The following is a 72,089-nucleotide window of genomic DNA, read 5'->3' as shown; positions in this document are numbered from 1 at the left end:
AAACCCTGGAGAGCTCACACAGACTTCTGACCTACAGAGGTGCGGGCTAATAAACAGATGTTACTTTAAGCAGATAAGTTTGTGGTACTAGGTTATGCAGCAATAAAAAACGAACACAGAGTACATAGCTAAATAGTGACATGGCCTGTTTTAAAATCTTATTTTTTAAGCGGATGAGAAAGTAAAACTTTTTCTCATTTCAATAATCTTTGACACATATTTGCATAAAAGAAGAATGTTTTGTTATGTGGTCAGTGGTATTTATCTACTAAAATACCACAAATCTGAAACTTACCAGTTCTGCTTTGGGTGAAAAAAAAGTCTATGGTTAAAGTATTAAGCTATTATGCTAAAAGCAAAATAAATTAATGAGGATCCATAAGCCATATCTACTGTCATTTGTGTAAAATATTTAGTATCATCTTTATCACATGTTATGAGAATAAGTAATAATATGGTCAAACTCCTAGTGTTAAATACCCCAAGGACTAAAGAACTTATGAAGGAAATGAATAATTTGTTAATGCTTTGGAAATGAAGGCTTTAGGCAAGCAAAGCTGAGTTTCCTGTTCTTAATAAATGTAGATGGTAGTGTTTCATGGTAATTTAATATGCCTGGAATAAACTCCCACTTTGCATCTGGCAATTTCCTCCCTTTTTATTTATTAGATATTTTTCTCTAGACTCACTCATCTCCCAAAACCTCTCAGAACCACCAACACACCCTGAAGGCAATCCAGACCCAAATACTGACTTTTGAATATAAATAGAATATGGGAGCAGGATGTCAGTAATGGTCTGTATCAAAACATCCACTGTTCAGGTGAGGAAGCTGCAGCCCAGAAAAGGGCCTTGTCCAAGTCACAGGACTTTGGTGGTAAGGTTGGGGCTAAAACTATTTTTAAGATGGTAAGTAGAAATCTAAGTAAAGCTGCCTAGACTGATACTTTTCAGAATTAACTTGGTTAACGTGTATGAGCTACTTAGGCAGTTTTCAGTTTTGAATTCTGGGCCCCTAAACAAAAATTATCAAAAGAGTCTCCATCCTCCTTATTTTTGTTAACTGTGAAATGAACATACTTCCTGTGTTAGGTCATCTTTGAGGACTGTTAGATAGTATTTATGTACATGGCTTAAAATTACTGCAGAGTCCTGCAGGTTAGCTGATCTATGAAAATAAGGTTAGCTTTGATATAGAACAGACAAAGAAGCAGAAAGCAATGCAGAAAGCCCCTGACCTAATAATGGAGACAGGAGTTCTGGCCCTACAATGACCGTCTTTCTCGCGCTGGGTTAGGACTGTTAGATAATATGTATAAGGACCACTAGCCAAAAGGGGACAAGAATATCAGCTTTATTAATGGCTTGGCAAATGTCCAATAATCTCCACAATGTGGGGAATCTATGGTGCAACTTAGACTAGAAAATCTGCTTAGAACTGGTGCCAAAGAGGGGGCCCCTCACCTCTGCCCTGGATTCTGAGCCTTGGGACAAACAGGAGGGTCCCGGGGGTGAGCTGGACTGGAGGCTCTGGGTCTGAAGTGAACCCACTAAAGCAAGGCTGCTAGGCTGAGCCCCAGATCATACACATCACCACAAGCAGGATAAACAGTTCTCTTTATTGCACAGACAAGGGAGAGGCCATGGGCTCTGCTTTACCCGCAGAAGGACAGATGTAGAACCTGTGCCAGAGGACCTGCTGGGCCTATTCCTGTTTTGGAGGCCAATAACCCTGCTTGCTATCAACAGTCAGGAATCTATCCTTTTTTCCTCTCTGGGGAAGAGCCAGCTGAGAGTGGAGATTTGAACAGGTGGCGGCAGTTACCTCCTCTGGGAAGAGGTGAGAATGCAGGGAGGGTACTAGGAAGTCTCCCTCCAACATAAAATGTTCACTCCTCTTTAGACAGGGTTTGAAATCAACTTTGTTTCAATATTTTAGAGAACTCTGAACCCAGAAGAATTATTGACAGAAACTTCTGAGAAATTGATAGAGCAAATAATCATTCTTCACGTTGGTCTGGCATTAAAGGTGCCTCCCCAGCAGAACCCAGGGCAGGTAGAAAGTGGTATTTGGAGGACTCCACTATTTCCAGGCTGTACGACCCTTGGAAAGTCCTATCCTCTTTGAGTCTCATAAAATGGAGACCAGCTAATCCGCCTGCAAGAGTTGTTAGAAGGTTAATAGCCCATAGTAGACACTTAATAAATGGCATTACTAACAGCTCCTACTTTTTCCATGGGTATGGATACTAAGAGAATGAAGGGGAAAAATACATTCAAGCTAATTGGAGAAGAAAAAATCCCAACTAAAGAATAAGACTGGGCTTCCCTCTGTCCAGATTTCAAAATAAAGACTCTTAGTTGCTGTCTGTAGGTCTCTCTATGTGCACATTTATGTGTGAGAATAGCTGCTCTAGTGTTACTCTAATTACTCTAATGCTGAATTTTAAACATATTAAAATATTCAATGTGGGGGGCTTCCCTGGTGGCGCAGTGGTTGAGAATCTGCCTGCCAATGCAGGGGACACGGGTTCGAGCCCTGGTCTGGGAAGATCCCACATGCTGCGGAGCAACTGGGCCTGTGAGTCACAATCACTGAGCCTGCGCGTCTGGAGCCTGTGCTCCGCAACAAGAGAGGCCGCGACGGTGAGAGGCCCGCGCACCGCGATGAAGAGTGGCCCCCGCTTGCCACAACTAGAGAAAGCCCTCGCACAGAAACGAAGACCCAACACAGCCAAAAATAAATAAATAAATTTAAAAAAAAAATTCAATGTGTACCAGGTACATCGGTAAACACTGTATGTATATTATTTTGCTTCTACCAGGAACCTGGCACATAGTGAAGACTCAGTAAATGCTTATTGATGAAATGAATAAGTGGTCCTCGTAATAACATTATAAAGTATGTATCTCTATTTTGCAAATGAGGAAATGAAGTTAGATATGCAAGTTAGACTTGTCCGAGGTCACATACCCATCAAGCATTATAGTTAGGACTGGAAACCAGTTCTGTGTGGTTTCAGAGCCCTGAGTCACTGTATTACACTACCACACACACACACACACACACACTCACACACATGTGTTCACATGACACAAACTCCTGACTTACACATGTCTTTACTTATACATAGGGGCTCTCTTCATGCTGCTATGGTATGCTAGGGTTGGTTTTCTTTTTTAAACCACTGCCAGGTTTAGTTAGGTAGGTACATAGGGGTTCCATAAGGGATAAAGAAGTATGACAGTTAGTGTCATTTATATGACCAGGTAAATATTTATTGTATTAGGCCCCATGGAAGATGCAAAGATAAATCAATCTGTACATATTGGATCTTTAAGGAGCTTCTAGTTTAGTGGGGGAAATGAAATAAGTATATAGATATTTATGATACAAGGTGGAAAGACATAAAACCATAGAATAGATGTAGATAAAGTGCTATAAGAGTTCAGAGAGGAGAGAGATTGAATGCATGTTAACCGGGAAGATGAGATTAGACTTCATGAAGGAAGTTAGGTGAAATAGCCCTTGAAGCTGTGTGGATTTAGGAAGGGAACTCCAAGATGAATAGCATGAGCAAAGGACAGAGGTAGGAAAGCATCGGGTCTATATGAGAAACTGCATTTTTAGCTTAATAAGAGATAAGAAGCAGAATGGAGAATGAAGATTAGGGAGTTGGGGACATATCATGGGGAGGAGGGGGAGGAAATGATATTAAATAGGAGGCCAAGAATTTTGGGTTTTATGATGAGGAATGGGTGAAGGATTTTTTAAAATGAGAGCTGCTAGATCCTAGTGCTGTCTTAGAACACCAACCTGACAGCGATGTGTCAAATGAATGGCCTGGGGAGAGCCTGGAGCCAGAAGTCCAGCTAGGAGTCCAGCTCTCACAGCATAGTAGGTGGGCAGTCCTGAGGGCTGGCCACGAATGGGGCAGCGGCAACGGGACGGGCTGGTGAGGTCAAATGGACAGGAGCCCTGGGTGCAGGTGAGGGACAGGAGCACGATCCAGGAAGCAGTGTGGTGGAGGAGGAACAGTGCTGGGTTCCAGCCTGTAGCTGACTGATGGGAGACAAGGGGACACAGTGATAGGTCTGGGCCAGCTCACAGCAGCCCCATGAGGCACATGATATTAGTCCTGCTTTACAGTCAAGGAAACCAGACTCAGAGTAACCTGTCCAAAGTCATGCCCTAGACCTCAGTGGGCTTCAGTTTCCTCATCTATGAAAGAAATGAGAGTGATGGGCTAGGTCTAAGGTCCTTTCCTCGTTCACCTCCGGTAAATGCATGACTCTGACCCTGAGGGAGATAACAAGTAGAGTCAGGAAGCCTGATAATTAATTAGGTGTTAGAGAGAGGAGGGTTGGTAGGAGGTACCCTTTTAAGAAGACACATTTCCAGACCTGGGTTATCGGGGGAATGGTGAGGTCAGTAACAGAAACTGTAGCAACAGAGAAGGCTCATGTCTGGGGGGAAATCTGCTGAGTTCAGATTTGAACACGTTGAGTTTGGGGTGCTGGCAGGACATGCAGATATAGATGCACTAGTGGAAGATCACACAAGAGAACATACCTGCTCAGTCATTCCTTCCTTAGTTGAGTGCCTGCCCTTTCTTCATCTATTTATGCTTTTTGCATTCACTCCCGCCCCCCTTCATCCCTCCCTCCCTCCTCTCTCTCTTCCTTTTCTCCCTTCCTTCCTCCCTCCCTTCCTTCCTTTCTCATACTCTTTCTTTCCTCTCTCTTTTCCTCTTCTAATCTTTTTCACCCTTTCCCTCTTTTTCTTTTACCCAACTGAGTTAAAACATGTAGGAGGCTTTTTAAACTGAAAAGCTACAAAAATATAAGGGACTATTATTAATATTTTTTCTAACAGTGGTTCTCAACTTGGGACAATTTTTCCTCCCAGGAGACACCTGGGAGTGACTGAAGACATTTTTGTTTGTCACAACTGGAAGGGGGTGATACTGGCACCTAATGGGTCAAGGTAAGGAATGCTGCTATCCTACCATGCACACAACGGCCTCCCACCAGATGTCAATAGCGGTGCGCTTGACCAACCCCACTCTGTACCCTAGGTCTGGCTGTGACCACTGCAGCATTGCTGAGTTCTACCCGTGGCTCTAGTTTAAGGCAGGGAAGATTGGTTTATTCAGTCGGAAGTCAGGCCATTATAGATGGAGGCATTTGGGGAATCCAAAATTTTTACAATGGATTGTTTTTCAAATACAAAAATAATAACTGACATTTTTTGAGCCCTTACTATGTGCTAGGCATTGTTCAAAATATTTTACATGTATTAACACAGTTATTCCTCCCAACCATCCTTTCAGGTAGGAACTAACAAATTCACACAGCAAGTAGGTGGCCAAGCCAGGAAGCAAACCCAGGCAGCCTAGTACCTAAGCCACACTCTTAAACACGTCACCAGTTTCTCAATATAGCAAAAATGAGACTCCTAAAATGTTTGGCATATTCCTTTAACAGTTTTCCTAATAGAGGCCTAGATTATAAAACTCCATTTATACTTTCTCATTAAGGCTTGTTTTTCTTAAGCTACTCAGTTTTACAATGACTAGGTGAGCTACACTTCCATGGTCATAAAATAGAGATTTTCCTCTTTGCAAAGCTAATTGATTGCTAAAGGACCTAATTTGGCCTCATTAGCAAGATAACGGTTTTGTGCCTCGGTTTCCTCATCTGTAAAATGGAAATATTAACTACATTGTAGGATTTCTACGACGGCTAAATGAGATAATACAACCTCTTTAGCATATGTTCTCTTCAACATATGGTCCTTAGACAGGTGCCAGTTACTGGTGCATGGGGAGATAAGTATAGCATTAAGAATAAGCATTGAGGGCTTCCCCGGTGGCGCAGTGGTTGAGAATCTGCCTGCCAATGCAGGGAACACGGGTTCGAGCCCTGGTCTGGGAAGATCCCACATGCTGCGGAGCAACTGGGCCCGTGAGTCACAATTACTGAGCCTGCGCGTCTGGAGCCTGTGCTCCGCAACAAGAGAGGCCGCGATAGTGAGAGGCCCGCGCACCGCGATGAAGAGTGGCCCCCGCTTGCCGCAACTAGAGAAAGCCCTCGCACAGAAACGAAGACCCAACACAGCCATAAATAAATAAATAAATAAAAAGAATAAGCATTGAGAAACTTGGACAGGAATTTGCCAGAGTAATTTTATATCTGTTAAATCTAACAGTTAAAAAAAACCTTGAATTTTCATTTTTAATAAAAAATTTCACTTTTCGAATAATACATTTTTATTGTATTCTACAAAACTATTTGTCCATGACAGATAGGGAATTTTTAAAAAAACATACTGGTTCATCATCACAGACAGTATGCAAAGGACTGAAGTAACATGTGTTGAACACTTAAAACGGCACCGGATATTTAGTAAGCGCTTAATAAATGTTAGCAAATAGTAATAATAGCACTAGATTCTAACAAAATGAGCTATTTATCCCAAAGATGTATGTTCCTGAGACTTATCTTCCATGTCATTGTAAGTTCATCCTCAGTTCTATTAAATCTCTTTCCTACAGTGTGAGCCATTAAGGGAAGTGCTACTATACTCCCTACTCGTTTATCATATATTATCAGACACTAAATATTTTAACAGCTGGTGTCTGCCATTGGTCCCAAGGGGAGTATCACCAGCATCTTATGTAGCTATTCTGGCTGTTATTCTGCCACAAAAGGTGACATAATCTTACACTGTGCCCCAGCTACCAAGGGATCTGTCTCCCTGATTCATCCTCAGTTAGATGTCAAGGAAAACCAGAGCTAGACAGTAGTTACAGTGGTCAAAACAGATTCTACTCAGTATTGTTGCAATGTGAGAAAAGAGACCTTAGTATAGAACTGGGCTTGATTCCAAATACAGCATGGGTAAATGGGAATTTATAGCCGAGGAGCACGGGGGGGGTCAGGGGATGGAAAATTACTAAGAGGAAACAGCGGGGGTCGGCAGATTCTGCTAGACTGACCTAACAGGATTCTTGCTGAAGACAGGCCAGAGTGATCAGATATCATCTGGTGGAGGATGAGGAACGCCATCAGATAAAGACGGTGATCAGATATCAAGGGCCAGGGGTTCTTGCTAAAACTGGATTTTACAAGGAAGTGCACAGATGGGCCTAGGGAGAAGGTCCAGGATCCTAACTAAAGTTTGGTCAAGCAAAGAATCTTGGTCAGAGGGAGACCACTGACTCACCCTTCCTGCAGTATCCTTCCATGGTCCAGCGTCCCTTTCCTGAGGAACTACACTCTTTACCAGCCCAGGCATTACTAGATCACTGTTCCTCAGTTCCCTTCAATAAGGCATCAGAGGCACACTTTTCAAACAAAACAAATTCCAGGATCACAGAAATACTAGTGCTGAAATGGTTATACCTCTCCCTGATATTATTGGCTGCCTACAAGTTTTCATTTAGTAGATAAATGAAAGGGGTGGGAGAAATAAAAAGAAAAATCCATTGCATGTAAGTGGTCCAGCTCGTCGGACAAGAGTGCACACTGACCTCCTTGAATTAATGTTTGCCTCCCTCCCTCTGACCTACTCCGCGCAGCCTATTTTCTCTATCCTCTCTTGAACCATTGGACTCATATCACCTCCTCTTCTGAAAGCCCCAGTGGTTTTACAAGGTCATGGGCAGGCAGGTCCTGACTCTAGCCAGCCTCACTGTTCTTCCAAATTAATGCTGCCGTGATACTTAAGAATCTGACTTAAGAATCTCTTGAGAATTTGGTGATGCCTTTTAGGATAACCAAAATTGCAATGACTCATTGGAATCACAAAACAAAGGTCTAGAACAATTTTCCTAAAGACTCTCATGGCTCACCAGGCCAGGTACCAAACTGAAACTTCTTGTGGAACAGTATTACGCGAGCCCTTTTTTCCAAGTGTTTTTCATCTGGAATGGGAGTCAGAGCACTTGGAGAGTCAGGACGCGGGGCTCACATTTTCTTCTTTATTGAAGCTCCCAGGGAGGGCCTCTTACCCGCTTAATCATTCACGTCATGATAAAATCTCTTTGCCCCAGAGGAACGTGACTAGATTTCTTTTGTTAAAATCTCATTAAAGCCTGCCTCAGCCTGTAATAATTTGTTAATAGATGGCAGTGCTATTTGGCTGCTATTGGGTTTTCCTTCATTTCTTTTCAGGTCTCATAATTGTTGCCTTATCTCCAAGGCATTTGGTTGTCACTGAAGTGTAAAAGATGCTACGGCCAGTGCAGACCACTCGGGGAACAGCCCACATTATCTGTGAGGAAAGGGATGCCTCATTAGTTCCTTCATTCCTCTTTTCCCTTTTTAAGAGTCTTTTTATTCAGCTGAAAAATATGGCTCTTCTTATAAAGCCATGCCAAAGCCTAGGTATTTTCCCTGCTCAGTGGTTTGAGTTAAGCCTACCCGCTGAGGGTCTCTCCCTTAGGTTGTGTCTTTACAAAACCACCACAGCAGACAGTTTAGATTTTTTAAAAAGGTGTTTTCTGAGTGTCCATCCAAATGGCAGCAACTAAAGCATTTCTAGAGGTCTGTGACAGTGTCTGTCTATGGGTGGGGAGGTAAAAACCTCAGAGGTTCGCGGTAGAAATCACAAGGGATCATGGAGGTGGAAGTGCCTTATAAACTCTAGCCCATGGAGACAGAGGATCATGAAGTGATTTGGAGTACCTGGCCTCTGGCTAAATTTTGGGCGGCCCTGGTGCTAAATAGAGGCACAAGTACTCAACACCAGACCTACCAGGCCATGAATTCCCTTTACAAAATATAAAGCAGGGTGTGTGGGGAGGAATGCATGGTGTGTTTTCATCTGTACCGCTCTACCTGTTGATCAATTTCTGCCATCAATCAGAATACAAACATGATGCCTGAATCACATAGTCATCCCATACTCTCTCCGACAGTTATGGGGGTAAAGATTCTTCTGATGATTTGATAGGGAAAATGGAATTCTATAAATACTACTACTAGTACTAGTCTTACTGCTACTGCTAACATCAATAGCTAACATTTACTAAACACTTACTCTCTGCCAGCCACTGTTCTAAGATCTAAGATCTTTACTTGTATTAATTCCTTTACTCTCACAATGACCTTGTGAGATAGGATTATTATTAGTCCCATTTTAAAGAAAAGGAAACTAAGGGTTAAGTGATGAGCAATAGAACACGAGCATTCTGACTACAGGGGTTCCTTCCTTATCTATTTAAGTTCTTTAGATTAGCTAAGCTAAAGTGTATTTCAATTTATACTGGAAACAGAGGGTCAGTTCACCTTCCTTACGCCAAACCACCATAATGGACCTAAGAGTGGGAAGGCAGTTGAATTATCCTGAGCTATTGGCCAGCTACATCATAGTTATTGCTGTGCCTTAAATCTAACTTCAGACTTACCTGCTAGAGAGGGAGGCTCTCCTGGAAAAAAGTGACTTAGCATTGGGATCAGTGAGAGGCAGAGGGGATACAATGAATAAGGTACGGAGGTGTAAAGAAGTGAGGATGGCCTGGAACAAGGCCAGTGGGAAGGGGGATGAGGCAGGTGGGGGCCTTCACTAGAGATAAAGTTGCAGAGTTAAGCAGACTACCTCAAAGACCATCCTAAGAAGATTGGATGGTGTGCTGAGGGTTTTAATCAGGTGGGAAGCACTAAGAGTCTGTCGTTGCATTGCAAAAGATAGATCAGGGACAACCCTTACTACTGGAGCAGTGCAAGGGAGAGATGATGAGAGCTTAAATTGGGGTTGGGAGCAGTGGTAGAGAAGAAGTGAGGGGTCAGGAACAGAGAGGGTAGGAAGATGTAAGATTTTGCAGGTAGTTATAGGGGTGTGGGGATGGAGCAGAAGTTGTCTGAGAAGGTTCCCAGGTTTGGGGTTTAAGTGATTTGGTGGATGCGGAAGCCAATATAAATAATTCAGGTGGAAGAGCAGATTCTGGGGGAGGCTTAATGAATTTTGTTTTCAACATGCTGCGTCGGTCCTGGATGGAGAACACAGAAGTGAGACTGTTGATCCTACAGTTGGATGTGGAGGTTTCATGCTCAGAGAAAGAGCTGAGACCAGAGATGGAGACTTGGAAGGTTTCGGCCTAAAGATGGCAGAAGTGCAATCGTGTGATTATCCAGATCTAAGAAGAAAAGGGGCCAAGGACTGAGCAGTCGTGGGAGGATAATGGTATGGGACAGTGCCTGGAAGAACTCATCAAAGTTCTAAAACTTCTGTGTTCACCCCATGTTTGGAACATCTTTGTACCCTGGCTTTTTCTTCCTGGTGGCAACTGGATAAAAAGGAACAAAAGAGCCTGGGTGTTTGTCTTTGAGGATAGCAAGAAAGAGTGTAGTTAATGAGTGAATAACCTTCTCAGAAGTTAGTCCTGAGGAGAAAAGAGGTCTTAGAAGAGTAGGTATGAGGGACACCCATGAGGGGGAAGGAATGCAAGCTGATCCCTGGAGGGGCATCTGGGATGAAGGATGAAGGAAGGGGATGAAGGAAGGGGAACCAAAGCCCCTGGAGCTGGGCTGAGAGAGTGCTTACCTAGCAGGAGACCCCTGTGTTTTCTGACCTGAGCTGAAGGAATGGCCTTATTGTCCTCCAGGGAACATGGATAATGTCACCAGATCACAAAAAGCTGACTGCTATGAATGCCAGGTTGCTGCCAAAGGGGTTTCCTTCTCTGGTAGATGTGGCTTGATACTCCCATGGAGGAACAGGGAATCATTCAACAAGACTGCTTCGGGTCTTCTGTGTTGGGAAAGAAGAGGTGGGTTGTCTCACCTCAGAACCTTCACCTTCACATCTGATTTTTCCTTCCCAACTGAAAGAAAATATATCATGAAGACACTTTGAAGCCTATTAATTTTTTTTTAACATCTTTTTTTTTTAAAACATCTTTATTGAAGTATAATTGCTTTACAATGGTGTGTTAGTTTCTGCTTTATAACAAAGTGAATCAGTTATACATATACATATGTTCCCATATCTCTTCCCTCTTGCATCTCCCTCCCTCCTACCCTCCCTATCCCACCCCTCTAGGTGGTCACAAAGCACCGAGCTGATCTCCCTGTGCTATGCAGCTGCTTCCCACTAGCTATCTATTTTACATTTGGTAGTGTATATATGTCCAAGACACTCTCTCACCCTGTCACATCTCACCCCTTCCCCTCCCCATATCCTCAAGTCCATTCTCTAGTAGGTCTGTGTCTTTATTCCCGTCTTGCCACTAGGTTCTTCATGACCTTTTTTTTTTCCCCTTAGATTCCATATATATGTGTTAGCATACTATATTTGTTTTTCTCTTTCTGACTTACTTCACTCTGTATGACAGACTCTAACTCCATCCACCTCATTACAAATACCTCCATTTCATTTCTTTTTATGGCTGAGTAATATTCCATTGTATATATGTGCCACATCTTCTTTATTAACATCTTTATTGGAGTATAATTGCTTTACAATGGTGTGTTAGTTTCTGCTTTATAACAAAGTGAATCAGCTATGCATATACATATATCCCCATATCTCTTCCCTCTTGCATCTCCCTCCCTCCCACCCTCCTTATCCCACCCCTCTAGGTGGTCACAAAGCACCGAGCTGGTCTCCCTCTGCTATGTGGCTGCTTCCCACTAGCTATCTGTTTTACATTTGGTAGTGTATATATGTCCATGCCACTCTCTCACTTCGTCCCAGCTTACCCTTCCCCCTCCCCTTGTCCTTAAGTCCATTCTCTATGTCTGTGTCTTTATTCCTGTCCTGCCCCTAGGTTCATTAGAACCATTTTTTTTTCTTTTTTAGATTCCATATATATGTGTTAGCATACGGTATTTGTTTTTCTCTTTCTGACTTACTTCACTCTGTATGACAGACTCTAGGTCCATCCACCTCCCTACAAATAACTCAATTTTTTTCCTTTTTACAGCTGAGTAATATTCCATTGTATATATGTGCCACATCTTCTTTATCCATTCCTCTGTCGATGAACACTTAGGTTGCTTCCATGTCCTGGCTATTGTAAATAGTGCTGCAATGAACACTGTGGTACATGTCTCTTTTTGAATTATGGTTTTCTCAGGGTATATGCCCAGCAGTGAGATTGCTGGGTCATATGGTAGTTCAATTTTTAGTTTTTTAAGGAATTTGCATCCTGTTTTCCATAGTGGCTGTATCAATTTACATTCCCACCAACAGTGCAAGAGGGTTCCCTTTTCTCCACACCCTCTCCAGCACTTACTGTTTGTAGATTTTTTGATGATGGCCTTTCTGACCGGTGTGAGGTGATACCTCTTTGTAGTTTTGATTTACTTTTCTCTAATGATTAATGATGTTGAGCATCCTTTCATGTGTTTGTTGGCAATCTGTATATCTTCTTTGGAGAAATGTCTTTTTAGGTCTTCTGCCCATTTTTGGATTGGGTTGTGTGTTTTTTTGATATTGAGCTGCATGAGCTACTTGTATATTTTGGAGATTAATCCTTTGTCAGTTGCTTCGTTGGCAAATATTTTCTCCCATTCTGAGGGTTGTCTTTTCGTCTTGTTTAAGTTTTCCTTTGCTGTGCAAAAGCTTTTAAGTTTCATTAGGTCCCATTTGTTTATTTTTGTTTTTATTTCCATTTCTCTAAGAGGTGGGTCAAAAAGGATCTTGCTGTGATTTATGTCATAGAGTGTTCTGCCTATGTTTTCCTCTAAGAGTTTTATAGTGTCTGGCCTTACATTTAGGTCTTTAATCCATTTTGAGTTTATTTTTGTGTATGGTGTTAGGAAGTGTTCTAATTTCATTCTTTTACATGTAGTTGTCCAGTTTTCCCAGCACCACTTATTGAAGAGGCTGTCTTTTCTCCATTGTATATTCTTGCCTCCTTTATCAGAGATAAGGTGACCATATGTGTGTGGGTTTATCTCTGGGCTTTCTATCTTGTTCCAGTGATCTATGTTTCTGTTTTGGTGCCAGTACCATACTGTCTTGATTACTGTAGCTTTGTAGTATAGTCTGAAGTCCAGGAGCCTGATTCCTCCAGCTCCGTTTTTCTTTCTCAAGATTGCTTTGGCTATTCGGGGTCTTTTGTGTTTCCATACAAATTGTGAAATTTTTTGTTCTAATTCTGTGAAAAATGCCATTGGTAGTTTGATAGGGATTGCATTGAATCTGTAGATTGCTTTGGGTAGTAGAGTCATTTTCACAATGTTGATTCTTCCAATCCAAGAACATGGTATATATCTCTCCATCTGTTTGTATCATCTTTAATTTCTTTCATCAGTGTCTTGTAGTTTTCTGCATACAGTTCTTTTTCTCCTTAGGTAGGTTTATTCCTAGGTGTTTTATTCTTTTTGTTGCAATGGTAAATGGGAGTGTTTCCTTAAGTTCTCTTTCAGATTTTTACTTGTTAGCGTATAGGAGTGCAAGAGATTTCTGTGCATTAATTTTGTATCCTGCTACTTTACCAAATTCATTGATTAGCTCTATTAATTTGTTTTGTGGAGACCAGCTGTCTGGGCTGCATGAGATGTACCCTTCAAAGTGTCCTAGATTTGTAAGCTCCTTAATGACAAAGATTGGGACTTCTACTTACTAAATTTTCCTTTGTCAGACTATGAAACAGGCTCCATTTCAAATCCACTTTTTCTTGCTTTTCTGGAACTATACTCATTATCTCTCTACCATGTCTGTATTCTTTTTCCTCTCCACCGGGTCCCAGAGCCTTCCTTCAAAACTCATTCGTGAGAAAGAGTCTCAAATTGTTCATGCTGATAACACTTAACAGGGCTGCCATATACAGCTGTGCAGGCTGGCACTGTGCAATTCTGAGGCTTAATTGGTGACACTTCAAAGGCAAATCTCAAGCCAAGGAACAAATCTGAAATGCTGGGATTTTAGTCATCACTTGAGCAGATGAGGGGTTTCTGAGGAGGGCTAAAGAAACTTCCCCCAGTCCCTGAAATGAAGTAAGCAGCTACTTCTCCCGGTGACAGAAATCTGTTCTTGCTCCCAGTGTAAACTCACAGGCAATTAAAGTCAATCCCACGTTGTCATTAAAAAAAGCCAATTGACATTATGTTGAAAGACATCATGTGTCAGCCATTTGCCCTCTCCGTAGACCTCCAGCTTTTCTCCTGCACTAAGGCTAACTTTCCTTCAGAGGTTTTATATAAGGCAGAGTCATTTTTGCTCTTTGAGCCTGTGGAATTTTTCTACTTCTCAAGTAAATACTTTTGGTGAAATAGGTCCAGCTCTTTGGAATACAAATCCTTAGCTTGAGGTTGCTTGAATGGAAATTTTTAACAAGCAGTTCCCTCAGCTATAGAGCCATGCAAAATGTGATTTTCTTAATGTGTGTGTTCCCACAGAAGCTAATAAATGGACATTCCTCTGGTATGGACACATCATATTACTCGGCTTGACCCTAATATCACTGGCAAAAAACCCATTTGCTGCACTAGCAAACAGCTGAATTCACTATGTCCAGCTGCATGAATAATCCTCAGACAGATTCTTGTGGACACAGACAGAATGCCAGTCGCTGAGGGACGACAGGGCTGCCAGGTGGAGCAGCCAGTGTTGCCATAGTCCCTCCTGCTGCTCCTGTGGTATCCCACTAACCAGAAGTCACCACTTGCTGCTGATAGGGTGATGGATGGCAAACTCATGATACCTCGTTATTTCTGAGACAAAGGGGGGAAAAAAAGGACACCAGGAAGGAAGGAATAATCTCCAGGTTTAGGTTGGGGGCTGGGGACTGATGCACAGCAGAAGATGAAAGAGTTGAGTTAACCACACTTGCTATCACTCAGGGAGCTGAAAAATAGGTCTTCAGTATGCAGCCAGTTGCAAGGAGTAATCCTGTATTTTCAGGCTGAATGGGCTCTCTGAAGGACATTTGGTCTCGTCCCTGCCTTGGGGCTGAATCATCCCCATGCCCATACCAGCCTGGGTTGGGAAGACTTCACTGAAAGGAGACTGCATGTTCACCCCATCACTCATTCTGGGTAGCACAACCCTGTAGAAAACAAATTTGGGAAGAACTCCTGGATTCCAGCAATGACAACCCTTGAGAGAGACAGCACCCGTCATTTCTTGTGAGAATTCCAATGGTCAGTGGAGCCTTCAGTGAGAGGCCTTGCCTTGTGGAGCAGGAAGTGACCCTGCAGGCCACCAGGCAGTCCTCTTAGCAATCCTTTCTTGGCCTGAAGCTACCTCCATTTTCCTGACAATTCCCAGACTAGTCAGAGGAAGGTAAAGTCATCCCACCAACCCACACAGGCACACATCTGATTGTACTTTCCATTGTATTCAAGCAAGAGTTAATTGTTAGAGTGTTCGTTCTTTCAAAGTGTTACTGTTACAACTGGTTGTGTCCCTTGTTTGTTCTCAGCAAAGTTATTTTCTTCTTGGGTTGTCCTTGAACTCCAGGCATCCAGTCCCCTAACTCTTCATTGAAAAACCTTCTCCATGAAGCTCTTTCTAAACCAAGCCTTCAACCTGATGTAGTTTCCTCCTCCTTTGTACTCCTATAGCAGTTTGTATGCTACTGTCACTCCACTTATTCATTCATTCATTCATTCATCCAACAAGTATCTACTGAGCGCCTACTATGTGTAGACCAGGCATTGTTCTAGGCTGTGAGGACATAGTTATGAATAAGACAGATGATGTCCTGATCTCATGGAGCTTACAGTCTAGTGGGGGAGATATTCAGCAAACAAGTTCCATCTACTGTTGCTGAGAGTAGGGTCAAAAATTTTTACAGCTGAGGAAATAAAAATTATAAGTCCTCCAAATTCTCTGATTCAACCTTGGTTCAAATTATGACAACAGTTCACAGAGATGTTTGACAAGCCTTGGGGTGAAACAAATTTCTCTCTTAATAAACAGTGTCCTTATTCTGTTTGAAGTGCTTTCCTGAAGCTGCCAACCTCCAAATTATTTTGTGATCCCAAATTCCCCACTTCTCCTTCTCCAACCAGAATCTTTATTCTTACAGGGCAGCTGCTTAACTACGTATAAGAGAAAGCAAGCTTACTGAATTAATTCATACTAATGTGTGAATGACTAATTCACACATAATTCTCAAAGTGTTTGTGACATTTTGTGATAATCTTTACTGACCCTAAATAATATCTAGATTTTTTTCAGTCCTCAGTATAAACTGGAAAAGGAAAGGCAATATAGGAGAAGTTTCTATTAGGTTGTAAGCAGTGGGTTCCTTGAGGACAGATACATTCTCATTTTTGGATGCTCAGTTATCTAGCCCAAATTATTGGGTATCTAATCAACGTTTATTGAATTGAAAAGAATGGAATAATACAGAGAGAGATGATAGGAAGAGGGAGGGAGAGGGTAGAAGAGCAAGGCAAGTGAAGGGAGGGGGGAAAAAGAAGAAGGAAGGAAGGAGGGGAAGGCAAGAAAATCAGAAGGAGGGAGAAAGAGAACTAACAGAGCCCAAATTATGGTACAGTTTCTGATTTCTTTTGCGGTCAAGGCCCTCAGAGAAACTGTAGCAAGGAGGAATTTATTCCAATAGAAAAGGAAAAAAATGCTGCTGCTTCAGAGTGCCAGCAAGAGAATGGAACCAGGAGATGCTGAGCCCTAAGGATACATATTGATCAAAGCCATAAATTTCTCTTTTCCAACACGATAGAAATGACTCATGACAGATGCCTGTCCACTGTCAATTAGGCTCCCTGAGGGTCCCCTGGACCCAGAGGAATGGGTCCATGATCATCTAACAAGCAGAGGAACTCAGGAACTGACCCTGTTAGGGTTATAAAAATTGATCTCTGTAAATTCAATATAATTAAAGAGTCCGCATTCATCCATAGAAGGCCGCAGTGGAATTTTCCACTGAAGCCAAACTAAAACAGAAACTTGAGAGAAAAGTGGAGGTAAAAAGGCAGGGAGCCAGGACCACCAATTTTCTTTCTTTCTCAGGAAATAAGAGAAGAAATATTTTTTAGATGCTAAAGAAAAAAAGTGAAGCCGCAGACTCTGGATACAGGGTACCCAAGAGACCAAATGTTCCAGCATTTAGAGAGAAATGGGCTCAGGGACTCTGAGCAATGGAATCCTTGAGCAAGATGGGCCCGAGAACCAAAGGGAACTGGCATCATCTTTGCCAAGATACACCCCAGGGAGTATAATCTGTATGGTCTGTGATGGGCCTTCTCTAGACAGATAGATCAGAATACTTCTGCTCAGTTCACAGCCAGTAAAACTGTATGTATATATGTATTTATTTATTTTTAAAATTTATTTATTTTATTTATCTATTTTTGGCTGCGTTGGGTCTTTGTTGCTGCACGTGGGCTTTCTCTAGTTGCGGCGAGTGGGGGCTACTCTTTGTTGCGGTGCACGGGCTCTAGGCGTGTGGGCTTCAGTAGTTGTGGCGCACGGGCTCAGTAGTTGTGGTGCACGGGCTCAGTAGTTGTGGCTCGCGGGCTCTAGAGCGCAGGCTCAATAGTTGTGGTGCGTGGGCTTTGTTGCTTTGTGGCATGTGGGATCTTCCCGGTCCAGAGCTCGAACCCGTGTCCCCTGCATTGGCAGGCGGATTCTTAACGCCTGCGCCACCAGGGAAGCCCTAAAACTGTATGTATTTAAATGTTTGCTTCGATGCGCACCAACAGTGAAACCATGGTGCTTGGATTTAGAGTCAAACAAAACCCTGACCCTACCACTCACTAGTTTTATGACCTTGTTCAAACTACTTAATTTCTCTAATCCTCCATTTCCTCTTCTGTAACGTGGAGAAAATGGTCTCTCTCTCTACCATTTAATAAGTGTTTTCTATTGCACACACTCTACAAATACAATCTTCTTTATTCTTCACTACCACCCCAAGAGGGAGGTATTATTCTTGTTTTCTGACAGGTGAGGAAAATGAGGCTTAAAGAGATTGCCACAACTTGCCCAAGGCCACAGAGCTGCTAAGTGTTAGAGCAGGAACTGACACTTGGTCTAACTTCAGAGTCCACAGCCTTACACTGGGTGGCATCGCCCCTCCAGCTGTCCTAAGACCGTGGAGCTGAACAAAGATGAAGATTTCCCACGTTTCTGTTCAAATATAGCTGAAGGAGTACCCTCCTTTCCCCATCACTTCAAGATCTACAAACAAAAAAACAAACAAAGAGTCCTCTCCTGCTTCTTTTTCAGTTAACAGAAGGCACAGAGGCTTTTTTCTGGTTTGGTTTTGGTTTTGTTTTATCTCAGTGGCATAGAATCATCCTAAACCCATGGACTGGGAAACACAAATCTCAGCCCCCAGGTCTCCAGTGAACAGAATTATTACAAGGAACTGCCATTTGTCAGGTTTCCTCATTACCTTCCGCAGGGCAAGGGCACTGCCAAAGCATGGACCCTGTTTCTATGGACCGTCAGTGGCTACAACCTTGGAGTTCAACCTCTCCAGCTTATTAGGACAACAAATTACCCAATATGAGAACTGCAGGGTGCATTCAGGTGGAAAATGGTCTCTTTTTTATGAAATGATTTAATTAGGAGCCATTTTCCCATCAGCTCAGTTGTCAGAGCACAGCCAGGGCAGCCACTGAGAAAAGCACTGGGCCTCTGCCTTCCTGGCACCCTCCTTTCTGCTGCCGCCTCTCAGAGAAGGAGGAAATTGAAACCACTTTAGGAAAGAACAGTTCAAGCTGGGAAAGGAGCAGATCAGGCCTGAGGGCCATTTTGTACAATCTTCCGAGAGTCCACTGTCTCAGGCTGTTGTGATTCCCCTATTTGTAGGCTGATTCTCCAGCACAAGGATTTTTCAAGCTCTCTGCTTCCTGTGCTTCTCCCTTCTGCTCCTTACCCCAAGTCATGACCTCCTGCAGCTCTGGTAGCTGAGAAAACAAAATGAATTTCAAAGGGATCCTTGCTGAAGGTGTATAACTCTGAAGGATGTTTGGGGTGGAGTACTAGTGGCAGGTTGAATCAAGTTTGGTCTGTGCTGTCCAGAGGTGGAAAAGTTTCTAAAATGGCATTGGAAATCTAATTGTATATACATATAAGAGCCAATGTTCCATTCCAGACCAGCATGATTTGGACATTTTTGGTGCACTGCCATTACATTTTCAGCACTCAAATATACAGAATTTGGATCTGTAGAGATGACATGTCACTCTGCATTACAGATTGGAGCCTCCATCCCCCCTCTCACAGACTTGGGAATAAGCAGGGCATGAGTCTCCCAGACACCAATAGGAATTTTTTTCTTTGCAATTTTCTAGAAGGAATGAGGTAAAGATGAGGTTTAGGATTAGTGACCTCAAAAATGTACATCAATGTTGAGAGGATCAGAGCTCCATGAGTTTAGTCTGGAAGGAATTCATGGAGAAAGTGAGCTTTGAAAGTGGTTTGAAAATATTTGACAGATCTGTGGCTCCCTTTATGCATATTTAAACTTTTTTTACCCAAGAAAACCCAATATTCCCAATTCTTTCTGCTCACTTATGGAATGTGGCATACACATGTAATCTTTCAAAGGGATATATTTGCCCATACTGTTGTAAGAAAGTATTCCTTTTCGTTTGGTGTGAGGTTGTGATGGCATATGAGTAATGCTGTCACCTAGAGCAGTGTTTATCAAAAACCAAACTGAGCTGAGACCTTTTACTGGGTTGTAAAGTCAACTGAGTGGGTCATGACCAGCACTTTTTAAAAGGTGATAATCGAATGGAGGAGAAAAGAACAGAAAACATCAGTTTAGGACTGTAGGTGTGCTCTTGCATACACACTGGGTCACAGTATAAAATGCAGTTCTTACAGCTCTAAATGCGGCATTGGAAGACCTAGGTTCTAAATTTGGTTCTTCTATAAACTAACTATGTGACTGAAAGCAAGTACTGAATAACCCTTCACTAAACTTGCCTTTTAGCATCTGTAAGATGAAGGGCTCTGGTAAAATTCTAAGCTTCAGTGATTCCATAAAATATGAAGAATATAAATTTATTCCTGCACAAATGTACTGCATCCCAAAGTCAAGTAGAAATGGGTTGAGGGTGTTTTGAATTATCTGCACTGTTGCTCCTCCAATGACATGCATGTGGCCACTGAAGACTTGGCTAAGATAAGACTTTGGATCCATCTAGCCACGCTGTCAAAGGCATGCTGAGTTTATTGCAGGTTTTATGGAAAGGATATATCAAGTCATGATGACATTTTAGAAATAAATATGTCAAAGACAGAAATCTTGGCACAATATCTTGCTTGTGGTCTAAGCATCTCCTCTACCAACACTTCATCTCCCTGAGAAAAGAAGCATAACAAGAAATACAAAGCTTTGTGGAGCTGGGGACGGTGCCCCGTGAGTGTTGACACACACTCTCGCCACTGTTTCCCATTTATATGTAATGTCGTGGATGCATTCCAAAATGAGAGGTTCCCTTCACATGTTCTGTACCTTAGGCTACTCCTCACTTACAGAAAGTCTGACTTTCACCTCCACTGGCCGCCCTTCAGGCCTCAAGTGCAATCTGTCATGACATTGCTCTGTGGACCAGTCCCAGCCTGAGTCAGGACTTCTCTGAGAAATCATGACCATCAGTTCTCACAGGAACGCACTTCAGGTGGTCCAGCCGATTTTCTGTATATCCTACACGTGTAACATTGCAAAGTCCTTGAACCCGGTCCCCTCTAGCCTCTTAAACTGAGATGTAATGGAACTTGATTTAAGTCTCGATAATTGATTATAGCATAATTATCGCAATAATTGTAATGTTTTGTAATTATGTAATTACTTGTTTATCTCTTTCAATATACTGTAAATAACTTGAGGTGTACAATTTAGTCATTATATCGTTAGATTCCCCTACAGCAAGAGCACCTCCTGGCACATTCTAGGCTCTTCATAAATGCAGCTGAAATTCAGTTCATCACTGGGGAAGACAAAAGGAAAGATGTTATCTAAAAAACAAGTAAACTGGTGGTGTTCTTACATTTGGGATCTCACATTTAAATGTATTGGTGTCTGGTATCGAAGTAATTCACTTCTAACCTAAAGGAACTGTTGAAACTTAAAGAGACTTTGGAGACCACCTAGACCGGGGGTTGACAAACTATGGCCTGCGGGTCAAATCCAGTCCACTGCCTGTTTCTATAAATCAGATTTTGTTGGAATGCAGCCACATGTTGTCCACAGCTGCTTTTGTGCTACAACTGCAGGTTTGAGTCGTTATGACAGAGACTGTATGACCCGCAAAGCCTAAAATATTTATCTGGCCCTTTACAGGAAAGGTTTGCCGACCCCTGATCTAGACAGACCACCACTCTGATTTTACATGCGAGGGCAGTGAGGCCAGGGAGAGGAAATGACTTGCCCAGACTTGTTAACAACACAGTTGACATGATGCTCTGCGTCTCCACTGCCCTGTATCTCTTCTTCATTACCTCACTTTTTCTTCACCTGGGTAACAAGAGCTCACTTTGGAGATATGGGTCAGAAGAGGTAGGAAACTGTCCCGTGTTCCTCTGCTTTGCCAGGGAAACATTCCTGAGCCTCTCAGAGCTGCCGGGTGATGTGCTATTTTCCCATGTGTGTCCATTTGAAGGAGTAATGGGGTCTCAGCCTGAACCTGAACTTGGTCCACCCTGGATTCAGACAAATTTGGGTGTGTTTGGAGAATCATAGCATTGGGCCTCCTAAGAGGGGTTTCCCATGAGTCTCCCAGGAAAGAGTTCATCTTAAGGAGCAAAGGATAGGTCCATGTGGGAGGAGGAGAGAAACGCAGATGCTTCTCCCTCCAGGCACTAAGGACACCTGCCTGAGTCCTAGGATGAAAGGCTGCAATAAGGAAAGAATTAAAACTAAGTGAGCGGTTCCACAGCACCTGGCAGGGGCAAGGAGGGCGTAAGACAGGGGATTCGTGGGCCTGCTGCCGGGGGCTTCGGCACAATGAGTGGTGGTCTGTGGTGGCCTCCAGGTGGCTTCAAGGGCATAAGCGAGCTCTCTCATAGACCTCAGCCCAGCAGGCTGGGGCAGGACTGGAAAAAAATGACCAGTGCTAGTGCTAACCCAGAGGACTCTTCTATGTGTGCATGTGAAACGCCCCTTGGGGTCTCCTGGAACCATCAAGGAGGACTATGACGAGGCTGGAGGGGTCACAGCAAATGGGGCTTAACAAGTGAAATGCTACTGTTTTTATCCCTGGCTGGTAGAGCAGGTGGCACTGACAGTTACCAGTGCGAATCCCCTCACCCGCCTCGGCTGGTGTTAGAGCACCACAGAGGGCGAGTTTGGGCTCTTCCCAAGCCATATCCTCAGATGCGGACAGTTAAGCCTCCAAAGCACTGTTGCTGAGTTTATTAACCCTGGTTCAATAGGGCAGGGATAAACTCCAAGTCATCCAACAAGCAATTCCCTCATTGTCAGATACCGCTGCCTATAAATAGTCAATGTAGTTGATGGTATTGGCACAGCCAACCTAAACTTGAGTGGGATCCAAAGGAATGGCTTTTGGCCTGTGAGGGAAAAAGCAAAAGAAAACAAACACTTGCTTAACAACTGTGATTCCCATCCATAGTAGGAAATATTGGCTTATAAATATTGGCTTATAAATAGGGCTTAAAATAAGTCAGACAGAGAGAGGTAAGTCTCTTCATTCCACATGGGTGGTTACTGCCATGAACTAAAGACCATGAAGGGAGGTGTGAAAATGGCAAAAGAGTGAGGGCAGGGAAAGTAGGCAGGGTCTGCAATTTGGGTTAGATAACTTCTGAAAACCATTTTCTAGGTTTACATGTGATCATGTGTGGTGACTTTATTTGTAGGCAAATGGTATCTTATAAAGAGTGAAGCTGTGTATTAAGAAAAATTACCTAGGGACTTCCCTGGTGGTGGTCCAGTGGTTAAGAATCCGCCTTCCAATGCAAGGGACGTGGGTTTGATCCCCGGTCGGGGAACCAAGATCCCACATGCCATGGGGCAACTAAGCCCGTGAGCCACAACTACTGAGCTTGCGTGCCACAACTAGAGAGCCCACGTGCCACAACTAGAGAGAAGCCTGTGTGCCGCAACGAAGAGCTCGTGTGCCGCAACTAAGACCCGATGCAGCCAAATAAATAAATATTAAAAAAAAAAGAAAAATTATCTAAAACTTAGAAATAAGACAAAAAATATTACACATGCCATTTAATGTCATGTCATCACATTGTCTAACAAGCTCACCTAAGGATCATCTGATGCTCAAGGCGAGGTAACTTATAGTTAGACTTATTACTAATGATTTGGGCCCAGACTCTGTAAAGTTAGATGTTAACTTGAGAATATTGCTAGGCTACAAATGACTTCTATTCAGTAGAAATGCAAATGAATTCTTTCAAAAAGAAAACATAACCTCAAAGGGTCTGATCTTGTTGCCATATATGACATTAACTAGTTTTATCTTCTTTGCAAACCTACTTCCACATCCTTTCTTTTAAGGATCATATGAAACAGTCCCTTGTATCCTCCTTTGATTGACTGGGCTTTGTCATCCTGCTGGTTCCCTCACTAATGAATTAGATAAATCTTTGACTATATGTCCGTATGACAGTCATGTTTTTAACATTTTATAGAACCCCACCCTCTTCCAATATTCACTGTGGGCTTCCCTGTTTATAATTATCCATCTTATTCTCTGTGCATCATAACGAATTAGACTCAGCTGGCAGATTAGACAGTCTTTTTGTTTTTCAAAAAATGAAAGTTCCTTTTATTTCTACTTTGAAGCTAATTCACTTCAGCAAGTTGCTTAGTGACCTTTTGGGCCCAGCGTTGTACTGGTTACTCCATGAATTACAGAAGAAAAGTCAGAGCCCTGTCCTTACATATCTTACAGATCAACTGGGAAGACGAATCTTATGCATTTTTTAATAGTCATCTACGTTGAGACATTGCTATGATATGCTCAGACCAGTTAGCTACCTTGAGCTCTGAGGCTAATCTAATTTTATTCCAGGATCTAGAAAAAAAAAGGTAGCAAGAAAGATGAGTGTAGCTGTAACAAGTTTCTGCCTCTCTTGGCTCTCACCCAAACTAATCGGCCTCGGAGATTGATTTCCCCTCCAGCCAGCATCTTGTTCAGCATTTCTGCTCATCATGCTTCTGGCACTGCTTCCTCAGAGGACTGTCCATCATTCCTAAACCATCGCTGGTTCTCTTGATAAATCAGCAGACAGATGCTGGGGATACAGGATGGAAATTCAGAAAATATACTTGATTCACAGACTCATTCCTCCCTTCTTGTTACCTTGCTTAGCCTCTCACATCAGAGAGAATCATCAGGCAGTCTGGCAGTGAACCAGGAGTGTGTGTGTGTGTGTGTGTGTGTGTGTGTATGTGTAGGGTGGGGCTGGGAGTACTTGGACGAAAAGGGAGAAGATTCCTGGGATGAATTTAAGGGAAGAAAGCTTCTAAATGGGGTGTCCTCTAACGTCTCTGAATTTTTATAGGCCCATCTTTGAGAAATATTTTAGAGAATGATGCTGATTGTACAGTCTCTTCAAGGTCAGAAACAAAGGCCAGCGTGTTCACTGTTGATACAAAGAGAGAAGGAGGACAGAGTGGGCTTTGGCACCCACATGTCCATTTGGATAAGAGGCTAAGAACTGGGTTGGGGTAGAGTGGGGAGGAGGTGGAGACACATCTGGCCATACTTCCACTAAACTACTTTATCAGTGAAACCCAGCTGGGGTCTCCCAGTCCCTTCGGATCCAGATAAGGCTTGTTTCAACTGCCTGGATTATTCCAGAGAGAGAGCCCTCTCCCAGATTTCTGTGAATTACTAGGGGCTCTATATGATCTTGTTCAGCTCTGGCTCTAACTTTCTGCCCCTGCTGAGTTCTTGTTCTCTGCCCTATATCTTATGACTGTTCTGTTATTTTCACCCTGGCTTTAACTCAAACATGAAAGAACTTGGCCCCCTTTCCATAAAACAACCATTTGCACATGGAGATGAAAGAGATTTATATGCAGCATATAAACTATTTAAAAGTGACTAGTAGATATTCCTCTTCTTAAAAGTCCCTTGGCTATTCTGCCCTATTGCTCTGCTATCCCCCAAATGCTCTTGTTCTTTTATGCAAAGGCAGTGTTGTGTAATGGTTAGGGACATGAAAGCTGCCTGCTGGAATTCATATCCTAGTCTAACCCTCACCAGCCGTATACCTTAGGTAAGTCACTTCACCTCACTGTGCCTCAGTCTTCTCATCTGTAAAATGGAGATAATAAGCCACTTACCTCATAAACTAGTTGTTAGCATAAAAGAAGATATATATGCCAATAAGCACATTGAAAGATGCTCGGCATAATTAGGTATGAGGAAAATGCAAATCAAAACCACAATGAGCTACTAATTCACACCCATTAGGATGGCTAGAATTAAAAGTTTAGATAATAACAATTGTTGGTGAGGATGTAGAGAAATCTGATTACATTACTTCAGAGATGCAAAATGGGGCAGCTCCTGTGGAAAACAGTCTGGCAGTTCTTCAAATGGTTAAACGTAGATTTACCATATGACTCAGCAATTCCAATTCAAGAGAAACAAAAACAAAAAACTTGTACCTGAATGTTTACAGCAGCACTATTCATAGTAGCAAAAAGGTGAAAACTACCTAAATGTCTATCAAGTGACGAATGGATAAACAAAAGATGGTATAACCATAGAATGGAATATTATTCAGCCACAAAAAGGAATGGAGTATTGACACATGCTATAATATGGAAGAATCTTGAAAACATTATGCTACATGAAAGAAGCCAGTCACAAAAGACCACATACTATATGAACATTTTCATATGAAATGTCCAGAATAGGGAAATCTACAGAAAGTATATTAGTGGTTGCTTAGGGCTGAGGCGGATGGGGGTTGCTAAAGGAGTTGATAGCTAAAGGATACAGGGTTTCTTTGTGAAGTTGATGAAATGTGCTAAAAATGACCATGGTGATGTTTGCACATATCTGTGAATATTCTAAAAACAATGGAATTGTGTACTTTAAATGAGTGAATTGTATGGTATATAAATTATATCTCAATAAAGCTTTTTATAAAAAAGGGAAGATATATGTTTATATTTATAGCAGTACCTAGCACATAGGAAAGTTCTGAGTCCTGAGAGGAAACCGTGGAACATTTAGATGAGTTATGAAGGAGAGATCAATGAAAGGTCTATTCACAAAGGTGTAGGAAGGGTTAGGGGAAATTAACAAGGTGGAGTGTCCCACGGGCAAGAGGAGGGAATCCAGAGAGTGGGCTGTAGTAGCAGAGGGTGGCCAACAGGGTCTGTGGTTTTCAGAGTGAAAGCAGTCACTGCCTCTCAGCAGCCAGGAGAATGAATGCTTCCTCATGGTCACTCCCCATCTGCTGGGACTCCCCATCATCGGAACCCACAGGAAAGCCTGAGACGCCCGCTGAGGAGTCCATAGATGTCGTTCATACCAATTTAGTTTTCCCCCTCTTTTGGTCCCCTCCTGACAATTCCATCCTAGGACCAATCTTATAGGACCCAGGTTTTCCCACTAAATGGCTTAATAAGGTATTTTCTTAAAGACTGCTTGCTTACTTCGGTACTTTTCTGCAGCAAAATATTTGCTGCCTTTTGCAGCCACAAATACTAGCTTAGAATAGTTAGAGAAAGAAAACTAAAACATGAGAATCCTTCTCCCAGGCTAAACACAAAGAGTGGGGATGAGTGGATGGAGACCAACAGGGCTGAGCTGTGCACACCAGCCACGTAGCCCAGTGTAAAAGTGGCAAAAGTACCTGCTGAAAAGAGACAGGTTCTCAACTTCCCCTTCTAGTAATGATACCTACAGAGGCCTGTATTTATTCTTCCCAGGAGTTATTTTCTCCTGGAGGTGTGGCCTCCTTCAGCTAGACTGGTGAATCCATATTTGGATTAAGGTCTAGACAGGAAGCAGGCATGACTACCTGTTGTGGGCTGAATCGTGTTTTCCCCCAAATCCATCTGTTGAAGTCCTAACCCCCTGGACTTTAAGATGTAACTAATTTGGAGATAGAACCTTTAAAAAGGTGGTTAAGATAAAATGGGTTTTATTAGGGTGGGCCCTAATCTACTATGATTTATGTCCTTATAAGAAGAAGAGGAACAATAAATGCTGGAGAGGGTGTGGAGAAAAGGGAACCCTCCTGCACTGGTGTTGGGAATGTAAATTAATACAGCCACTATGGAAAACAGGATGCAAATTCCTTAAAAAACTAAAAATTGAACTACCATATGACCCAGCAATCTCACTACTGGGCATATACCCTGAGAAAACCATAATTCAAAAACAGACATGTACCACAATGTTCACTGCAGTACTATTTACAATAGCCAGGACATGGAAGCAACCTAAGTGTCCATCGACAGATGAATGGATAAAGAAGATGTGGCACATATATACAATGGAATATTACTCAGCCATAAAAAGGAATGAAGTTGAGTTATTCGTAGTGAGGCGGATGGACCTAGAGACTGTCACACAGAGTGAAGTAAGTCAGAAAGAGAAAAACAAATACCATATGCTAACACATATATATGGAATGTAGAAAAATGGTACTGATGAACCTAGTGGCAGGGCAGGAATAAGGATGCAGTGTAGAGAACGGATTTGAGGACACAGGGGGGAAGGGGAGGCTGGGGCGTAGTAAGAGAGTAGCACTGACATATATACACTACCAAATGTAAAATAGATAGCTAGTGGGAAGCTGCTGCATAGCACAGGGAGAGAAGCTCGGTGTTTTGTGATGACCTAGAGGGGTGGGAGGGAGGCTCAAGAGGGAGGAGATGGGGGATATATGTATACATATAGCTGATTCACTTTGTTGTACAGCAGAAACTAACACAACATTGTAAAGCAGTTATACTCTAATAAAGATGTATAAAAAAAAAGAAGAAGAGATTAGGACACAGACAGACACAGAGGGACCATACGAAGACACAGAGAAAAAAGAGTCACCTACAAACCAAAGAGAGAGGCCTCAGAAGAAATCAACTCTGCAGACACCTTGATCTTAGATGTTGAGCTTCCAGAATTGAAAATAAATATCTGTTGTTTAAGCCACCCCGTCTGTGACATTTTGTTATGGCAGCCCTGGCAAACTAAAACCTCCCCATTCCAGAATGTCTGTTGCTCACCTTTCTCCTCTACCTCGGTCCGAATTCTTCCCCACCTCCACTTCTTTTAGAAGGCTGAGAATAAGGCTACTTGAGTCCCACGTGGGGTTTTGCTTCCCAGTTCTGCCCTATTGTTCACTCATAGGAAGAGTGTATGGGGTGCTATACTAATATTTTGATTCAAGTATACATTCTGCTCCATAAAATTTATTTTATATTTTTATATTTTTGGCCATGCCACATGGCCTGTGGGATCTTAGTTCCCCGATCCCCAGGGATCAAACCCAGGCCCTTGGCAGTGAAAACGCGGAGTCATGACCACTGGACCGCCAGGGAATTCCCTGCTCCATAAAATTTAGAATTATAAACAATATCAGATTTCATTTTATTTCTGCAAAACAGATTGAATCTGTACTGAACCTCATCCTTCTGAGTTGCCTAGAAATTCAATCTCAGTCACAGCTGGGCCTCCCCTTTCCAGATTTGTGCAAAGGTCTTACAGAATCTTACAGTCTACAACATCGAGGAAAGGCCTTCTGAACTGGTCTTCAGTCACTCTGGCCTCTGTTGACCTGCTCACTTTCCAGACTTGTGTGATCTCTGAAAGAGAGCAGTTGCATTGCTTTTGGACCAGGCTTGGGCACAGGGGGTCTTTGCAATACCCTTCCCTGTCTGGAAGAAGCCCTCAATACTCTTTTCCTTTGGCTGCTTCTGCCTCTTTTCCTCCAAGCCCGGCCTCGATGTCCTCTACCTCCGGGACCAGCCAACAAAGCTCTCTTGGCCTAGAAAATGCTGCTTCACCTTCCCCCCAATGCTCCCCAAGGCAGAGAAACAGAAAGCAATGCTAACTTCTTGGTGGGAATTGACAAGAACATCTACAGCAATGAAAACAGAGCATAAATTAGTACCTGGGTAAGTCACCAAAACTGCTTTGTTTTGATGCAGTTTAAGGAAAGTGCCACAGTTTCCTCGCTTGCGAGCTGGATCTCAGGGGCGGTGCAGCTGGAATTCTGTCATGGAGGGAGCAAGCCCAGGACTCGGCTGGTATTTCCTCTAAACTCAGATTCCTGCGGGGGGGATCAAGCAATCCTACAAGCGATGGCTGCTGGGTTACATTCCTTTCTGTGCCCAAGAGCCCCAAGCTGCTTTTCTGACCAGGGGAGCTGAGTCAGCACAGCTTGATTTTGTCTTTGCCTGAGGTTTCATAACAGACAGAACAAAACCAGGACACCTCCCTGCCCACACCCAGTGGCTGGGAAGAACTCTGTGACAGGTGTTGTAGACACATCCATTCCTCCTGTCAAACACACCTCCTCACCCCGTGTAGCTGGAGGTGGAAAGGAAAAAAGGCAAAGCCTCCAATCCCAGGGTGCAGGGTGGCCACTTTCTAGGAAATGATTAGGACCCCAGGGGGAAGCTGTGCTCAGACTCTGAGTATCTAATGAAAAAGGATGGATCTGCCACCGTGGTGCTGGAGCATGGGTGACCCAGGTAGCTGAGGGGGTCAGTGAGGGTCAGGTGGACTCATAGCCCCCAGTGTCCTTAATGTACAGGGCCTTCATTCCAGTGGCTCCCAGAAAGCCAGCTTCCTGCAGGAAGCCTTCTTGGGCTTTTTAGAGAAAAGAGAACCAGTGTCCCTCCTGCTAGAAAATGTAGGTTTCCCCCTCCTGTCAGCCTTCATCCCTGCCTCTAAGGCAGACACACCCACATCTACACCCATACACCACAGCGCGGATGTTTCATTCTGTCATTTGTTTGGAAGGCTGTTCCTTTGGCCCCTGTAGAGGTTCCAGGATGTCTGCTCCCTTTCTTTTCTCTCTCTCCACGCGAGGATTTGCCACTCGCAAACTGGCACATCAGGTAGTTTCTCGGGGTGATAGTGTCAGCTCTCCTCTGCAGTATATCCAAGGAGCTTTTCTTGAGGGTGGACAGCGGTTTGGAAAGTGCAACAAGGAGTAAGACAGAGTGGTTGTCCTCAGTCCCACAGATAGATTTGGACAGCCAATGGGAAAGTCTAGAGAGGCCATGATTAAATTTGATAGTGAGCCGTGATGATTTCACAGAGGGAATCATTTGAAGGGGGTCTTGAAAGGTAAGAGTTCCACAGTGGCGACAGGGCATTCTATGCAGAGGAAACAGGATAGCCAAAGATCTCTATCCATTGACCTTGCTCTATTTTCTTCCAGCATTTAGCACCATCTGAAATTATATTTTTATCTAGCTTCTAGTTGTTTATTTTCTGTCTCCCCCATGCACTCTAATTCTCCAAGTGCAGGAAGCAGGTCTATCCTAAGTGCCCAAAAGAATTCCTGGCACATGGTGGGTGCACAGTACATATTTGTAGCATGGATAAATCAGTGGGCAGTCCAAGCAAAAGGGAGAGCATGGGATTTGATGAGATCTACAAGTACTTATGTGGTTTCATTTCAACCTCACAATTCTACTCCCTAAGAAAGATGTCATTATCTCCATCCTACAAATAAGGAAACTGAGGTAAGACAAAGGCAAGCAACTTGACAAAGGTCACACACCCAGTAAAAGGTAAAGCTGGGATTGAAGCCTAAGCTAGCAGGTTCCAAAGTCTGGACTGTACCACAGGAAGAGGCTCACAAAGGCCTGAACTAAGTAAAGCCGTGGGAAGGGAGTCAGAGAGAAGAGTTCATGCTTAAGAGTTGCTGTGCTAATAAAATGGACCAGACGTGGCCACAGACTGAAAGAGAGAATCCCCTGCAGATTCATCTCCATCTGAGCCACTGGTCCTGACCTTCTCAATCACATGGGGATGACAGAAAAAACATGCAGCATTGGCCACTAACTAGCTGTTTAACTTTGGAAGACTTAGATAACTAATTTCTCCAAGCATGTTTCCCCCACGTGAAAAAAATGGTGACAGATACTAGGTTTACGGTTGTTATGAGGTGATGCAGATAAAGCACCCAGGACAGTTCCTGGCCCATAGCAGGCGTTCAATAACTATTAACTTACTTCTCTTTCCCCATGGCCTCCTGCTATCTTTTGGTCTGGTAAATACTGTTCCCAAGAGGAGGACCAAAGAGGGAGGAAGTGTTAGGAGGGCATCTGCTCTGGGGCAGGTATGGAAATGGACAGTCTCAAGAAGGCAGTGAGTGACAAGCCAGGCCTGGAAGAGGTGGGTGGATAAGAGGCTAGGAAAGTACCCAGCAGTTTTCTCTATGAGGAAAACTCTGACCCCCCCTATAATGAAGGTTCAGACAAGCATCCAGAATTCCAGGTCATGTGCCCAATCTTTCCTCTGCACAAAAGGTGTAGCCAGAGCTTGGTGAAGGGGAAGCAGGGGACCATTTGACTTGGGCCTCATACATACAAATTTGGTTGTATTTCCAAAGGAAGTTATTCATCAAGTTATTATAATTTTGCGTTTGTGTTTAAAATGTTAATTTTTAACAGTTATTTGTGAGTTTAATTATGGATTGCACCTAGTAGTGATTTTCCATTTCTTAAAACATAATGTACACTGCTCTATACAAACTGTTTCCTGAAATAAACATGTTATTTGTGGAATCATTTTTAAAAGGTGTTAACTTATAAACAATTAAATTATACCACAAGTTTTTGTAACTGTCTTTGAATTTTCATGTCCTATGTGTTGGAATTGTTTCAAAAAGAAGAAGAAAACAAAAGAGGCTTGGGTTTCTGGGTCTCTTCAGCTCAGGAGGGCACAGGGCAGTGGCAGCCCAGAGGCAGCCAGAGGGGAGGTGAAGAGCTTGTTACTGAACTTGTTTACAGCGCCACCTGGTGTTTATAACTCATTAAAATGTCACACTTCCTCCTCCTTAAGCCCTGGAATTTGCTGAGTAAAATCCCCACAGCTATTTTCTGAAGCCCTTGCTCTCAAAATTTCTTTTTCACTCACTTAAAAAGAATAAGGCTTATAGGCAAGAATAACCCAAACCAGAAGTTGATGCCCCATGACTTTCCTTTGTTTTCTTTTAGCTTTGTACTGTGGGACGGAAGGTCTGTATGTAATACTAGTTCAGACTGACTGAGCAGTGACTATGTGCCAAGCAGTTCCAAGTGCCCTGCATGGATTAAGTAACTTAATTATTATAAAAACTCTAGAGACAGGTATTACTATTACCATAAGCCCATTTTACAGATGTAGCTACTGAGACACAGAGAGTTTAAGGAATTTCATAAAAATCACTAGAAAGTAGCAAAGCAAAGATTTGAACCCAGGCAGCCTTGCTTCAGTGCCCATGATTTTAAACACTGTTATGCTGCTTTTCCGTGTAGGTGCATGTTTCAAGAAAAGGTATCTTCTTAATTTTTATTTGGCCTGATAATAATAATTTAATTTCTCTGGGTAAAGCTCGATGGACCAAGGATAAACAGAGCAGCAAACAAGTCAAAAATATGCCTTCAATAATCATCTGCTACATGAGGCATTAAGCTTCTCAGAAGCCTAGATTGCCCTTTAGAATGTCATACAATCCAGAAGGATGGCATACAAAACAACTTAATTAGCGTTTGTTTATAACAACGCTACCACCACCAAGAAAGTATTATAATCCTCTGTCTTTTTAAGAGTTCAACAATTTCAGATCTCTCCTTTTAAAGGGGTAGTAATAATAATAGCTACAATCTATTGAGTGCTTTTTTGCTTTTGTTTTAGAGAAGCATCAACTAGTGAAAAACAATGTGGGTTTGGGGGAATCATACTACCTGGGTTCAAATCCTGTTATTATTTTTTTTAATGAATTTTTATTGGCGTATAGTTGCTTTACAATGTTGTATTAGTATCTGCTGTACAGCAAAGTGAATCAGTTATACATATACATATATCCCCTTTTTTGGATTTTCTTCCCATTTAGGTCACCACACAGCACTGAGTAGAGTTCCTTTTGCTATACAGTATGTTCTCATTAGTTATCTATTTTATACATAGTATTAATAGTGTATATATGTCCAATGGAATATTACTCAGCCATAAAAAGAAACGAAATTGAGTTATTTGTAGTGAGGTGGATGGACCTAGAGACTGTCATAGAGTGAAGTAAGTCAGAAAGAGAAAAACAAATACCGTATGCTAACACATATATATGGAATCTAAAAAAAAAAACTAAAAAAAAATGGTTATGAAGAACCTAGGGGCAGGACAGGAATAAAGACACAGACGTAGAGAATGGACTTGAGGACATGGGGAGGGGGAAGGGGAAGCTGGGATGAAGTGAGAGAGTGGCATGGACTTATATATACTACCAGATGTAAAACAGATAGCTAGTGGGAAGCAGCTGCATAGCACAGGGAGATCAGATCAGTGCGTTGTGACCACCTAGAGGGGTGGGATTGGGTGGGTGGGAGGGAGACGCAAGGGGGAGGAGATATGGGGATATATGTATATGTATAGCTGATTCACTTTGTTATAAAGCAGAAACTAACACACCATTGTAAAGCAATTATACTCCAATAAAGATGTTAAAAAAAAAAGATTAAAAAAAAATAGTGTATATATGTCAATCCCAATCTCCCAATTCATCCCACCACCACCCCTTCTCCCTTGGTAACCATACATTTGTTCTCTACATCTGTGTCTCTATTTCTGCTTTGCAAATAAGATCATCTATACCATTTTTCTAGATTCCACATATATGTGTTAATATATGATATGTTTTTCTCTTACTTCACTCTGTATGACAGTCCTGTTTTTTTTTTTTGACATCTTTATTGGAGTATAATTGCCTTACAATGTTGTTAGTTTCTGCTGTATGACAAAGTGAATCAGCTATATGTATACATATATCCCCATATCCCCTCCCTCTTGCATCTCCCTCCCACCCACCCAATCCCACCCCTCTAGGTGGTCACAACGCACTGATCTGATCTCCCTGTGCTATGCAGCTGCTTCCCACTAGCTATTTTACATTTGGCAGTGTATATATGTTAATGCTACTCTCTCACTTTGTCCCAGCTTACCCTTCCCCCTCCCCATGTTCAAGTCCATTCTCTACATCTGTGTCTTTATTCCTGTCCTGCCCCTAGGTGCTTCAGAACCTTTTTTTTTAGATTCCATATATATGTGTTAGCATACGGTATTTGTTTTTCTCTTTCTGACTTACTTCACTCTGTATGACAGACTCTAGGTCCATCCACCTCACTACAAATAACTCCATTTCGTTTCTTTTTATGGCTGAGTAATATTCCCTAGCTGTTACTAAGCAAGTTCCTTCACATCTGTAAGCCTCTGATTCCCCTATAGAACAGGGAAAATGATGGTGCCTACTTCAGATGAGTGTGTGAGGATTAACTGATTTAATACACGTAAAGAGTTTAGAAGAGTTTCCGGCACATAAGTGCTTCCAAAAATGTTACCTTGTAGTGTAATGTGCCAGGCACTGTGCTAAACAGATTACTGACAAAACCACCTTGTAATGGAAGTGTCTCTATATAAACTGTGGGCTATTATTATTATTATTGTTATTAATGCAGAAAGAAATCTGGGAGGAAACATACCAAGATGTTAATAACCATTATCACCAAGTAGGTATATTTTTGATTTTTTATTGTTTTCCACTGCGTGACTTGTCTGCTGAATGAGCAGGGGTTGTTTTCTAATAAGAAGACCAAAAGTAAAGATTAACTTTTCAGAAAAAAAAAATTCATTGAAGGAACTAAGGATGATTGACCTGGAAAAACGAAGTCTCGTGGAGGACACGGTGGATGTCTTCGAATCACTGGGAGTTAACAAGTGGAAGAGAAGGACCTGTACTGTGGCACTTCAGACACAGAGAAGACTGATGGATGGAAGTTTCACACTGTATAGTGAGCAGAGCTGATCGAAAAGCCACAAGTGAGTAGCTCACCCTTGAAAGCATTCAGGCAAGGCTGGTGACTGCCTCTCAGAGATAACCTATAGGCGACTCAGCGGTCAAGCGGCAGATTGGACCACAAGACCTCTAAGTTGCTACCAAACTGGGGATCCGGACTCATTTCCTAATTTTGCTTTGAAATACACCTGAAGAAATGAGAAACAGGTGGTCACCAACTTTCAGAGAATTGAAGTCTGTTTTCTTGCCAGTTATTTTTCTGCTACCATCAGTTTCCATAAACCCTATGAGAAGACATATGTCCTCCCTCATTCTTACAGATCCAGTTGGATTGGAGATGACGGAAGTGATGGCACAAAGCCAGACACGCCTTAGCGCTCACTCCGCACTGTCACCAAATGGCCAGGCGTCAACCTTGAAGCACAATCCCTATGCTGGTTCCTGCAGAGACAAGAAGAAAGAATAGGCAGAGCCTTTGGACTTAAGGACTTGTGATCCCATTTTTGTCCTCTGTAGCAGTTAGGACTTGGCAATACAGCCTGAGGCCAACAATACAGCCTGGCCTCAGTGGCTGAAACAAATGAGGGATTTAGGATTTCAGAGAAAAGTGTGAAGAGAGACCATGCAGAGCTGGGACGGCAGCTTCAGGATATGATCTGAGAGCCAGGCTCCTCTGTCTTTCGGCTCCACCATCTTCTGTGCACAGAGTTCTGTCCTTTAGAGCTTCAACCATCTCTTCTGTGTTGCAGGCAGGAAAAAGGGAAGAACAAGAGGCAAAAGTGGTGTTCCTACCAGTTTCAAAGAGCTCTCCTAAGAGTCTGCCCCAAGGTTAGTGCCCGTTTCCCTGGCCACACCCTACCGCAAGGGGGACTGGGCACTTTGTCACCCAATAAAATCCAGGGTCCTCTTACTAGGGAAGTAGGAGGCGAGTACAGGGCAAACAACAGCAGTCTCTTCTACTTTCTCTCATGTCCCTTTGTCAGGATAGTGGAGGTTGTACCCCACTTTATAAAGATGAGAAAGCTGAGAGGTGGCCAGGAGGACCTGCACAGAGCCACAGTGGGTTGGTGGTAATGTTGGTGCCAACACCCAGCTCGGGGCCGGTTTTGAAAAATGATGGAAACATAAAAGGCAGAAACCCATGAACATCTGTGGGCAGACAGCAGCTGTGAGCCCAGGGCCATCTCTGTGGGGAGTCAAACTGACAGATGAGAGGGGCTGCAGAGGGCAGTGAGAACGAGGGCTGCAGGACACAGGGCTCCGTGTCATTCCCTGGGTTGGCAAGAGCTAGACAGCTTTGGCCTTGGCTCAGTTGGGAGAACAGATGGGCAGGAATTCGGCACAGCTTCCAAATCAGCCAAGCAGCAAAGACTGCCTTCTTTCCCTGTGTGAGCCGAGGCTACAGCTCCCACCGGTCCCAGCCAGCTGCAGAGGCCCAAGCCTGAAGACCATGACAACTTGGCCAGGACTGTGCCCCGCCCCGCCCACTGTGGGAGCCAGGAGGACAAGCAAGTGCAGGTGTTCCTCCCAGCAGTGAAGGTGACACCTGGGTGGGGCTGCCCACCAGGTACAGATTTCTCTGTGCAGGGCGAGCATGCCTGGTAGCAATCCAGTCTCAGCCCTGACTCCTTTGGCGGATAGGACTCTATTGAGACAGCCAGCCCGTTTGATTGAGGCCCAGACCTCTGTTCTTTCTCATGCTCTCACCTCCCACAGGAATGATGGCAACGTGGCCAGAGGTGAAAGGCAAATCCAGGGATTATACTGAAATGCAAGCAATGCAGAGGGAACTCCTTCCCACATCTGAAGAAAGGAGGGTCCTCAGAGAAACAAGGCAAACGATGAGGGGATAGGAACGCGTGTTCAGCTCAGAAAAAGGACATAAAACACATAGAATTTTATTGCAGCTCTGGCTGGAGCATATGGTATAAGAGGAAGAAATACAAGTCTTTAGAAAGAAATGCACTTTGTGCTGTCAGCTAGACGTGGTAGATTCACGTGGGAGGGATGGCTAGGCCCCAAGGAAAGGAGAGGGAGCTGTCTTCTCTCTTTCCCCTTCCAAAGACTACATGAATTTTGGATTATCTGTGTATCTACTCCCAATTCACTGACTCTGGTATTAAAAGCAGACTGAAATTTGTTTAGAATTCTACTTAGCTAGAAAAGTTTTTCTGAATGAGACTGAAATTTGTTTAGAATTCTGTTTGGCTAGAAAAGCCAGAAAAGCTTTTTTTGAATGGTGCAAGGATGACTACCATAACTCCTTTAAAGAGAGAAGCTGGGGAAGAGATGGGAAGGAGAGTGGGGAAGGAGAGGGCGGGCCAGCTGTGAGGGCCCCACCCCCAGGAGGATGCTCCCTGAAAGGAGCAGTCTCTGCATGCCCACCACATCCCTCCTCCGAGAGGCTCTGGCGCCCTGCAGCCACCTGCAGGTTGCACAATGAGGCTCTTCCAATGATTATAAAGAACCCCCAACCCTGTTCCCTTACCCCAGGCCTTCTGTAATCTTGAGACCCTAGACTCATCAAAGCTACACTCTGCAGCCTGAAGATCTGTTCACGCAGCCGAGGGAAGGCTGGGCAGAAGGCAGCCAGCAGGCTCTCGCACCACCTGCCTCCCCTCCTTCCTCAGTGGCCCCCACGAGGGCACAATCAGGGCTGGGAGGCTTCAATGAGCCCCCCTTGGCCCTCTGGGATGTGAGGAGTCAGCAGGGATTCATACCCATCCTGCCGGGACCATCTGCACTCAATTATAAGCCCTTTGGAAGCCAGCAGAGGGCTGTTAAGCTGCCGCTGGTTCTCTATGATTAGCTAGTTCTTGTCTTTTGAATACTGCATATGGTGCAGCCAGCTGCAGAAAGCATTCATGACTCAAAGCTTTCTTCCCCTCAAAGAGAAAAGTGCTAAGTTGTTACTATGGGAAGAAAAAAAAAAGTTTAAAACTCTTACTTTCTGGTTAAGTTCCTTTTCCTACCTTAAAATTCTACCTCTTCCCAGGATTGGGACCACTCCTTTGTCTATTTTCTACCAGCACGATATAGGTACTTGCTTGCTGAAGATGAGCCTTGCTAAGAAATATCAACATTGTGTATAATTCCAGCTCAGGTGTTATTATCCGTAGTCCAGTAGACCTTCTTCTCTCCCTTATTTTGTGTGAGTGAGAGACCTGATGTTAAGGCGTGCTTTTAATGAAACCACTCCAAAACGTCAACTCTTTGCAATCAACTCAGGAGCCAGGGCCACTGCCGAGGCTTACCTTCTTTCCCAGGTGCTGAGCCAGGAACAGAAGCAATACTGCTTGGTTCGCACTTGAAACCCTCAGTGTTCTCTGTAGGTGAGAAGCAGTTAGCTGGCTATAAGCTAGCATTAGAATCAGTAGGGATGCTTAAAAAAATATGTATTTCTGGGGCTATATCATAGACTTGAAATCCAAGCTCACATGTGAGTGGAGGTCCAGAGAAGATGGAGATTTGAGAGTCTTGTGAATAGTGATAATGAAAGCCATGAAGTAGCTACAATTCACAGGGAAAAGAATATGGAAATAGAAGATGGGGGTAATCAGAGTCCCTTCTTCCTCATATCTCTGAACTAGGCAAATAACTCGTTTCTTTTCTCATAATACACAGGCTCTATGGTAAACACAGCACAAATATGCCAATAACCACAGGGCACTCTATGGATAAAACAGTTCTCTGTAGAGTGGATACATGTATATGTATAACTGATTTGCTTTGCTGTACACCTGAAACTAATGCAACATTGTAAATCAACTATACTCCATCTTAAAAATACACATTAAAAAAAAATGTTCTTTGTAGCATGAGTTTGGCTGGCTTAAGCCTATAAATTTGCAAAACTTTAGGACCCAATCTATATACGGAATGAATAGTTCTACTCTCCATGTTGAGAGAGAAATAAAAATGCCTATTTAAATATCTAGCAGGAAAAGTACCCCAAAAGTGATTTCACTTTTTTTTTTTTTCTGATGAGCAATTTTAAGCATGTCCAAGAGGAAGAAAATCTGTACCTATATGGGTTGTTCCATTGAGCCTAATGGGAGCCACATGTCTCACTATCTGAGAAGGGAGTTACAAGTTTGGAAAGGGAGAAAACAAAAGGAACCCTGTGTTGTCAGTCTGAAATTGGAGGTATGGTGTAAATTCATGGTTTTCAATATATGGATACAGAAATAAATTTAGATGTCGTGGGCACATAGGTATGTGTATACATATACACACATGCAGATATTCCCAAACTCTGACCACTGAGATGGCCTGGGACCAGTGGCTCCACAACGGTATTGAGTACACTTAGCACTCAAATCTTCGCTTTAAGATAATTTTCCACTAAAGAAAGCAGGGCTGGAAGAGGGAAAGTACAAGACAAACTTGGAATGTCTTATAGTGTCAGAAAATAAAGAAATGCCCAAGAAAAAGGGGGATGTGTCAAGAAGACACAGGAGCCAGCTTGAAGGTGTTCCTGCTGGCCATATCTGAGACCATTTAAGCATCTAAAGGAATAACGATAATAACCAATTATAACCCACTGAATAAAAAATGAAGAATCCATACTCGTAATATTAATATAAATTAATAAAGGGGGAATGAGTGATTCTATAGTGAACAAGTCTGGCAAGCACCACCTTAAACAAGTGGTCAGTTAGTGTCATAATGACGGGACAGGTGGAAATCATGCACCGCCTGAAGAGATGCAGCGAGGAAGATGCAGCATCGCTTCTATGCTGCTCCTGCCAAAGATGCATAAACTAAACTTAACCTAACCTAACCTGACAGGAAACACCATCCAAAATAACTGGCCTGTAATCTTCTAAAGTGTCAACCTCTATTACTCAGCCATAAAAAGAAATGAAATTGAGTTATTTGTAGTGAGGTGGATGGACCTAGAGACTGTCATACAGAGTGAAGTCAGAAAGAGAAAAACAAATACCGTATGCTAACGCATATATATGGAATCTAAAAAAATAAAAGGTTCTGAAGAACCTAGGGGCAGGCTAGGTAGACGCAGACGCAGAGAATGGACTTGAGGACACGGGGAGGGGGAAGGGTAAGCTGGGACGAAGTGAGAGAGTGCCATGGATTTATAATATACTACCAAGTGTAAAATAGCTAGCTAGTGGGAAGCAGCCGCATAGCACAGGGAGATCAGCTCAGTGCTTTGTGACCACCTAGAGGGGTGGAATAGGGAGGTTGGGAGGGAGAAGCAAGAGGGAGGAGATATGGGGATATATGTTTATGTATAGCTGATTCACTTTGTTATAAAGCAGAAACTAACACACCATTGTAAAGCAATTATACTCCAATAAAGATGTTAAAAAAATTAAAAAAATTTTAAAAATTAAAAAAGTGTCAAGGTCAAGAAAGCCAAGAAAAAGCTGAGGTACCATTCAGAGTAAAGGCCACTACAGAGACATGACAACTCAGAGCAGTATGTAACTCTGAACTGCATCCTTTTGCTATAAAGGTTATTATTGGGACATTTGGCAAAATCTGAATGGGGCCCAAGGATTAGTGGCAATTTCCTGATTTGACGGTTGTTTTGAGGTTACATAGAAAAATGTCCTTGTTTACATGAAATACATACTAAATTCAGGAGTGATTTTTAGGAGTGACAGGCCCAGCAACTCGGCAATTTATTTGCAGATGATTCAGGTTCTGAATTTGTAATTTTTCTGAGAATAGTTCAATTTTTTTTTTTTTTTTTTGGCCGCGCTGCGCAGCTTGCAGGATCTTTGTTCCCTGACCAGGAACTGAAACTGGGCCTCGGCAGTGAAAGCGCCGAGCCCAAACCACTGGACCGCCAGGGAACTCCCTAAAAATGTTTTTAAAAGTGTAACTTCTTTTCCTTTTTATGTTATATGACTTAAAAAATGACTATAGCAATGAAGACAGTGATGCTGAAGATGAATTTGCAACATCAAGAATTTCACAAAATTATTTCTTGAAATAAAGTAGAAATTAATGTTATTTTATATAATGTGATTTTTAAGTATATATTTTCACTAAAACATTTAGGAGTTAAAAAAAGATCAGTGAACGAATGTGCTCTTCTAGGTTGAATTAAAATAGAATATTTAAGGTTTAAAAAAGTTTGGCTGGGGAAAAATAACAGTTTTGCAAAACCTGTGTGATCCAAAACTAAGATGATATTCAACAGCAAGAAGTATTCCAATTTCTCATAACCAGTTCTCACAAGCAAAGAAATGCATGCCTCACTTTAAGAAGGTGTCAAATAGAAACAGGCAAATCTGAAAGAATTTACCAAGTGTAATAAATTAGAGGTGAAATCACAACAAAAGAATTTATGGCGTACAAAAAAATTCACAAGTAGAAGATTCCTTCTATCAACTTCTCAGAGTCCCATGAGCTCTCCCCTGACCTCTGAAAGATGGGTTTTACCGAAATCTGGTTTACACTGAACTTTTCAGGTATATATGATCTGAAAAGAAAGAAGTATCTGATAAGAACCTGCCTGGTGCTCCTTCCTTGTTGCAGCCCTTCTTTGTGTAAGTAATCAGAATCAGGTCCAAGTGACAAAGAATCAAGCATGACATATCACACCAAACACCATTTCCTGTCCAACCAATTCTCATCTCTCTCCAGTAATGAAGAGGTGGACGTTCTTCTTGGACTGCAGCATCTGCGCAGCCCGCTCCACCCCGACCACAGCAGCCAACCTCTGGGCATCGTACTTGGAGTAGAGGACAGTGCAGGTCCAGGCAGCTTCCTCTCCTCTGGTGGTGGCTTGCAACATGTTACAGACTTCACTGTAGAAGTGGGGATATGTTGGCAGTTCGTAGAAAATCAGGTTCCTGATGCCTTTTATTGTGTATCTGTTAGAAGGAGAAAGAGAGGCTATGTCTACATGAGAAATTTTATGGAAAAGCCACCGAAGAGTTATACAGGGACATAGTCACTCTCGCTGTTTCATGCAAGGAGAAAGACCATGGCACAAATAACACCCAGACCAAAAGTTACTCTAATTTGAGCTGGAGGGGCTCATTTTTTGTGACAACGTATTTGAATTCCTGATGTTTGGCTTAAGATAATGATAAAATGAATTTGCACTTCTTGAGCCTAATCTGAGCAGACTGAGGTAGGGTGGGCAAGAATAGTAGACAAGAATTAGAAATCTGTCGCAGAAAATTTGAAAAGCAGGCATTTCCAATTTAACATTATCCTCATTATAATCAGGCAAAACAGTGTTCTATAATGGAGATGAGGTCAGACCCAGCACATAAAATAAACTGCATAAACTGTAAATGCACTCCCATTAGTCTTTTCTTGTCATTCTGTAGACATGTTAACTCCACGGCAGATGTCCCAAGTTCACCCATTTATAAAATCCTGCCCGAGGACCCATTAGGCATTATGGGAAGGCAATTAATTTCAACAGCTTCCTCGCTTCTTTCCCTGCTGCACAGGGCTGCATGGTTGGGGGGGGGGGCGTGCAGACCCTAGGGACTCGCCTTACGGTTCAGGTTGAGGTCAGTCATTCCCTCTTGGGCTCCATGACCAAAGATCTTATACGTTGACAAGGTTCTGATTTTTCCTGTTAGACTCTCATACAGGGCTGATGTCAGACTCCCTCGGAAACTTTATTTTATTCATGGACGATAAGTTTTCCTTGTGTTTTTATCCCTTGGCTCATCCTGATCTCTCTGGAGACCCTCCTCTTCCAAAATATAACTGCAGTCCATTACTTGGTTCATCTTTCCACATCCTCTTTCCATAAAGGAATTCTAATGGCTAATGATGTTGAAAAAACACAGTTCTGTCTCAGTAGTTATCAAAACAAACAAAAACAAACAGAGAGTTCCATTTCTGCTTAGTATGTAGAAAACTCAAGAGAATACTGCTCCCATGCTAACAAGAAAAAGATAATCTACAACAGTGTTCCTTTTCCTGAGCCTAGATAGCTGATGTCATGGGGCAACCAAGTGAACTGATTCAGCGGTGCCCTGGTGTGTGTTTAACAATGGATTCTCAGTGGGGGAGGACAGGTGCTGATTTGAAGCATTGGCCAAATTTCTGTGGTGTAAATACTCCATTTCAAGCTACCAGTGTCACGTTGCTGAACTTGGAACTGGGAAGAGATGTGCAACCATACCTTAAGAGCTGGTATGAGCCAGCTTCAGCCCATCACTGACTGAATTCCAAAGAGTGACAAGATCGTCTGAAGAAAGACAGGGCTTATGAACCACTTCACCCTTGGCAGAGCACAGTGGGGAAGAGGGCAGCTGCTAAGAAAGTGGGTAGGAAGAAAAAAGCTACACTTTTTTTTTTTTTTAAACATCTTTATTGAAGTATAATTGCTTTACAATGGTGTGTTAGTTTCTGTTTTATAACAAAGTGAATCAGTTATACATATACATATGTTCCCATTTCTCTTCCCTCTTGCATCTCCCTCCCTCCCACCCTCCCTATCCCACCCCTCTAGGTGGTCCCAAAGCACCAAGCTGATCTCCCTGTGCTATGCGGCTGCTTCCCACTAGCTATCTATTTTACATTTGGTAGTGTATATATGTCCATGACACTCTCTCACCCTGTCACATCTCACCCCTCCCCCTCCCCATATCCTCAAGTCCATTCTCTAGTAGGTCTGTGTCTTTATTCCCGTCTTGCCACTAGGTTCTTCATGACCTTTTTTTTCCCTTAGATTCCATATATATGTGTTAGCATACTGTATTTCTTTTTCTCTTTCTTACTTCACTCTGTATGACAGACTCTAACTCCATCCACCTCATTACAAATACCTCCATTTCATTTCTTTTTATGGCTGAGTAATATTCCATTGTATATATGTGCCACATCTTCTTTATCCATTCATCCGATGATGGACACCTAGGTTGCTTCCATGTCCTGGCTATTGTAAACAGAGCTGCAATGAATATTTTGGTACATGACTCTTTCTGAATTATGGTTTTCTCAGGGTATACGCCCAGTAGTGGGATTGCTGGGTCGTATGGTAGTTCTATTTTTAGTTTTTTAAGGAACCTCCATACTGTTCTCCATAGTGGCTGTATCAATTTACATTCCCACCAACAGTGCAAGAGTGTTCCCTTTTCTCCACACCCTCTCCAGCATTTATTGTTTCTAGATTTTTTGATGATGGCCATTCTGACTGGTGTGAGATGATACCTCATTGTAGTTTTGACTTGCATTTCTCTAATGATTAATGATGTTGAGCATTCTTTCATGTGTCTGTTGGCAATCTGTATGTCTTCTTTGGAGAAATGTCTATTTAGGTCTTCTGCCCATTTTTGGATTGGGTTGTTTGTTTTTTTGTTATTGAGCTGCATGAGCTGCTTGTAAATCTTGGAGATTAATCCTTTGTCAGTTGCTTCATTTGCAAATATTTTCTCCCATTCTGAGGGTTGTCTTTTGGTCTTGTTTATGGTTTCCTTTGCTGTGCAAAAGCTTTTAAGTTTCATTAGGTCCCATTTGTTTATTTGTGTTTTTATTTCCATTTCTCTAGGAGCTGGGTCAAAAAGGATCTTGCTGTGATTTATGTCATAGAGTGTTCTGCCTATGTTTTCCTCTAAGAGTTTGATAGTGTCTGGCCTTACACTTAGGTCTTTAATCCATTTTGAGTTTATTTTTGTGTATGGTGTCAGGGAGTGTTCTAATTTCATACTTTTACATGTAGCTGTCCAATTTTCCCAGCACCACTTATTGAAGAGGCTGTCTTTTCTCCACTGTATATGCTTGCCTCCTTTATCAAAGATAAGGTGACCATATGTGCGTGGGTTTATCTCTGGGCTTTCTATCCTGTTCCATTGATTTATATTTCTGTTTTTGTGCCAGTACCAAACTGTCTTGATTACTGCAGCTTTGTAATAGTCTGAAGTCAGGGAGCCTGATTCCTCCAGCTCCATTTCTCGTTCTCAAGATTGCTTTGGCTATTCGGGGTCTTTTGTGTTTCCATACAAATTGTGAAATTTTTTGTTCTAGTTCTGTGAAAAATGCCAGTGGTAGTTTGATAGGGATTGCATTGAATCTGTAGATTGCTTTGGGTAGCAGAGTCATTTTCACAATGTTGATTCTTCCAATCCAAGAACATGGTATATCTCTCCATCTATTTGTATCATCTTTAATTTCTTTCATCAGTGTCCTATAATTTTCTGCATACAGGTCTTTTGTCTCCTTAGGTAGGTTTATTCCTAGATATTTTATTCTTTTTGTTGCAATGGTAAACGGGAGTGTTTTCTTAATTTCACTTTCAGATTTTTCATCATTAGTATATAGGAATGCAAGAGATTTCTGTGCATTAATTTTGTATCCTGCTACTTTACCAAATTCATTGATTAGCTCTAGTAGTTTTCTGGTAGCATCTTTAGGATTCTCTATGTATAGTATCATGTCATCTGCAAACAGTGACAGAGAAAGCTACACTTTTAACAAGTTCTTAAAGGGCAATTATGGGCTTGCATGACAGTTCAGAATCCCTGGGATTCCCGGACACTCCTTTACTTCACAGTCATGAGGTCTTTTCCATAGGTCTCCACTGGGAGCCCTGGAGAGGCTGGAGGCAAGGCAGAAGACCTGAGACACCCCGATGGTGGTGCAGACATGAAAACTCCCTCTCTTCCCAGAGCCATGTTGTATATGAAGCTAAAGCCTGAAGCCAATGAGAGGGGCAAAGGTCAACTGCTGGGGTGGAGTCAGAAGCAGCAAAACTGTCTGCCCTAAGGGAGGGGCGTTAACCCCCTCACCCCATCCCTCCCCACCACAAGACTTACATCCAGTAAAAAGGGCAGTCTGTCCTGGGGAAAGGGCATGAAGCCTGTTCAGCCCAAGATCCTGCACTGATGTAAGCAGATGTTTGCCACCACCACAGAGAAGCAGGGAACTCTTTCCCACCAAGACCCCTCGCAGAACAAGGTAGAGGCTGGCCACCATGGAGGGTGGTGCAGGAACCCTGAGAAAGCGCCAGCTCCAAAGCCCAGGACGGACAGAACCTGCCTGCATCTGAGCCGGACCAGGAGGAGAACACCTGCCCCACTTCAAGCCTTGGGGGGAGGAGCGGGCAGGAGCAGCCTGCTGCTGGGGGAGGGGCAGGAGCGTGGGGAGAGGCTCTCCCTCGGCACAGGAGTGCAGGGCGTGGCGAAAGCTGAGAGGGGAGCAGGGCGCTGAGACAAGGCCCTCCAGCTCCAGGCCCCACAGGGGGCCACTGTCTGCTGGAGGAACTGGCAGTCTGTGGTAAATAGAAGGTAACTATGGTAACAACCAAATCCTAACTAGATTCACAACTGCCACACTAGTGGCCTGACAGAAGAGGTGTGCCCAGGCCAACTACTTACTCAGGCACTACATTCAACTGACAATTACAAAAAACAAAGAAAAGCAAGAAAAAGACATTAAAACCATGAGGTATCATTTTGACTATCAAGTCACTGGAAAAAAGCAGCGTTTTACAGAAATAGGCTAATGGAGTATAAATTATTGTGAGTGTGTATTTTAGCAGGGAGAGAAGATGGGAGTGGCAACACACAGCAAATTTTAAACTGGGTACAGCTTTTGAACAAATAAGTTTTCCTTTCCAAATTTATCCTAAGGAAATGCCTAGGCAACTATGCCATCAACTAAGCATACGGACGCTCTTGGCATTATTGTATATAATAACAGAAAACAAATCAATATGCCCATTAAAAGGAAACTGGGTTAATTATATACCCATACAATGTAACACTACGTAACCATTAAAAAGGATGCTATACACACCTTAAAGATTACTTATAATTACAAAGAAAAGGTATTTTTACAATGTAAAGATTTAGCAGACCTACCTTGACCAAGTGATTACATTTAGTATCACCAAAAATGGGATAAACTGACACCCTGGGCCTCTTGAGGAGATGCAGGGGGAAGTACACAATATCCTCTATGTAGAATTCTTACTAAAATAATGTTTAAATCTTTGGTCCCCGAACTCTGATGCTCACTGAATCACCTATTTGTTTTTTAAAAATACCTGTAATTGGTCCCCATCCCCAAACACCATGATTTAACTGATACTGGGGTATGACCAGGGCATTCAGATTTTTAAAAGCTCCCCAAGGGGATTCTAATATGTAGCAAAGTTTGGGAACACTGATCTAAATAATAAGAAAACAGACAAATCCAGATGTGGGACATTCTACAGGAAATTGGACTGTACTCTTCAAAAAATATCAGTATCACAACAAGGAACAAAGGAAGAGAATTATTCTAGATCAGGGTTTCTTAACCCTGGCACTACTGCCATTTTAAGCCAGGTAATTCTTTGTTGTAAGGGCTGTCCTGTGCACTGTAGGACATCTAGCAGCACCCAGGCCTTGACCCGCTTGAACCACTAGACCACTAGAATAACCCTCCAACTGTACCAACCAAAAATGTCTCCAGATATTTCCAAATGTCCCTTGGGGAGCAAAACTGCTCCTGCTTGAGAACTGCTAAAATAGACTAAAGACACATGTCAAACAAATGCAATGTAGGATTCTTAACTAAGTCCTGGATTTGGGGGCGGGGAGTGAGAAACAGCTGTAATAGTCATTTTGGGAACAACTAGGAAAATTTGCATACAGACTAAATATTAGATGGTATTACTGCAGTAATGTCAAGTGGTATGTTAATGGTGTTGTGGTTAGATAAAAGAATGTTGTTTTTAGGCTCTACAGGCTGAAAGATTTAGGAGTTAAGTGTCATGAAGCCTCCTGTAATTTACTCTCAAATGGTTCAGGAAGAAAAAATAAGAGATGTGAGTGGAAAGAGAGAAGGAGAGACAGAGAATGTGGGTGCATGAGAATGTGGCAAAATGCTAACAGCTGGTGAAATCTAAGTGGAAGGAGTTAGAGATGTTCACTGGGATAGTCTTACAATGTCTTTTGAAATGAAATCTTCCCAAATAAAAAGTTGGAGCGGGGGCAGGATATAGTAGAACTATATATATATTAACTTAAAAATACATCCATAAATACAAATATATACCAAAATGCTAACTTATTTAAGCTTTTTTTCAATAAGCACATAAAACATTCAAGATAAAAGAAAAAAAATCCCAATGTGTACATTGTGATCCCAATTTTGGTATCCTTTTTAAAATGCCTGTGTCTGTGTGTGTGTGCACGTGCACATATTTTTTACATTAAAAAGACAGGAAAGAAATACACCAAAATGGGTATTTATATCAGTAAGATTGTAAGTGATCCCATTTTTTTAACCTAGATTTTCTAGGTTCTCTACAATAATTGTGTAATACTCTTATAATGAGAGAATTTTTAAAGCAAAATAAAACAACAAAACCAATTCCAATAGGTATTATATTTAAAAACCAAGACAATCTCTCTTAGTACCAATTCGTCCACAGTAGAGACTAGGCATCTCTTGGAAATAAGAGAACGTGACCAGAACCTCTTCAGAAGGGCAGTTAGTACCAATTCCCATGATCTTCTGCACCTCTTCCCCTGCCTTCCTCCTCTCCTGTATGTGCTTTGGGTCTTCAGTGACCCCTACAAATATGGCGTAACACTGTGACAGGATCTAAAACTAAGGACATTCCAGATGTCTGTTACCTGACAACTGTTAAAGATAAATGAGGCACCCACAACTGACTTGCAAGGCTGGCTCCTGCATACGGTCTATAAAGACCAGGTCTGTTACTTCTACAACTGGGGTTCTCCCTGGGGCAGGGAGCACTCAGAAACACCCCACTAGCGTTTCCCTCCTCCAGAAATCTTACCTCTAGAGTTTCTGATTGCCCCCTGCTTAAGAATCCTCCTTCCTGTGCTAACCCACTGATAATGCTCAGAGAAAGAACTGTGAACTGTCCTCCCCTCAGGAGGGCCATCATGACCAAATGCCCACCCCATCCTAAGATTCTACTGGTTTCATCTCCCCAAAGAAAACAAATCCTCAGGTTGAAAGTTTTTTGCTAGCTCACAAACGAACTGCAATATGTCTAACACTGCCTACTTCCATAGAGAATATAAATATAGAATTTTAAAGCTGGATACTAAAGTTTAAAATACATGTACTTTTCCCAAGGTCAAATGAAAAAATCAAATCACAAAGACACTGCAGATCAAAATACCCATCATCACCTTGGTGACCTCTCAAGCAAAAAAATCTACAGCTGGGAACCTTGAGATATTTGGCAGTTGCAGATTATCTCCATTCAACTCAAACACCCACTAACCTGGTCCAGGGTATAAAGCAAATGGCACGTGTTAGGTTTCTCTTTATAGTGACTTTGGGGACAAAACAGTTTGGTCAATAAATGAACAGTGTAAGACAGGAGACTGTCCTGCCTACTTAAGAGAAAGGGCTCCTTTGACATCATGCCCTCTCCTTGAAACGCTGCTACTTGAGAGCAGTCCTCATCCCAGCTTAGTTCACACTTGCTACAGACAATCACGCTGGGAAGTTTTCCAATCCATCCACTTCATTTAAAGGACTTGCTTTGATGTATCAAGCTTTTGGAAAACTAAGGGCTCTTTAGACCTGCTGAGTGCAAACTCCCCCAAAATACCATTTCCAACATGAATGAAAACAACAACTCACTGGAACAAAGCAAATGATGATGCCAGCAAGAAGGCATTCGTTAACACTCTTGGGCCAAACAGCCTTGTCTGGGTAGCCAAGATGAAGCCCAGCAAACACAAATGTAGTCATTCCTCAACTCTCCACTAGCAGATCATCTAGGCAGCAGAATACCCAAAGAAGTCATGTCATGACAGCCTGCTTCGCTCCGGCAGGCTGCTGGATCCCTCCCTCCCCATCCTGGTAAGGAGAACATTTCGGAGGAACACCATCCTAATATCAGCATAAACTAAAAGGCAATGCAATGCCAAGGTGCATCATCTAATATGTTCCAAAGCCTAGAGGATTTCAGGCTTAGATGTTAGGGATTCTCTGAGGAAATGTGCCCCTCATTAGCTTATGATTGAGAATTAATAAAACAGTAAAGTCAGAACTTAAACTCACTGGACATTATTGTGAATCAGGAAAGAAAAGGTTATAGGATGCAATTTCCAGTCTCTCTAGGTAAGAGCTTAAAAGGGGCTTTTACATTTGGCAGCAGAGAGAATTAGCAAAACACTAAAATAACCAAACTCTGGGGGCACAAAGGGCTGCAACTATCCCAAATAGTAACAGAAGGCTCAATATTACTAACAATCTAATTAGAATTAAAAAAAAAAAAAAAAGAAAAAATAAGGCCAATCCAACTTATTTTGTCAAAGTCACATGGTGAGGAAGCTAAGCAAACCCTGAAGCCCTTAAATATTCAACTCTAAGCCCCTCACCTTTTGCTTCTCATAAACTTCAAGGAGCTCCTTAGTCCTGGTTCTCCTTGGTGCAGAAGTGTGTGTGCACTGCCTCAAGACAAAGGAGAACTTTCTGAACACTGACACTGTACTCAACTTCCATCTCCACAGACCACACAGTCCCCAATGTTTCATCTGTGCTTCTATGACAGGTTCCTCCCTTTCCTGTACTCAGCTGAGTTGTCCCTGTCGAGAGCTGCTCAGCTCTGTAATGTCTTTCTTGAGGGGTACACCCACAGCTACAGGAGGTACCCTAAGTATGGACCCACTCCAGATCTATATACAGGTTATGCTGTAGTCACTCATTCGTTTCTACCACCTTTTCCAACAATGCCCATTTTGGAAGAAAACCAACCAACCAATCAAGAAAAGTCTGTCCAGCCCCCAAAACTCTGGCTTGTCTGCAGGAGGTGAAGCAAGGGAGGACCTTATAACACAGCAAAGCCCACCATGCACTTGAAAGCAGGCCCTCCAGAGAGGACACTTGAAACCTGGCCCTACTTTACCTTTTGTAGAAATGGAAGCGCTCTGTGAGGAGCAGGAACTGCTTCTCTCCTTGAAGGAAGAAGTGTCTGGCCCTGGAGACACCAGACTTCTGGGTGTACTCGCAGATATGAGTGAAGTTCAGTTCCTCCTTCTTGAAGTAATTTCGGAGACGCACAAAGTCAAAGTAGGAGGGGACATAGATAAGCGTGTGAGACATGACTGCATCACGATACTGAGGCAAAATCTTGTTGACGAAAAAGTTAAACCTGATTTGGAAAGGCAAAGGGCAAAGTCAGTGGTCTAGAGGTGAGCCATAGTGTCACTGCCAACTGCATGACCCTGGGCAAGTCACAATCTCCTTCTACCTCCCCTAAGATGCCAATTTGGCCTACCTCATTGCAAAGAGATTATGTAAGGATAAAACTTGTTAAGCGCATTAAAAACTAAGTGCTAACACTATTCATCATAAAGAATAGATGTGATGCTGGTATATCCCAGAGAATTATTCTAGGAAGTACATAACTGTATCATTCATTCATTCAGTTGTCAATCAGTCAGTCAACAAATAATTACTGAACACCTACCATGTGTTAAGCACCATTCTGCTACCATGGGTCCCCTGACTAAACACAATGAGAAGACGGGGGAAAATTACATAGAGAATTAGAAAAACAGTTCTTGCCCTGAAGGGCTTAGAATTAAGTTGTTGACATGCGGCATTAAAAAATTAATGTAATTTAAAAATGCCACAGTCTAGGGGAAAGTACCCCTGATTTACTAACCCTGCCACTATCAGAACTAGGACAAGACACCATTTCTCTGGCCTTCAGCGTCCTCCTCTGTCAATGGCATGATTGGATTCAATTATCTCATTTCATTTCGTAAATGGTAACTAATAAAGCCAACAAGGAATACAATACTAAATTTGAATGCCCAAGTAAAATCCCTCTCTGTGACCCCCAGGGGTCCAATGGGACAGGGGAGGGTACCTGGCCTCAATCACTGAAGCTAGGTTTTCAGCTTCCATCCTCTGGAAGACATGTGGGAGCTGCACCAGGACATGACTGATGGAGCCTGTCATCGGGACGTTCCTCACAGCCACCTGCCAGGAGTCAGTGAGAACATTAGGAAGTGAGCTATCCCCATTGCTGACCAAAAGCTATCCTCTCCTTCTGCCTCATGACCCAAACAATACACAATACTTCATGAAAATTCAGAGAAAGAAGGAGAGAACCCACCTGGCCTTGCACATTGACGCAGTACTTGTTGAACACAGAGTTGATCTGGGCATCCTGCAGGGCCCCAAACAGCAGTGTCTGACGATAGTACTTGGACCAATTATTGAGGCTCCACATGCGCACTCGAGAAAAGTCCACCCCATGTGAGTCCAAGGGCAGTAGGTTCATGTGGTTCATCAAATGCTTTGAGCAGAAATAATACTCCATTAATACTTATTGAACACTTACCTGTTAGGCATTGCTAACCTTTCTATAAGCCCATCATCTTATTTAACCCCATGAAGTACATACTATCATCTCCCAAATTACAACAAGAAAACTGAGGCTCAGATGGGTGAGTGACTTGCCCATAGTTAAGCGAACAAGAAGAAAAGTTCAAACTGGCCATCTCGTGGATCTTTCAAAAAGGATCAAGATGCTACCTATACAGAATATTTCTTTTAAAGGAAGTTCTGAAATGCCACTCTGGTCACTCTATAAGCAACTCAGTTCCAGACTTGGACAAGAAGGGAAATGCCACGGAAAACAGAGCTGCTGTCCTTCCGTGACTTGGTTCCCAAAACGTTAGAAAATTCCCTGAGTGACTACATGTGCCTTTTGCTCAAAATAAAGATGACTCAACCATCGACATGCCTTTTCTATTTTAATCATATTTTTACCTTGTAATGTATATTGAAGGGTCACAAGTACTATAAGTTTATTCCCTACTTTATAAATAAGTACGCCCCTTTATTTGTCCCAAACTTACTCCAAGTCCTGGGGTTGTAGAAAAGGTAAATTCTCACATGCCTTATAAAAATAAACCTATAGTTCTGTGATGAGGATTGTTCCAAAGCACAATCCTAAACCCCAAAACACTGCAGAGTATGTTGAGAGGGAGAAAAAAAATTATAGCACAAATTACAGTATGGGGACAAAAACATCTTACATTTCTCTGTAAAACATCACAAATTAAGAAATCATGAGCAATGTTTTCCCATCTCCACTGAAGACCAAACAAAAGAGAACAAGCATAAATAGGAGGAACTATTTTAGATAAAAACATTCCTGGTGAGGAGGAATTTCAACCAACCAACCAACCAACCAACCACACTAAACTGGTCTATTACTAGAAGCAACTTTTAAGGGGAAGAAATCTTTTCTGGAGATTTGAAAATGTTGACAAGAATTTTTATCTTTCTGGATACTTTACTGACCAACTTGTGGGTAGAAGAGGGGACAACATTTCCCATTTTCAAACTGGAAAATGTGGAATATTTCCATTTCCAAGCTGAGTTTTAATCTGGACTTTAATAACCATTTCAGACTCAAACCACTGAGCTTCTTGTCTCTAAATGTGAATGACCAGCATTACCAAGACATGCTCCCAGTTCTGCATCAGGTAAATGTCAGCTTGATCAATGATGAGAAGCTCAATAGAAGACAGAAAGTCAAAATCTCTCTTCTTCTCTCCTTCTCCACCAATGATGGTCCTCAAGCCCAGAGGGGAGGCAATGAGGATGTCTGATGAATAGAAGGGGGCATAAAGTCGGATGCTTCTCTGCAGTATTGCCACTCCTATACACAAAACAGCCAAGCATACATCAGTTCATGAGTCACCACCAAGCCATCAGCTTCCACCGTCTCAAACTGCAGCCTCCCCTTGTACCTTCCACATCTTCCCCTTTGCATATAATTGTGCTCAAACTGCTTTAATTATTAAAATCATCATCATCATCATCCCTCCTTTGCATCTACGGTCCCTTCTAGCTCCCATCCTCTTCTTTTCCTTCACCAGCAAACCTTCCAGAAAATTGTCTCTGCTTTAAAACCTCCCACTCACTCCTTAATGCACTGCAATCTGCCTCTGAGTCTCAGGACACCACTGAAATGACTCTTGCTAAGGTCACCAACAGCTCTCAGTTACCAATTCAACGGCACTTTAGTGTTTCTTGTCACGAATGCATAAGCACTCCCTCCTTGAAATGTTCTTCTCCTTACCGGTGGTTTCCACAACTTTAACACTTACTTCTCCTACTACTGACCTGGTCCTTATCTATTTTTCCATATTCAAAGAGCTCTTCTACAAATCCCTGGATTCACCCACAAGTTCTCTTTCACTCTACATAAAGCTTTGGATAAATATATTCACTAATTATGGCTTCAACATTATCATCACAAAAATTTGTATTTCCTGCCCACATCTCTTTCCTAAGCAATAAGTAGCAGTTTGTAAAGAGCCCAGATCATATGTGAAGGAGATTCACTCGCTAATCTTAAAGCATCTACCAGAGGGGCAGAAGTTGGCTGGGACTCTCTCTGGGGACAGAATGCTGGCAGATACCATTTTTACCAATTCCCTCTACCTTGATGGCACTGGTGGGTGCCATTTTTTGCACTCTCACCCTAAGTTGCTAACAGTGGTGGCGGGTGAGTCCCCCTACCCCACTGCCCTGCGCTGCCTGTGTGCAGCACTGACAGACATGCACAACGAGCAGCCGCGCCTACCCCACCTCATGCCACGCGCAGGACACGACCGGAGGCCACAGTTGCATGCAGCCCACACAGGGGACACTCCTTGAGCGCCAGGCTCAGGCAGATAGGGGTGGGACTGCATTTCTAGACTCCATGGGAGTGAAACAAACAGAGAGAGGGAGTTTATAAGACAACCAAGAACTAGGAAAAAGTTAAAAATACAGTTCATCTCCCACACAGGGCCACTCCTTCAAGACAGGGGGCAAAAACTGTTTTGCATAATACACAGAAACAAACACAGAGAGTCAAGCAAAATGAGGAAGCAGAGGAACATGTTCCAAATGAAGGAACAAGATAAAACCCCAGAAAAAATATTTAATGAAACAGATGTAAGTGATTTATCTGATAAAGAATTCAAAGTCATAGTCATAAAGATGCTCACCAAACTTGGGAGATGAATGAACGAACACAGTGAGAAACTCAAGAAAGAGACAGAAAATATATGAAAGTTCTAAACAGAACTCACACAGCTGAAGAATATAATAACTGAACTGAAAAATACACTAGAGGGAATCAACAGCAGACTAGATGGTAGAAAAGAACAGATCAGTGACCTGGAAGACAAGGTAGTAGAAATCACCCCAACAAAACAGCAAAGAGAAAAACTATGTTTAAAATATGAGGACAGTTTAAGGGAACTGTGGGACAACATCAAGTGTACTATCATCAGTGTTAAGGGGTCACAGAAGAGAGAGAATGGGGCACTAACATCCTCATTATAGGGGTCCAAGAAGGAGGACAGAGAGAAAGAAAGGGGCAGAAAACTTATCTGAAGAAATAATGGCTAAAAATGTCCCTAACCTGGTGAAGGAAACAGACATTCAGGTCCAGCAAGCACAAAGAGTCCCAAACAAAATGAACCCAAGGAGATTCATGCCAAGACACATTATAATTAAAATGTCAAAAGTCAAAGGTAAAGAGGGAATCTTAAGCAGCAAGAGAAAAACAACTAATTACAGACAAGGGAATCCCCATAAGAATATCAGCTGATTTTTCAGCAGAAACTTTGTGGTCCAGAAGGAAATGGCATGATATGTTCAAATATGCTGAAAGGAAAAAACTTCCAACAAAGAAGGAAGGAAATAATAAAAGTCAGATGAGAAATACTGAATAAATGAAATGGAGAAAAAAACAAAAAAGATCAATGAAACTGAGAGCTGGTTCCGTGAAAAGATAAACAAAAATAACAAACTTTTAGCCAGACTCAATGAGAAAAAAAGAGAAGGGGCCCAAATAAAATCAGAAATGAAAGAGAAGTTATAACTGACACTACAGAAATACAAAGTATCATAAGAGACTACTACGAACAATTATACACCAACAAGTTAGATAACCTAGAAGAAATACATAAATTCCTAGAAACACACAATCTTCTAAAACTGAATCATGAAGAAACAGAAAATGTGAATAGATCAATTACTAGTAATGTGATTGAATCAGTAATCAAAAAACTCCCCAAAAACAAAAGACCAGGACCAGAGAGCTTCACTGGTAAATTCTACAAAATATTTAAAGAAGATTTAATACCTATCCTTCTCAAACATATTCCAAAAAACTGAAGAGGCGGAAACACTTCCAAACTCATTTTATGAGGCCAGCATAACCTTGATACTGAAACCAGACAGAAACACCACAAAAAAAGAAATGTACAGGCTAATATGCCTGATAAACACAGACGCAAAAATCCTTGACAAATTATTAGTAAACTGAATCCAACAATATATTAAAAGGACCATACACTATAATCAAGTAGAATTTATTCCAGGGATGCAAGGATGGGTTGACAAAGTGGGTATAGAGGGAATGTATCTCAACATAACAAAGGCACATACAATAAACCCACAGCTAACATCATATTCAGTGGTGAAAAGCTGAAAGCATTTCCTCTAAAATCAGGAACAAGACAAGGATGCACACTTCTGCCACTTTTATTCAACATAGTATTGGAAATCCTAGCCACAGCAACTAGGCAAGAAAAAGAAATAAAAGATACCCAAATTGGAAAGGAGGAAGTAAAACTGACTATTTGCAGATGACATGATACTTTATGGAGAAAACCCTAAAGACTCCACCAAAAAACTGTCAGAACTAATAAATGAATTTAGTAATGTTGAAGGATACAAAATTAACAAAAATCTGTTGCGTTTATATACATTAATAATGAACTATTAGAAAGAGAAATTAAGAAAACAATCCATTTACAATAGCATCAAAAAGAATAAAATACCTAGAAAAAATCTAACCAAGAAGGTAAAAAACTTGTACTTGGAAAACTACAAGGTATTGATGAAAGAAATTAAAGATGACACAAACATGCAAAAATAAACCATGCTCATAGACTGGAAGATTTAGTATTGTTAAAATGTCCATATTGGACAACAAGGAGGGAAAGTGGTGGTGGTGGTGGTGGTGTGATGAATTGGGAGATTGGGATTGACATGTATACACTAATATGTATTAAATGGTCAACTAATTAGAACCTGCTGTATAAAAAAATAAATAAAATTAAAAAATTAAAAAAAAAAATGTCCATACTACCCAAAGAAATCTACAGATTCAATGCAATCCTTATCAAAATACCCATGACATTTTTCATAAAACTAGAATAATCCTAAAATTTGTACAGAGCTGCAAAGGACCCTGAATAGCCAAACTGATTAGGCGAAAGAAGAACAAAGCTGAAGGTATAACACTCCCTGATTTTAAACTACACTACAAGTCTACAGTAATCAAAATTGTATGGTAATAGCACGAAAAGAGACACAGATCAAGAGAACAGAACAGAGAGCCCAAAATAAATCCATATTTATATGGTCAATTAATCTATGACAAAGGAGGCAAGAATATACAATGCGGAAAAGACAGTCTCATCAACAAATGGTGCTGGGAAAACTAGACAGCTACATGCAAAAGAATGAAACTGGACCACTAGCTTACATCATCTACAAAAATCAACTCAAAATGGATTAAAGACTTGAACATAAGACCTGAAAACCACAAAACTCCTAGAAGAAAACATAGGCAGTAACTTCCCTGACAACAGTCTTAGCAATATTTTTTTGGATCTGACTCCACAGGCAAGGGCAATGAAACCAAAAATAAACAAATGGGACTACATCAAACTAAAAAGCTTCTGCACAGCGATAGAAACCATCAATGAAACAAAAAGGCAATCTACCGAATGGGAGAGGATATTTGTAAATCTAGTAAGGGGTTAATATCCAAAATATATAAAGAACTCATGTAACTCATTATCAAAAAACCCCAAACAATCCAATTAAAAATTAGCAGAGGACCTGAACAGACATTTTTCCAAAGAAGTCGTACTGACAGCCAACAGTCAAATGTAGAGATGCTCAACATCACTAATCATCAGGGACATGCAAATCAAAATCACAATGAGAAATCAAAACTACAATGAGGTACCATCTCACACTGGTCAGAATGGCCATCATTAAAAAGTCTACAAATAACAAATGCTGGAGAGGGTGTGGAGAGAAGGGAACCCTTCTACACTGTTGGTGGGAATGTAAGTTGGTGCAGTCACTATGGAAAACAGTATGGAGGTTCCTCGGAAAACTAAAAATAGAATTACCATATGATCCAGCAATCCCACTCCTGGGCATATACCTGAACAAAATTATAATTCAAAAAGATACATGCACCCCTATGTTCATAGCAGCACTATTCACAATAGCCAAGACATGGAAACAACCTAAATGTCCATTGACAGATGAATGGATAAAGATGTGATACATATATACAATGGAATACTACTCAGCCATAAAAAAGAACAAAATAATGCCATTTGGCAGCAACATGGATGCAACTACAGATTATCATACTAAGAGGAGTCAGTCAGAAAGAGAATGACAAATACCATATGATATCACTTGTATATGAAATCTAAAATATGGCACAAATGAACCTATCTACAAAACAGAAACAGACTCACAGACCTGTGGTTGCCAAGGTTGGGGGTGGGGAGAGGGATGGACTGGGAGTTTGGGGTTAGTTGATGCAAACTATTACATTTAGAATAGATAAACAACAAGGTCCTACTGTATAGCACAGGGAACTATATCCAATCTCCTGGGGTATGCCATAATGCAAAAGATTATAAAAAAGGGTATATATGTGTATAACTGAGTCACTGCCGTACAGCAGAAATTAGCACAACATTGTAAATCAACTATACCTACTCCAATTAAAAAGAAAAAGAAGAAGAATGTATCAGGTGGCTAGTAAGTGCTGTGATCAAAATGAAATAATATAAAATGATAGGCTGTGATTTTGGAGTTATAAATTCTTACAGCCACCATGTATTATAAGTTGCTATTAACCAAAGCATAGAGAGAAAAAAAACCACAATGAGATATCACCTCAAACCTGTCAGAATAGGTCTTATCAAAAAGACAAGAAATAACAAATGCTGGCAAAGATGTGGAGAAAAGGGAACCCTTGTGCATTGTTAGTGGAAATGTAAATTGGTGCAGCCACTATGGAAAACAGTATGGATGTTCTTCAAAAATTAAAAATAGAACCACCATACAATTGAGCAATTCAACTTCTGGGTGTTTATCCAAAGAAAAAAAAAACACTAATTCAAAAAGATATATGCACTCCTACGTTCACTGCAACATTTATAATAGCCAAGATATGGAATATGGAAGCAGCCTAAGTGTCCATAGATGATGAATGGATAAAGATGTGGTGTGCATACACACACACACACACACACAATGGAATATTACTCAGCCATAAATGAATGAAATCTTGCCATCTGCGAGAAGGATGGACCTTGTTGAGGGTATCACAGTAAGTGAAATAAGTCAGACAAAGACAAATATCAATAGCATGTGATTTCACTTAGATGTGGAATCTAAAAAACAAAACAAACAAAAAACCAGACTGACAGATACAGAGAACAGACTGGTGGTTGCCAGAAGGGAGGGCGGGGTTGGAGGGTGGGCAAAATGGATGGGGGAGATCAGGAGGTATAAAACTTCCAGTTATAAAGTGAACAGGTCACAGGGATCCAATGTATGCCATGGGGAATATAGTCAATAATATTGCATTAACTTTGTATGGTGACAAATGGTAACTACACTTATTATTGTGATAAGTTTGTAAGGTATATGGACATTGAATCACTATGTTGTACACCTGAAACTAATACGTCAATTATATATCAATTAAACAAAAGACTGATTTATCAGCTGCTTGTTGGCCACCTGCATATGTTTAAAACTAACCATAAGCTCTCATCCCTTTGCACTGCACACTCCAGCCATGCTAAAGCCTCTGAATCTTAGGTCATGTCGGTTTATTCACCCTGATGCCTCCACACATGCAGTTTCCTGTCTGAAACTTTTTCTTCCACTCTCATCACCCCACTTTGTACCTGGCTAAATCCTACTCAGGTTTCAATTTAGTATGGATGGTACCTCCAACAGAAGGCCTTCCCTAACAGTCCTGTGCCCATTTTGAGTAAGGATATTTGCTTTAAATACTTTAAATAGAACACCCACTGTCCTCTAACCATAACACATCTCATCCCATACTGTCTGATCTGTCTTAAGGCTGGACTTCCTTAACAGTAACTTTTAATTCCATATCTCCAGCTTCTTAACAGTGCCTGGCACATAGTAGATGCTTAGTAATTGGTAAATGGGCATATGTGACTAATAAATATTTTCCAGGAACTTTTTCAATGTACAACCAACCAAGTACATGGGAGCTGAATGAGAGACAAGCAAAAATGTGCAAAGCTGGGTGGGAGTCAGTAAGTCCAGAGTGGAGATAATTCAGGTGTGGACACTCCACACGGCAGGCAGGAGGGAAGTCCATTATGTACAGATGCTCTAGTTTATTCATCTTCCCCAGACTGACCCACCCAGCCCCATCACCTCCAATTCCCCCAGGAACCCCTGTAGCATTGACTGTGAGCTACCAGCTATAGGCATGCTGAGACATTTGTTATAAACATGCATGTGCCTTTCATACATGCCTTCACAGACACTCCATACCATTAGCCAAGGCAAGACTCTCCCCTGGCAGACGAGACGTCTCAAATGCATCCTGGTTCTGCCAGGAGGCTGAGTCAGTGACCCTCTGAAAGAATGCCAAATTCCAGGCTTCTAGCTTCCAGCTATGTGCACCTCACACCTCAGGTCCCTCAGGGTCTCAGTTTTGACAAGGAGGAATTACCAGTCCTGAAGTGGTCATCGATGTTGCCGACAAATACAGCTTCATAATCCTCAGGCCTCTTCAGGTTGGGTGGTCTCTCCTCGGGATCTGAGCCATACTCTCCATTAAACCTCTTTTTGTTGCTCACAATTATTTTCTTCTTGCTGTCGCCCTCAAGAAGACTGATGAAGAGCTGTACCACCCGCAAAGCAGCTTCCCGGAATGGCACCACTATCAGCACCTGCGGAGGGAGTGATGGGCAGCCTTGGAGGGGCAAGGGGAAGGAAGGACAGCTCGAGGTGAGCCTGCTGAGGACCTCAGGAGCCCTCTGTTCCGCAGCCCCTGGCCAAGCACCACATCCGTGTCACCCCCTTTACACAGGACCTGGCTCAGTACTGAAGGCTGAGCATCTTTCCGACTCACAGCACCATGTCCTATGGACTTCAATCTCATGGCTCCTTGGGGGGCAATTCTTAAGCAGAACATAGAAATACCTTTTGAGGTAAGTCAATGCCGTTAACAGAGGTGTCCATTAGCAAAAACCCAAGGGCACAAACACACAAAGCTCTTTGAGGACAAGAAATGTTACTCATTTCGGTCTCCCACAGAACTTAGTTCAGTATTTTGATCCGTAAGACCCAAGGAATATGCTGAACAAATGAATTAGATGTATTAAGTAGAGAATAAAGCTAGTAAGGAAAGGACTAAAGCATCATTACTTTTCTAGTACATTTCCTAGTACATTTTTCAGAAATGATAGTAAAGGATTTCTGAAATAAGATCATATTTCAATGGGAAATATAGGATTCAGTTTTCCAAACATTTCCAAAAGTGCTTAATGTTAACTGTTGAGGAAAAAAACCAGAAGATGCTTAACAAATGATTAACTTCTAACTACCCTTGTGTAAACAGTACAATCAATGGATATAACCCCAGTCAGATCAGGCAATTCACCAAATTCTGAATGTGATTCATGGGTAATCTACCTCATATTCTATTTTGCAATTCTAAATGGAAACAGATAATCTTATTACCCTGATGTTCAAGATTCTGAGGTAGTTTCCCAGAAAGGCAACCAGCACAGCCAGAGGGGTGTAGTGCTTTAGTTTGGTACAGTGCAGGGATGATGGATCAGTTTCGAAGAGGGCCAAGTTACTGTCCCGGCTGTCACACTAAGTAAGTGTCTAGGCTTTGGTTTCCCCAGCTATCAAACAAGAGGGCTGGACTAAGAAATCTCTAAGAGCCATATCAGTATTAAAATCCTAAAATCCTATTAAGCTCAATGAGAAGAATCTAAGAAGATGAGGCTTCTTCAATACAGACATAGAGGCTAAGGGGTAAGGGGGTATGCGAGGCACAGTATCTAGCTCCAGGACATCATGAAAAATGTAGACAGAATTAAAAGATGGAAGCCCCCAATCCACTGGAGCTTAGGCTTATGAGCCCACATAAATGTAATCATCACTTTAAGCAGCAATAATGATACAATGCAAAAATAGGGATTTTGTTTTCCAAGGTTTACTTATTTATGTGGCTTAGTGAGGAGAATCCTTGGTTCTAGGCCTGTCTCTGCTATTTTTTCCCTGGTTCTCTTTAGCAAGGTCCTCTACGAATCTGGGTCTCTGTCCACAGGTGAAATATGTAGGGATTGAATAAAAGGCTCCTTACGGTCCCATCCAGCTCTGACAATCACAAATTAGAGATTTATAGTGGAGTGCTACTTATGTAGGATCAGGGTTTATCTTTAAGGAGAGAATTATCATGGAGGTACCTCCTACTCAAGTTTCCAGTTAGATCTGCTGTTAGAGACAGTCCACTGAGCTGTCTGCAGCACTGCTCTGACATTACCTGGCCCATCTAATATGCTCATTCTTGGACTCATTCATTATTCCAATCATTAAAACATCTGAGAACATGCTAAGTGCCAGGACCTACACGCTAGTGCCTTACAGCCTCCTTGAGGGCAAAGTTCTGCTGCTGCCACTCACCTTGGGCCTTGTTAGCCCTTGGTCCCTGAAGTCATCATCATCACCCACCCCAAGTTTCTGGCTTCGGCATCTGCTGTTGTTGGCAAGCACCTGGGCATTGGCTTTGAGGACGTGATTTATCACATGCAGGCAGTACACGTGGCGGATCTCTTCCCCATTCTTCAGGGCAGTCCTTTCTGGGTAGAACAGGTCTCGGTAAGAATTCATAATTAAGAAGAGCTCTTTCTGGAGGGGTGTGAAGGGGCTACTTGATTTTGGGGGACCAGAGAGGAACTGGCTGTTGGTCTTGATCCAGGTGGATTCCAGAGGCTTCTGGAGATGAAGTGACTTTAAGTCAATGTCCTTTGGGGGTTTAAAGGTTTCCAACCGTTGAAACCTGGATGAAACGACAAGCTGGCCCAGGATGGGCCACTGTGGGAGAAATGATCAAGAACTAAGTTAGAAATGAATTACAGTACCTTACATTCATATAGTGCTTTATAATTTACCAAGGCCTTTCACAACTTACAGATCCTCTCACTTTATCCTCACAACAACCTTACAAGGTAAACACTATAATGCTCTTCTTGAAATTTAGGAAATGCTGAGATTCAGAGGTTACAGGATTCAGACAAACAGGGGAGAACAGAGCTAAGGGTTAGAGCCCAAGGCTTCTGACTTTAGAAACCTTGTGAGCTCTTCACTACATCAGTGGGTCACAAACTGTCCTGTGGACCACACTGTAGGAAGTCAAAATTTACTCTAGACAAAAAAAAAGGGGGCCCGATGGTCAAATAACTTTGGTAAACACCACAAAACCTAATCCCCCTCAGGGAGAGTCACATGCAGATTAGACACTAAAGGTTCTGCTGAGTCCTGTAACAGGGACTCTGTTCCACTTCGTTTGACCCAGAGTTTTCCAAATTTACTTGGACATGGAACAAGGTTTTGTTGTTTTGGGTTTTTTTTTTGGAGACATATATTAGAATCGTAAAGAATAATATTTTGTGGAATACCAGTTTGGGAATCTTTGCACTGTAACAAAACTGATCTTAGCAATAAAGAAAGGATGACCTCTGCAATAAAAAAGAATTAACTATTGATATATGCCAACAACTGGGATGAATCTCCAGGGAATTATGCTGCGTGAAAAAAGCCAACCTGTATGATTTTATTTATATAACGCTTTTGAAATAACAAAATTATAGAAATGGAGAACAGATTAGTGGTTACCAAGGGTTAGGAATGGGGGAAGGGAGGTGGGTGTGGTTGTAAAATGGCACCAGGGAAGAGGAGGGATCTTTATGGTGCTGGAAATGCTCTGTATGTTGACTGTGGTGGTGGCCAGGGCAACCTACACGTGATAAAACAGTACAGAACTAAATAACACAAAGGAGCAGGAGTAAAACTGAGGAAATCTGAATAAGATAGGTAGATTGTATCAATGGAAATTTCCTACTTGTGATATTGTACTATAGTTTTGTAAGATGTTACCATGGGGGGAAACTGGGCAAAGGGCACATGGGATATCTTTGTATTATTTCTTACAGCTGCATCTATAATTATTATCTCAATAAAAATTTCAATGAAACAAGGATGACCAATTCTTATGAATAGCATCAGTGGTGAAAAAAAAAATCACCAAAAAAAGAAGCAAAAACTGCTCCATACTGAATAATTTAGGTGTGAACCTATCTCAGATATTTCAAACAAATGAACAGCAGTAGCTACTGTTTGACTGAACACTTTCTACATATCTTCCAGCAAACTAAATCACTTTATTTTGATGCAGGCATTACTGTCCCCCTCTAACAGATGAGAATAGTGAAGATTAAAAAGGTAGATTGGGCTTCCCTGGTGGCGCAGTGGTTGAGAATCTGCCTGCTAGTGCAGGGGACACGGGTTCGAGCCCTGGTCTGGGAGGATCCCACATGCCGCGGAGCAACTGGGCCCGTGAGCCACAGCTGCTGAGCCTGCGCGTCTGGAGCCTGTGCTCCGAAACAAGAGAGGCCGCGAGAGTGAAGAGGCCCGCGCACCGCGATGATGAGTGGCCCCCGCTTGCCGCAACTGGAGAGGGCCCTCGCACAGAAGCGAGGACCCAACACAGCCAAAAATAAATATAAAAATAAATAAATAAAAAGGTAGATTAACTTGCCTTAGGTCATGAGATAGCCCCTTGCAGATGTTGGTCTAAACCCTGGTGTACCTGTCTCCAAAGCATTCTTATCTTATTGGTCCCCACCTTCTAGCTTCCCAGTGCCTTTTCTAGCTATGCCTGTGCCTTACTGGGCTCTTCCAGTCTTCCTCTGTCTTGCTCCCTATCAAGCCATCTGCCACGGGTGTGTATCATACATTCAGGGAGACCACTAAAACCCAAGACCACTGCTTCTCTCCATTTGTGACTGTGATGATGGAACAATGCTTACTTTTAGCTGGTGGGTAGTTTTGGGATTTGTGGCAACAGCCTGGATTTCTTTTTCTTTCAGTTCTTTGTTTACATGTTGTGCAAATGGATCTAATTCAGAAATAAAGAATATTAGAACACTTAGAGCAAATGACAGGGATTTTTCAGTCTTCCCCTGTGAATGACATCCTGTTCTTCATGATGTTAACTCATCTTTTTTCCCATCAACGTTTCCCATCGTTTATCCCAGTCCAGAGCTTAAAAGTTTCTGACAGGTTCATCTCCCTAAAGCATTTCTTTAATCACATTATTCCCCAGCTCAAAAACCTTTGAAGAAATTTCTCGGTCTGAAATTCAACATACACCTCTAACCTACCTCTCTAATGTAATTTTTGAATTACATGGCTCTCAAATTCTTCTGCCACTGTGGCTTTCCTTCCTTGAACTGAAAATTCTATCCTCTCCTTCACCGCATTTCTATATATCCAAACAGTATCAGTTGAATGTTACCCCCTGACTCACAATAAATAACTACTTCCCAGGAGCCTACTGTGTCAGGCACAGTTCTGGCTCCACTAAGAAGCCATCTCTGGTCCCCTATAGACAGTCATCACTTTCTCTCAAGTGCCCCACCCTGCCCTCAGTTATCCACACCAACACATATATATGCATGTCCTACCTCACCTAACTAGACTGCAAGTTCCCTGAGGGTAGGTTCCATGTCTGATTTAACCTGCATTGGAAGACAAATATAAATGCTCAACACTCAGCGAGGTGAACAAATGATCGAAATGGTAGGGTCCCTGCTCAGGGTCAGTGCTCTGCGCTGGCCACTCAATCTTCTCTTCCAGTCCCACTCATTTAAGAAGCAAAGTTAAATGACCCATTCAAGGACCCAGGTAGTAAAACTTCAAATGCAATGCACCTTATATTAAGACCTAAGATAAAGGTGAACACTAGGAAGTAAGAATTCTAGGTGATAATTTATCAGTACAGACCAAACAACCAGAGAAACTTTAGGATAGTCAAGCCTCCTAATGTTTCCTCCAGGGTTTTTTTTTTAAGTTCTTTTGAGTTCAGAATGGGGTTTGTGCCCAAATTCTACCTGCTACTTCTTCCTCTTGTCTAGAATAGCTAACAGAACCAAATGAGGATTAAAATTTCAACTTCAATGGCACAACTGGTTGAAGAATGGCACTGGGACCAAAAAAGGCAGTCAGGACAAAGAATGAGACCAACCTGACTTGCCTACCCAGGCACAGGCTACGACACAGGACCTGAGAGACAGCAGAGCCCTGCCTCAGCCTACCACAGGCTTGTCTAAGTGACAGTCACGGGGACAGAGGCATGGCCCAGAGTGTTCTGTATCTTGACTTTGGCGGAGACAATATAGATATACACATTTGTCAAAACTTATCGAATTACATACTTAAAATGGGTACACCTTGTTGAATGTAATTCATACCTCAATAAAGTTGATTTTAAAGTTAAATTAAAAAGTCACCTATGGGGACTTCCCCAGTGGCACAGTGGTTAAGAATCCGCCTGCCAATGCAGGTGACACGGGTTCGAGCCCTAGTCTGGGAAGATCCCACATGCTGCGGAGCAACTAAGCCCATGCGCCACAACTACACAGCCTGCGCTCTAGAGCCCGCGAGCCACAACTACTGAGCCCGCGTGTCACAACTGCTGAAGCCCGCGTGCCTAGAGCCTGTGCTCCGCCACAAGAGAAGCCACCACAGTGAGAAGCCCGCGCACTGCCACAAAGACCCAATGCAGCCAAAAATAAAGAGAGAGACTGGGGAGACAGGGTGGAGCTTTCTGGCTTCTGAGGTGCTTCCTGGTAATAAGGACCAATCAGATTAGCCACTGCCAGGTCTCACAAATCTGGAAAATTACTGCTCCAACAAGGAAGAGCAAGTGAAGGATAGAGAGAAAAATGCAAAGTACTTTTCTCCTCTTTCTCTTCCTTCCCTGCTTGGGGAAAAAAATCAGAAGTCTTCCCCTGACCCCAGCTGTGGATCGTGAGCTTTGGGGAGCTGGCCTTCCCTGTTATCATTCTTCAACTGTTTGTTCTCCTGAACAGCCACGCCCACTCCCAACACTCCCTAACCCTGAAAAACACAAAAGATCTTGGAGAAGCATTTCTTTCCAGCTCTACATCTAGCTGCTAAACTATCTGTTTCTATTGCTGCTCCTTCCAATAACAGGAGATTTAACAGGTATTAGACCACAACCACCCATACTAAGCACCAGCTGAATTCAAACAACATGCGCTGTGCTCTGACCCTGTGACGCGTTCAGAGGACAGTTGCCTCCTCTTTCCTCTTCGAGAAAGTTGGTTTCTAGGCTGAAGAGTGACTCATGTTTTGCATCTGTAAACTCCTCTGGGGATTCCTCTGATGTGCCAGGTGGCCCGTGCCCATCTTTTCCCTTAGGGTCAGCAGGTAAGGCCGCATCTGAAGTTTTGATAAACATTTTGTGAAATTATTTACGACTCATAAATATAATTACACTTCTGTTGACAAATGAAATCTAATTCCTTAGACTATCATTTACTTTTAAGCAAATTCAGGTAGAAGACATAAGTTTCAAAATTGAGCTTGACTGCTGACCCGGTACATGTAAAGATGTTCAAATCAGCGTTGATTATAACAAATAACTAGAAAAAATGATTTCGTCATTTCTATCGATGGGGTACTAATTAAATTACCACATATTATTTACAATGGAATTCTATGTGATTAAGCTAATGTGAAACCACAGTTATACACGTTATATTATTAAAGAAAAAAAGTAAGTTACAGAAATGTATGAGACCATTATGCACATACACACAAATATATGTATATACTTGTATTCACTCATCTACCCATAAAAAAGTAGTCTGGAAGGTTCTATAAAATGTTAAAGGTGTTCATCTCAGGGTGGAGGAGATATACGTTAACTATATTACCCTCTTAAATTTTTACAGTAAATATATATTACTTTTATAATTAAAAAAACCAAACTTTTCATTTTTAAAAACCCAAAACATGAAAGAAAACTGGAAAACCAACAAAATTAAACAAAAAAATCCCTAAGTCTGAGGCAACGATTTTTTTATCCCAGTACAAGTGATGAATTAAAATACTAAGAATGGTGTGTGACACCTTAAAGTATAGAAAAAAATACAGTAAGGCAAATAGGCATTAAGATAATAGGATATAAAAAGTTACCCAGATATATTCAGACAATGGACTACTATTCCAGTAATAAAAAGAAATGAATTACTAATATGAACTACACGGATGAGTCACAAAAACATGAGGAGCCAAAGAAGCCACACACAAAAGGGTACTTATTGTATGCTTCCATTCATATGAGTTTCTAGAATAGGAAAAACTAATATATAGTGAAAGAAAGCATGTCAGTGGTTGCCTGATGCCAGGCCTGGGAAACTGACTGTAAAAGGAAAAGAAGAAACTTTTTGTAGGTATTGGAAGTGTTCTGTATCTTGACTTTGGCGGGGACAATATAGATATACACATTTGTCAAAACTTATCGAATTACATACTTAAAATGGGTACACCTTGTTGAATGTAATTCATACCTCAATAAAGTTGATTTTAAAGTTAAATTAAAAAGTCACCTATAGGGACTTCCCTGGTGGCACAGTGGTTAAGAATTCGCCTGCCAATGCAGGGGATATGGGTTCGAGCCCTAGTCTGGGAAGATCCCACATGCCGCGGAGCAACTAAGCCCATGCGCCACAACTACAGAGCCTGCGCTCTAGAGCCCGCGAGCTACAACTACTGAGCCCACGTGCCACAACTACTGAAGCCCACGTGCCTAGAGCCCATGGTCCACAACAAGAGAAGCCACCACAGTGAGAAGCCGGCGCACTGCAACAAAGACCCAATGCAGCCAAAAATAAATAAATTAAAAAAAAAAAAATAGTCATCTAGATGTCTGAGTGAGACAGAGTTCCTTTAAGCTTTCAATCCCAGCTCTTCTCTGAAGCCTCCCCTCATTTACCCTGGCAGCATGTGACCACTTTGCATCTCTTTAACACCTTATATTTATCGGTTCCATTCAAATTTGATGCTTGAAAAGTTTTGTATATTTTATTTCTATCTTCCATTAAACTTGGTTCCTCTAAGGGAGGAACAAAAATCTCTTTCATAAATTGAGACCATTACAAAAACAGAATTATGTTCCCTTTCCTCTCAATCAGGGGAATTTTAACTAGGATTGATGAAATCCTGGAAATCATAAGCAAAAATGTCATTTCTGCATTTTTATGGCCAGAGGGTCCTGTGTTTTCATCAGATTCTTGAAGATATCACAGAGCTCAACAAGGTTAAGAATCTCTGCTTTGAATCCATGTGCTTTCACCCAGCTCATACAGTACAAGGCACCATGTCCCTGGGGCAATCTGTCTGTGGTCCTTGCAAAGATGATAAACCCACATCAAAGACACTTACTCTTCTGCATGTCAGTAGACTCTACTGCCGTCTCTTCCTCCACACTGATGTCACTATCACCATCTTCAAGATTCATTTCTGTCTCATCTATAACACTGTCTTCTTCCTCTTCCTCCTCCTCATCTTCCTTGGAAACATCCTTTAATGTGGCAAGTAGTCTGCTGTAACCAGAAACTTGTTCTGGTTCACTCTCTGCTTCACTTTCAGAACTTGAAGTATCTAAACTCTCTGACTAAAAGGAAAATGGGGATTTTAAAAACAAAAATTATATTGTTCTTGTTGCTACCCCACAACTATCATCAGGCCCACAGCGGAACCAAGTTCAGACTTTTCTAAATAAAAACTAGCTTTTCTGCAAATATGCAATCCTATCTATTCAACCAAACCTAGCACCAAATTTGTTTAAAACAGCTAATCTAGCTATGATTCTAGAAGCTCTTCCTCTTCTTTGAACTGCTAATATTCCACACGGGAAGACAGCGGACTAAAAACATGGAGCTTTAGGTTATAAGGCGATCTAACCTATGTGTCAGACATTTGGCACCTTTAAAGGAGCAACAGGAAAACTTACAACAAAAAAGTGTAGTTTATTTTTGAGTCTGTGATAATTAAATAAGACCTCTGATGATTTTTCACTCTATTTTATGTTAAGCAAACAAGACATTCCCTCTTAGGATTCACCAAGAGCCCTCTGGTAAGCCTCCTTAACAGGTTCTAACAGGCTAATCTCTCAGGACAGTTTCATACTCTGTACTATATTAGTTATCACAATGGCATTTTAACAGACATCTGCACTTAAAACTAAGCAATATTACTAAAATATAGCTTACATCTAAAATCAAAAAGAGTGGAAATGTAGCCAAACTTTATTACCATATATAATCTTAAAAGTAACAGCCCAGAATCAACTATCATAAAGAAGGTATAAAGCATTACCAGTTGACAAGTCTGTGGTTTTGCTTCCTTTCTGGAAACCCTGAAAAGAAACAGGTAATGTTAAACTTTAACTACTAGTATGTAGCAATTAGGAAAAGTCTAATGATACAACTTTAAATGAACATGGCAAACTATACCGTTATAAAGACATTATATCTGTTGTCAAGTAAAAACTCCACATGCATTTGGACAGGTTTTGTAAGAATATGCCAAATAGATAATAATAGACAAATGAAAAAGTCTAACAAGACCACATGACAAATACTACAGTCACACAGTAACTGGCTCTCATCCAAAAGATGGGAAATTTTGGCAAATAAAAGCCCTCGGGGTTCACCTTTTCTAGCAAATTTCTTAAGTAGACTATCCTTCTAACTGTTGATAAAGCAGCCCAAAGTGGCGGGATGAGCGCTAAGGTCATAACTGAGAGTCTGGACACTTACAGAGGAACCCACAACTACCCAAACATTAGTTTCCTCATTGTCATTGAATAGATCGGTGATGTCGAGGGTCCCAAGCAATTCTTTTTTTTTTTTAAACTTATTTAATTTATTTATTTTTGACTGCTATGGGTCTTCGTTGCTGCGCCCGGGCTTTCTCTAGTTGCGGCGAGTGGGGGTTACTCTTTGCTGCGGTGCGCGGGCTTCTCGTTGCGGGGGCTTCTCTTGTTGCGGAGCAGGGGCTCTAGGCTCGCGGGCATCAGTAGTTGCAGCACGCTGGCTCAGCAGTTGTGGCTCGCGGGCTCTAGAGTGCAGGCTCAATAGTTGTGGCGCACGGGCTTAGTTGCTCCGCGGCATGTGGGATCTTCCCGGACCAGGGCTCGAACCCCTGTCCCCTGAGTTGGCAGGCGGATTCTTAACCACTGCGCCACCAGGGAAGCCCCCAAGCAATTCTTTAAAAACATATAAAACGAAAACAAGCTTATAAAATCTCTGCCCAGTCGCCACACAGGAGGCGTCTAGCATAAAGCTACCGGCTCAACAAAAGGTAGAAAGACCGGTGAAGAACCCCATCTCAGGCGGGAAGCCGCCAGAATCCCCGGTCGAGCTAGGCCGGCGCCGGGGCAGCGTGGGACGCGGCGGGAGCTGCCCTGTCACTATGCCCGGGGCACCGGCGGACCAAACGTGGGGACACGCGGGCTCCCACCGGGAAAGGACGCCGGCAGCGCCGCTCCCAGCCTTGCCTTTCCATACCTGTCATAGAAGGGATGCTCCTCGCCGAAATCCCTTAGATGCTTCTTCTGCTTTTTAGTTAGGGAGTTGAGCAGCTGGCTCTGGCTCCGACTCCTGCGTTTGCCCATGGGGAAGACGTCAAGTCAACCAACCTCCAAGAATCGCGTTTTTCACCTGGAAGTAGTCTCGTCAACTCGCTCACGCGGGATTGCCGACGGCGCTTTACGGCGGAAGCAGGGTGCCATAAAGCAGACCCGCTTTACGTCGCGCTTGTACGACAGGCGTTAGAACTTCCTGTTTCCCATTCCGCCTCCTAGCGAGGCTCTTTGGAAGCACATGCACGCGTGCGCAGCTTTTCTCTGAGCCCTGTTAAGGAAGGCAGGCCGGCAGGCTTCGGGCTTCCCCAGGTGGGTAAATGGGTGGGAAAATGGGTGGGCGTACTTTGTGCGTCTGTTTTGGTTGTGAGAATCAGCCTGCATAAACATGTAGTAACCGAGATT

At 42.2% G+C, this 72,089-nt stretch overlaps 1 protein-coding gene across 2 annotated transcripts; it reads right to left on the bottom strand.

Moving 5' to 3' along the window:
* Window positions 1–40,948: 40,948 nt before the first annotated feature.
* Window positions 40,949–71,804, bottom strand: UTP25 (UTP25 small subunit processome component). Of its 2 annotated transcripts, XM_061185543.1 has the most exons (12): window positions 71,611–71,804; window positions 70,418–70,457; window positions 69,482–69,713; window positions 67,304–67,474; window positions 65,038–65,126; window positions 62,633–63,043; window positions 60,666–60,885; window positions 53,296–53,498; window positions 51,942–52,124; window positions 51,693–51,805; window positions 50,724–50,969; window positions 40,949–41,745 (listed from the first exon to the last, which is right to left on the bottom strand). In XM_061185543.1, exons 1-12 carry the CDS (start codon window positions 71,715–71,717, stop codon window positions 41,502–41,504), a joined length of 2,259 nt encoding a protein of 752 aa, XP_061041526.1. In that variant the 5' UTR covers window positions 71,718–71,804; the 3' UTR covers window positions 40,949–41,501. The 2 variants fall into 2 exon arrangements, with proteins under 2 accessions (XP_061041526.1, XP_061041527.1); XM_061185544.1 differs by lacking the exons at window positions 65,038–65,126; window positions 67,304–67,474 and having other exon boundaries at window positions 62,633–62,808.
* Window positions 71,805–72,089: the final 285 nt, after the last annotated feature.

Source organism: Eubalaena glacialis, chromosome 3, assembly GCF_028564815.1.
Source record: "Eubalaena glacialis isolate mEubGla1 chromosome 3, mEubGla1.1.hap2.+ XY, whole genome shotgun sequence".
NCBI classification, from domain to species: Eukaryota; Metazoa; Chordata; class Mammalia; order Artiodactyla; family Balaenidae; genus Eubalaena; species Eubalaena glacialis.
The sequence above is the reverse complement of the archived record's forward strand: the minus strand, read 5'-3'. Positions and strand labels throughout refer to the sequence as shown.

Bases quoted from the DNA above. Each gene is read 5' to 3' on its own strand.
- UTP25 (XM_061185543.1), bottom strand. From the start codon at position 71,717: ATGGGCAAACGCAGGAGTCGGAGCCAGAGCCAGCTGCTCAACTCCCTA. The intron at 63,044-65,037 runs GTAAGCATTGTT...TTTCTCCCACAG, and splicing joins AAACTACCCACCAGCTAAAA to TGGCCCATCCTGGGCCAGCT. The intron at 41,746-50,723 runs GTAAAGTAGGGC...TCCTTCTAACAG, and splicing joins CGCTTCCATTTCTACAAAAG to ATACACAATAAAAGGCATCA.